Source organism: Podarcis pityusensis, assembly GCF_964106645.2.
Source record: "Podarcis pityusensis genome assembly, chromosome: 12".
In the NCBI taxonomy this organism is placed as follows: domain Eukaryota; kingdom Metazoa; phylum Chordata; class Lepidosauria; order Squamata; family Lacertidae; genus Podarcis; species Podarcis pityusensis.
In genome coordinates this window covers 55,707,608-55,779,696 of record NC_138037.1, presented here as the reverse complement: position 1 = coordinate 55,779,696, position 72,089 = coordinate 55,707,608, and the positions used below count along the sequence as shown (strand labels likewise).

The following is a 72,089-nucleotide window of genomic DNA, read 5'->3' as shown; positions in this document are numbered from 1 at the left end:
GATACCTGGGAGCTGGTGATTCTCTTAAGTATATAGTGTGATGGAGAGCAGATGTGGCCATTTCAAGCCCAATCAGGTACGCAGAAAAAGAAGAAAAGGGGAAATGGAAGACAATGATGGCGATAATGATGAAATGGGACTAAAAGAACAGGGTTTGATTAATACCTCCCTCCCTCAGCTCCTTTTGCTAAATAGCACTAATCATTGCATTGCACTGATGAAGCTTTAAAACATGAGCAAAAAAGAGAGAGCAAAATCTGTTCAGAGGCTTATTATCTATCTGCATTGGTATTGTTATGGCTTGCTTGTAGGAGTACAGTGAGAAGTAGGGTGAATGTCAGCGGGGGACCTTGGTAATATGATGCCCTGAGCGAGGACGAGATTTGGTGCCCATTCCCCAACTTTGAGTAGGTGTACCCATATAAATATATGTTTGTTGCTGTTGTTTGTTGTTGTTGTTACTTGTGCGGAGGAACTGCCTGCATGGCCCAAAACTTGGCACTGTGGGTATGACATGGCCAGCACCATGTGTTTCCCAGTTTGATTTAGGTGTTCTGCATCTTTGATGCACAGAGAAAGGGCCAGTTCACATATATCTCTGTGCAGTGGCATTCAAAAGGGCGTTGGCCATGGTGCTATTGAGAATGTGTCAATCTCTGTTGCATTAGGTGGGATGTTCCTTTGCCACCCTGAAGGCTCCTTCTGTCATTCCAGCTCCACTTTCTGGTGGACTCCTCTTCTCAGATGCTGGTCTGCAGTTGGCTTTGTGTCTGGATTAAATCTCTTGTGGAACTGCTCTAGGGATCCATTCTCCTTTTCCACTTGTACTGGGACTTGTTCTTCTGCTCCCTGCATGCTTGGCTGTGTGTTGTTCAGCTCTGACCTTCCCCCAGCCTCCGCCAACAACTTGAGCGCTCTAGACCCAAGAGTGCCACAAGCTACAAACAGATTTATTTCTGTATCATTTCTGCACAAGATTTATGCCTTCTCTTTTGATTCTTCCATTCTGAACACACCATGGAAGGCAGCACACAGTATAACAAAAGGAATGCCCCCCCCCCTGCAAAAAAAATGTGATTAAAACTAAATCACGTCATAGTAAGAACAATTCAACTGAGGAACTAAAATGCTAGCACATGGGTCACCAATGCAGAGACCTACCCTGGCCCCCATGGGCTCACATCTCCCTGCCTTTTCCCAGGTCAGGTAGCCTGATCAGGAAGGATGATTTCAAACCCAATTGTTAGTGAGGGGAGAATCAGTCTGTGTGGCTGCAGTGGCTGCATGGTGCCCAGAACATTTTTTTCCTGGTTTGCCAATGTACTCACAGCCCTAAGGAACTTGGAGACCCTGGATATTAACAGAAAGCTGGCGAAATGCTTGTGAAAAGCGTCTTAACATAGCAGCAATAAATCACAGGAGATGAGGCAAGATGACTCTCATGTTTCAGAGAGTTCCTCTGGATTGCTGGATTGCTTCCTCTGGATTGCAGAGAAGGCACTTTCTTTTGTTCCACAGGTGCAGTGTAGAAGATATCCAGGTGACTAATGCAGGAAAATAAACTCCAGAGGAAATGGGGGGGGGGGGGATCCACATAGTCAAATCAGATATGGTGATTTAGTTCTCATGTTAGTCCCATGCAAAGTATCTGCTAAATGCTTGGAGGGCTAAAAGGATTAGCTCCAAAAATAAAGAGTATGCTAAATAAATGCTGAGCTTATTTTTGGTAGAAGCAGTACTTGGACTGGGTCACAATCTCGCTCTCCCAGATGCTGTTGGGGAATCTTGAATATGCTAAGAAGCTTCCATTACTCTCAGACACCTCTAGCCTTGGCCATAAGTGTGTTTTCTTTGAGACAGGATTTTATATTTGGCATATGTAGATCTCAGAAACTCCTTTTTATAGCTCGCCCTGCCTGGGACTCAGCATAATTTCCCCAATCTTTCTCAAAGTCAAAAGCCTAATTTATACTATCAGTTTCAGCTGCAGTCTGTAGCCTGCCCAGATCCTGCTAACCTCCCATAATGGGGACTGTAGCATTTCAGGCCACGTGGAGGGGGGTTGCTTATCTGAATTCTCTCCTATGTTTATAACACCTCCCTGCTCTAAGTCTGGGAGAAGGCAGCTTCAGAGCTGGCCTTAGTGGTCATGATCCAGATGACCACTTGGGGTGCTGGTCATACTGGTCTGTCATGGGCTATCCACTTAACTATCCACGTTAACAGCAGAAACAAATTTAACATACAGTTCAACTTCACTTGTAAAGCTGTGTTGGGCCAGCGTGTTACTTCGTGTTCGTGTTCATTCAACAAATGCCATGTTTAAGGTATTGTGGTACTAAATGATAGGATAAACTATGCATGTAAATTATAAAACAGGTTATAAATGCAATAAAAAGTATGCAAAACCAGAACACTTCTTACCTTGGCATCCTATTTAGTTTAGGCTGACCCTAGGCTACGATTCATTTCGCAAGGGAGAGCTAATTTTCTGTGTGTAGGGAATCTTTTTTTTAATTTGGAGCATCTTGAAAAATGTGAAGAGGTTTAATAACTGAGCTCTGAGATAACAAATACATTCATTAGCTAGTATAGCTACTTTTAAATATTATGAAACAACTTTTTCATTTGAAAATCCATTAGGAAATATACAAATGTAAAAAAACCTAGTAAATAAATACTGTGTTAAGAGCATAGTTAGGAAATTTTAAAAAACTGAAAGGTCAGATTAAAACTAAAATACAATAGGCAGACGTTTAGAAAACTACTGAGCTGCAGCGTTCTTTCTGAGTAGCTTATGTGAAAAGGCTATTTAGTTGTCACTATTAACCCACAGAACAGGTATGTAATTATATATATTTTTTAAATGATATTTATTAAAGTTTCAAAAAAGTACAAAAAATACAGAATACAAAAAGAAAAAAAAATAAAGTTTTTTTTTAAATATAACCAAAGAAGTAAAGAAAACATACCAGATAAAACAATTAAAAGGACATTAAATTTCCATAACCTATCTTCCTTATACTTATTTCCCCGGACCTCCTCATACCTCCCTTTTTTGTATTCCAGTTCAATTTGTTGATTCAGCAAATCCTTACCATTAAAATTACCCAGTTGCAAACCTTTTTTCATATCTCTTAAAGCATTACAGCTAAAAAAACCCTTAGTTTCTATCCAACATCCTTCTAAGATTCCTTAATTTTACAATATTTCTGTAAATAGTCTTTAAATTTCTTCCAGTCTTCTTTCACCATCTCTTCTCCCTGGTCTCGGATTCTGCCAGTCATTTCCGCCAGTTCCATGTAGTCAATCACCTTCATCTGCCATTCTTCCAGAGTGGGTAGATGTAATTATAACATGGATAAATGACCACTCTGCAGTCCTGCACATCTGCAAGAAAGGGTTGTTTTGCTGCATTCCTAGATAGCCCGAATGTTAAAGGGCCCTTGTGTAATGTTGCACGTCACTCCAGTCTCCAAGCAGCACATGATCCCAGAGGATACCCACGGTTTGGTTTCTCTGGAATGAGCTGCAGCAGAGACTCAGACCCTCCAGGTGGGTCTGGGACGTCCCTCATTTAGAGAAGCCGTCCCACTTTATGATTTGATCCCGGGATGTCCCACTTTTCCTTAGAATGTCCCGATTTTCATTGGAGAAATGGTGGAGGGTATGGAGTTATCTGACTCCCAGGCCATCTGAAGGTAATCCCGTATAGGGAAGTTTTTTTTTAAAAAAAGTTTAATGTTTTATTATGTTTTTATATATGTTGGAAGCTGCCTACAGAGGCTGGGGCAACCCAGTAAGATTTGTGGGGTATAAATAATAAAATTATGGAAATACAATTTCATCATTCAATACAATTCTATTATTGTACTATTCTAACTCTATTAAAGCAACTCTAACAGAGGCAAGTCAGTGATGTGCAGTGTTATGTGACACGTATTTACTAAGAACTTGGTTTCGCTGTGCTCACTGGGACTTATTCAGTAGGACTGTAGCCCCCAAGACCAGCTGAAATACCAAATCCTGGACAAGACTCCAGAGGCTCCTCATGGCCCAGTGAAGGCTGCTCTGAATGTGGAAGATTTTAGACACCTGCCTGAAGGCTGGGCAAGGCCTGACCTGCTCTACCTGTCTGATAAGGGAGTTTTGGTGGGTAGGAGCTCCCTCTGGTACACATTGCCTGGAAAAGGAGAGGAAATATGATAACCATCTTCAGGTATCTCAAGGGCTGTCACATGGAAGAGGGAACAAGCTTGTTTTCTCCTGCAGTGGAGGGTAGGACGTGAACCAATGCCTTCAAGTTACAAGAAAGGAGATTCCGACTAAATATACGGAAAAAACTTTCTGATGCTAAGAGCTGTTTGCCAGTGGAACAGTCTCCCTCGGGCTCTCCTTCCTTGGAGGTTTTTAAGCAGAGGTTGGATGGCCATCTGTCTTGGATGCTGTAGCTAAGATACCTGCATTGCAGGGGGTTGGACTAGGTGACCCCTGGATCCCTTCCAACTCTATGATTCTACAATTCTGACTGGGTTTCAGACTGCAGGCTCATACAAAGTTGGGCCTCCTCAGCTGATCTTACTGGCTTGGTGAAGTCTCATGAGACTTGCAAGAGCTTAATGAGACTTGCAGTGGGGTCTCTGCAGTGTCCCAGTGGGCAGCAAGGTGAGAGCAGTGGAGAAGAGACGTTGGTGATACTGTCCTGTCCCAGGCAGCAAAATTACTTATTCCAAGCTACCTATAAGTGCTTATTAGATTAGAGTGCGTTGATTGTAAATGTATGATCACCCATTCTTCAATTCAGGATTCCCAAAGCAGTTCAGAACATGAGTTCTAAAAACCCCCAAAATAAAATCAAGAAGCAAAATCAATATCTAACTGCAAGTGGCCTTGGATATGGCAGAGAGTGAACCAGCTTATGTGATATGTGCGGCTAATTTTCTAGGCTTTCAAAACCACCCAGTTCTTCCAACTTCAACCCTACACTTCTAATAGGCCCACGCTCCATTTAAAACTCCTATAAAAGAGTAGTATAATAAAATAGAACATTTGGTCTCTATGCTTGGCTGAGGAGCCAGTGGGGCAAAGCTACCATCTGTGGGATGCTGACTCCAGATCTTCAAAGGATTCTTGTCACAACTTATCTCACAACAGCCTTGCCCGTTTGTTGCAGTCAGAAATTTTGTGTGTTCCTCTTGCCATAAACCTGCTTGGTTTGCTTTTTCCTTCTTTTAAATGAAGCAGATGTCTGAGCTTCCATAAAACACACTGCCAGTATTCTGACATTGCAGCGGGAAAACAGGTTTTCCAAATATTGCAGAATCTGGTGCTGCCCATGGCTGGAAAAGATGGTGCTCTGGGGAAGAAGACTATTGGTCCACTGCTCTCACCCCAGGCCCATACCCTTTGGCTCCGGGTGGCTGCTAATGGAGGCTTTACCCAGTGATAAAACACTTTTAATATGCAGGGTGCTTTATAATGTTTACGTTGTTTGTCACTTATGTTGTTGTTGTTTAGTCATTTAGTTGTCTCCAATTCTTTGTGACCCCATGGACCAGAGCACGCCAGGCACTCCTGTCTTCCACTGCCTCCCGCAGTTTGGTCAAACTCATGCTGGTAGCTTCGAGAACACCATCCAACCATCTCGTCCTCTGTCGTCCCCTTCACCTTGTGCCCTCCATCTTTCCCAACATCAGGGTCTTTTCCAGGGAGTTTTCTCTTCTCCTGAGGTGGCCAAAGTATTGGAGTCTCAGCTTCAGGATCTGTCCTTCCAGTGAGCACTCAGGGCTGATTTCCTTAAGAATGGAGAGGTTTGATCTTCTTGCAGTCCATGGGACTCTCAAGAGTCTCCTCCAACACCATATTTCAAAAGCATCAATTCTTTGGCGATCAGCCTTCTTTATGGTCCAGCTCTCACTTCCATACATCACTACTGGGAAAACCATCGCTTTAACTATACAGACCTTTGTTGGCAAGGTGATGTCTCTGCTTTTTAAGATGCTATCTAGGTTTGTCATTGCTCTTCTCCCAATAAGCAGGCGTCTTTTAATTTCGTGGCTGCTGTCACCATTTACAGTGATCATGGAACCCAAGAAAGTAAAATCTCTCACTGCCTCCATTTCTTCCCCTTCTATTTGCCAGGAGGTGATGGGACCAGTGGCCATGATCTTCATTTTTTTGATGTTGAGCTTCAGACCATATTTTGTGCTCTCCTCTTTCACCCTCATTAAAAGGTTCTTTAATTCCTCCTCACTTTCTGCCATCAAGGTTGTGTCATCTGCATATCTGAGGTTGTTGATATTTCTTCCGGCAATCTTAATTCCGGCTTGGGATTCATCCAGCCCAGCCTTTCTCATGATGAATTCTGCATATAAGTTAAATAAGCAGGGAGACAATATACAGCCTTGTCGTATTCCTTTCCCAATTTTGAACCAATCAGTTGTTCCATATCCTGTTCTAACTGTAGCTTCTTGTCCCACATAGAGATTTCTCAGGAGACAGATGAGGTGATCAGGCACTCCCATTTCTTTAAGAAGTTGCCATAGTTTGCTGTGGTCGACACAGTCAAAGGCTTTTGCATAGTCAATGAAGCAGAAGTAGATGTCTTTCTGGAACTCTCTAGCTTTCTCCATAATCCAGCGCATGTTTGCAATTTGGTCTCTGGTTCCTCTGCCCCTTTGAAATCCAGCTTGCACTTCTGTGAGTTCTCAGTCCACATACTGCTTATGAATTGTCACTTATGAATCACTGCTATTCCCATCCTATACATGGTGAGCAAAGGCTTTGTAGACTCTGTGCCTTTAAAGCACATTCAAAGCATGTTCTTGCTCTCAAAGAATTCTGGGCACTGTAGTTTGTTAAGGGTCTCTGGGAATATTAGCTCTGTGAGAGCCCAGAATTCTTTGAGGGATATGGTGTGCTTCGAATGTGCTTTAAAGGCATGTGCGTAGCCTTTGAAGGAGTGAATTTCCTAAACTGAGCTGAAAAATATTGGGCAAAGGAACCTTATCTCTACTGCTCATTTAAATACAGTGGTACCTCGGGTTAAGTACTTAATTCGTTCCGGAGTTCTGTTCTTAACCTGAAACTGTTCTTAACCTGAAGCACCACTTTAGCTAATGGGGCCTCCTGCTGCCGCTGCGCCACCGGTGCACGATTTCTGTTCTCATCCTGAAGCAAAGTTCTTAACCCGAGGTACTATTTCTGGGTTAGCGGAGTCTGTAACCTGAAGCGTATGTAACCTGAAGCGTATGTAACCCAAGGTACCACTGTATGCTGATTCGTAGAATCAGAGAGTTAAAGGGAAACTTGTAAGCCATCTAGTCAGGGCTGGCCTACCCATGAGGCAGACTGAGGAGCCCCACCAACCCCTGCCGCCACTGGAAAAGTGAGGAGATGCAGAAGTGGCTTCCAGGGAGATCTTGCCTGAGGCTGCAACAACTTCCATGTGCTAAAAATGAAATGAAGGGAGAAAATGGGCTTACGTGCAGGTAGCCTATGCTATGTTTAGCTGTAGTGGGCTGCAGGACAAAGGTTAGGCTGCAGGCCTGAGTCTCTTCCAATTCCTGGATCCAGCAAGAGTTGAAATCCAAGGGAGGATGCAACTGTTGAAGTGTTACCCTAATGGCCCTCTAAGTATGGGTCATTAGGGTAACAAAGGAAGTGGCTCTGTGCCAGAGGACAAATGGGTGGGGACCCCTCTCTCAACTGGCTGTTGGTTAGAAAAACAAATGCCTCTTTGTGTGTGTCAGAGGGAGGGCTAGAAGAAGCTGACAGACAAAGCCATTCCTGATTTCTGCTGGGATCCAAGGCTGTTGCCATCTGTGGTGTTAATGCTGTGAGTCCCTCCATCATAAGTTCAGGTTGTATATATGTGTAAATAAACCGTATATCCTAAAGGCACCACAGTCGCCATACCCTCCAACATTTCTCCGACGAAAATAGGGATCTCCCATTCCCTAATGATAATTTTACTATTTATACCCCACACATCTTACTGGTTTGTTCCAGCCACTCTGAGTGGCTTCCAACATATATGAAAACATAATAAAACATTTAAAAAATTTAAAATCCCTATACAGCATTACCCTTCTGTATAGGAAGGTCAGATAACTCCATACCCTCCAACATTTCTGCAATGAAAATATGGACATCCTAAGGAAAAGTGAGACATTCTGAAATCAAATCAGAAACCAGGACAGCTTCTCTAAATTAGGGGTGTCTCTAGAAAATAGAGACACTTTTTGTGGGGGTTTTGAGAGTTGTTTTTTTGGAGGGTTTGAATTAACATAGAGAAATCCAACATTATCCAATTCACTCCAAACTGATGACAAAGTTTTGTTGGGTTTTGTAGTGTGAACCTCACATTTTGTAGCATCCCCCGCCCAAACTGAGTAACTGATCCTCAAACCAAGGGTCATAGATATCACCCAGGAATCCAACATAGTCTGATTCACTACAAAACCCCTACACAACGGCTACAAAACTGGTTTGGAAGGGAGCCAAAATGTTGGGGTTTGCAGTTAATGAAGCAACTCCCCCTTGTTATGGTGATCTATAAACTCCTGCTGAATCCTGAGCTTTTCTGTGCCTCCTTTAGCTCTGCATGACCCCATACCATGTGCTTCAATACCAAAGAGAGGATGGTTGGGTGGTCAGGATGAGGCTAGTCAAGGCCTCATCTCATGCAAAATTAGTTCGCCCAACTACAAACCTTAATGTTAAAGCAGTTCAGCACCTGCCCTGTGTAGCAGACTTAAGTTAGGCTGGCATCCACATTCTACACATTTTTAAAATTTATTTTGCAAACGTTCACAGAAGGATGAGTTGACTTGCAGGCAGTGTCTGATTCGTTTTTGAGAGCTGCTTTATCGTTTCTTTTTATTTTTGCATACTGCTGTTCTATATTTTTAAATGTTCAGTGGTTTATATATATTCTGAATAAATAAAAGAAACAAATGTTAAGACTGCAGTTGCACAGGAGTAAGCCCTATTGAACACAGTGAGATTTACTTCCAAGTAGACTTTTGATAAGACTGAGCCACTCTATTCCTAAGCACACCTACTAAGTAGTAAATCCTATTCAGCTTAGTAGAATTTAATTTTGAGTAAACATATGTAGACTGTGAGAGGGCCATTTTAAAAATGGCCTTAAAATAAATGAGTTTCATATTGTGAGAAGTCAAACTGCAAAAGTTTTGCTATGAAGCGGCATTTATTTTTTTACAACAACTTGTAAAACTTGTAAAACTTAAAAAGACATATCCCAGATTGCCACAACACCTAAAGAGCACAATTGAGTACTCCATTTTACAGACCGGGTTTAGACAATGTCCTCCCATCCTGTGATGACTTAAAGTTTTACTCTAGTGCAGTGGTTCTCAAACTTTTTTCTCTGTGCCACAAAAAAATAAAAATTCGGACCGAATTTTTAATTGATAAGAAATACACTGGAAAACACAACTAGGAATGTCATCAGTATCATTTGATGCTCTTGCTCTCATTTTGAAAAGATACCTATCCATATTCTGAAAAGAAAAGATAAAACCCCACACACATTTAAAAATTGATACTATACTGCACTGAAATGTTTAAATATTTCTTTGCTTGTCCTTGAATCTTCCTGCCACACTGCCCATCCTCTCCTGCCGCACCAGAGTGGCTTGCCACACCCTTTGAGAACCACTGCTCTCGTGCCACAGTGGCGTAGCGTGGGGGGTGCAGGGGGGGCCGGCCGCACCGGGCGCAACATCTGGGGGGGGCGCGCGCTTGCACTCACAGCTCTCTGCCCCTACCTGGCTCCACGGGTTAGGGGGCGCAAATTACTTGCCTTGCCCCGGGTGCTGACAACCCACGCTACGCCACTGTCGTGCCACATCCATGTGGCTGGCCCTGGGATCAAGGAAGGAGACCATCTGGGGGGGCACGGTCAGTCTCACAGCGACAAGGGCAGTCTCATGTGAACATGCCATTTGTGGGAACCAGAATTGCCATGCGACTTGTTCACATGTAAGCACTCTGAATTCCATGCTGGTAGACACATCCCGTATCAGTGTGGTTCAAGGCGTGGCTGCAGGAATGTCAGGAACAGTCCAAAGACTGCTGCCATTTATCTGAACTAGCCTTATGATGTCATTTCAGTCCTCAAGTGAGCAACTAAAATATTGCCTGTTTCTATCACAAGAGGACTTAGTCACACTTTCTTACATTTGCAGCAAAAGATATACTTGTGCTGAACTTCACAAATGATAGAGTATTTATTTCCCCCTAAATGGCAATAACATCTTGCCCAAATGGCCATTGCCTTAATCTTGAATGTTATTTTACCAATTCACTTTGAAATCACAACAGAACAAAAGTCACACAGGATAGGAGGTGAACATTGCATGGGAACTTCAGACAACCAAGGTCTTTCTGTCTCATCCAGTAGAGGGAGCTCAAACATCAAGTTAAATAAGCTGTTTTATTAATCAGCATTTCCTTTTAATTAAAGTTTTTGTGTGTGTGTTTGTGTGCGTGCGTGTGTAACCTCATCATTTTGTTGAGACTACCTTTTACCCAACATGAAAACTAAAAAATGAAACATAGATTTCAGGAATTATGAAATTTAAAATTCCTCCCCACCCCCACAAATACACTCACTGCACTTCAGATAACTCTCCATTTCTCAAGAGTGCAATTAAGAGATCCGAAATGGTCATTCAGAGCTGTGCCTAGCCCCCAAATAAAGAGGGCAGGATAAGCAAGGACCCTGACCTTGACGTCTGTGTTGTTGTTTTAAAGGAGCATAAACTAAGGGGTGTAATCCAGCCAAAGCTGAATACTTTTGCTGTAAAATCCTATGCATGTCTACTCAGAAGTAATGCTCATTGATTTCAATGGGATATACTACCAGGTAAGTTTGTACAGGATTGCAGACACATTTATTTATTTAAAATATTCTGTGCTTCACCAAATTAAAAGATACCAGAATGAAAAATGTAATGCATGCTAAAAACAATTGGTAGATAAAAACAGAAACAGTGAGCAAAATGTCTGAAATATTTGTGCACTGCAATCCTATGCATGTCTACTCAGAGGTAAGCCCCACCTAAGTCCCATTGGACTTGCTACCAGATAAGTGAATATAGAATTGCATTCTAAAATTCTGGAAGAATAGAAAAGATTTTGCCATGGTTTCACTGGGACAGTTGAATGCACTGTGAAATTCTCCCCATTAAACCCAGTGGGATGTAGGCTGCAAACATATCGTATACCTATTTACCTAAGAGTAAGTCCCACTAAACTCAGTGAGGCTGGGTTCTGAATAGATAGGATTGCACAGTTAAAGATGCTTCACATTCGATGGATTGGGCCCTAGATAGATTTCTTAGATACATTGTAAGAAAGGAAGGAAATATTTGTGTGCATTCCATGACATATGGCATTATATTATTTATTTTATACAAGGGCATATCAAGGTTTAAACTGGTCACACCAGTGCTAAAAAAAAGGTTATGGATCTTCTACTAATATGAACATGAAGCTTATTTTTAAATTTTTAAAATCTTATGGCACAAAGAGCATATGGTATTTTCATCCTCCTGAACTCTGGCATGGTGCATTAAGGACACATTTTGGTCAAAACAGATGTGCAGCTTTTGCAATGACGTGCTTTTTACAATTTCCAGAATTTTGGCACGTGGCATGCACAATTGATTAAACTGCATATCATTCCCCATTAAAAGCCACAGTCTTCCTGAGAAATCATCTTGTGCACATTGCGGCACATAATATGTGCCACCGACTGAACATGCACTGACCATCCAAACTAACAACCATCGTCTTGGTGTTGTGACATCTTGCAGGGCTGCACATGTGGTCGTGCATTCCACTTTAAACAGATATGAGTTTTCGATCTACAAGATAAGTGATGCTTTTCAAATGCTGTGGTAACAAGAAAATCCATGAAAATACAAACATGTCACCACCTGCACCCTCAAATAATTAAGATTATGCTCACATTCAGAATAAGCCAAGTACAGTGTGGGGGCCACACATTTGCCAAGTTCACTTTAGTCACCTAACTGTTTGAGGGTAGGAAGTTATGCCAAGGGAACTGGGATAAAAATATGTGAAACAGTGTACAAAAGAAAGCTGCAAGATGCCAATTTCCCAGAGCTACCCTTCAGTGAAATCATACCTTGATTCATCTGTAATAAAAAACACACCTTGAAGTCCCAAACTCTGACAGAGGAAGTAAAACATGGATTCTAAATAGCTGAAGTAAATTCACTCCATTTTGAACTTGAGAGATGAGTCAGGGTCCGGTATGTTAATTATTCAAGTCGTATTTGTCTCAATAAGTGCAGTTGCTTCTTGTACTGATGAAGTGTTAGAGGAAAATGTCCTCCCTGCTTACCTCCTGCCTCCCTTTAGCTTCCAGACCTTGGCCTGATTTGTAGCTACACCTGATAGGGTCACTTTTGCTAGAAATTTGTCTTCATTGAAGCACAGCGAGCAGAATTTTGTGTTTCTGAATGCCATCCTAACAGCAACTCTTCACACTGAAAGGGCCCCTGTATCTAGCAAGACCTGCATCCCTGCTCATGTGCCTTTAACACAGCAGATAAATACAGTGGTACCTTGGGTTACATACGCTTCAGGTTACACACTCCGCTAACCCAGAAATAGTGCTTCAGGTTAAGAACTTTGCTTCAGGATGAGAACAGAAATCGGGCTCCGGCGGCAGCAGGAGGCCCCATTAGCTAAAGTGGTGCTTCAGGTTAAGAACAGTTTCAGCAGGACAAGTTACTCCCCCATACTTTATCTCTATGGGCCCCTTCAGACATCCCTTTAGTTCATGATGATTTGTGCTCATTATGGTATCAGATTGCCACAAGTGACCCCAATTTCAACACCGTTTGTGCCTGCAAAAGTGTTGGGGTGGTCACACTGCTTCATTCCCATTCAGCGCATATCCCACAAGATCCTGCGGAAAGGCCCCTCCAAATTGGTGTTTTATTGTGGATGTATTCTGCAACCTTTTCTTGACATACCATTAACGGTGGATTTACATATTCTGCTTTAGTTTGTTCTGTGATGCTTCCACAAATGCTATCACGTTATTGCTGTCTGGAGGGGCTACGGTGGCGGCGGGGGGAGGATTGTGTGTGTGTGTGTGTGTGCATACCTTCCAACATTTTTCCGATGAAAATAGAGATGTCCCATTCCATAATGATAATTTTACTATTTATACCCCACACATCTTACTGGGTTGCCCAGCTGCTCTGGTTGGCTTCCAACATACATAAAAACATAAGGAACATTAAACATTAAAAAAACCCTTCCCTATACAGGATTGCCTTCAGATTGCTTGAGGGTCGGATAACTCCATACCCTCCAACATTTCTCCACTGAAAATAGGGACATCCTAAGGAAAAGTGGGATGGCTTCTGTAAATCTGGGATGTCTCTGAAAAAGAGGGGCACTTGGAGGGCCTTCAGATCGTGCAGACCATACCGTGGGGCCAAAGGCTTCCTACCTCTGCTGTTAGGTAGTCTGAGTCTATGAAGCACTTTCAACATACTGAGGATACAATCCTATGCAATCCAGCAATGGGTTACAGTGGTACCTCAGGTTATATACGCTTCAGGTTACAGACTCCACTAACCCAGAAATAATGCTTCAGGTTAAGAACTTTGCTTCAGGATGAGAACACAAATCGTGCTCCGGCAGTGCAGTGGCAGCAGGAGGCCCCATTAGCTAAAGTGGTGCTTCAGGTTAAGAACAGTTTCAGGTTAAGTACGGACCTCCGGAACGAATTAAGTACTTAACCTGAGGTACCACTGTATATTATTCCCTCAGCTTTTATTATTAAGATACCATTTGTTTCACTAGTCTTTCTTTAAATTAAATTATATTTGTTTAATTATCCATTCCTTTAAAATATGTTCATTTTCATTGCTGAAGTCCATTTTCTTTGTTTTCCTTTTGTTTTGTTTGTTTGTTGACCACAGCAGCACTAATTTGGGCAGCCACCATTAGGTTAATAGCTCGGTTGGTAGAGCATGAGACACTTGATCCCAGGGTCTTGGGTGCGAGCGGCACATTGGGCAGAGGATTCCTGCATTGCAGGGGTTTGGACTAGATCACTTTTTGTGGTCCCTTCCAACTCTATGATTAATTTCAATTTCATTTTATTTTCCCAGAATGCCCAGGACATTACAAATAGCTTGCCCATACCCTCAGGCCATAACAATCAAAAGTTATCCAATACAGATGGGATGGACAGTGATCGGTTTTCTTCCCTTAGACTTGTTCTAACTGTAACCTTCAACTGTCTCTGAATCTGGGTGATTTTGTGCAATGCAAAATTTGCATTTGCCGAGGGAGTCAGAACAGCACTCAAATTGTCCAGATGAGAAAATCCCATTCACCACATGGAAAAGCTCTGCTGGACAGCTATCTGCAGATACAATGGTGGTGGCAAAGGAGGCTCTCTTCCATGCCATCAATACCCACAGGGGCCATGGTAATGCACCACCACCCATGTTCGGTCAGGTTACAAGCTTTTGCAAGTACTCTTACTCATGTGCTCATGAGAACATTGGTTTCCTTTCTTCTGAACCCAGCCATTCAGATAGATACTTGGAACAGAGACTAAGAGCAGAAGACACTTTGTTGATGGAAAATTTATGCAGTGTCTCAATAATGTATTTCAGGGTCTGTGCCATAATGCACTTCTTAGCTTCAGCAGACACCAAATAAGAAGCCAAAACAACGAGATGCGAGTGGAAGGGAGAAAGGAATCTGCCGCCAATAGTCCGTTTCCCTGTGATCTTAATGTGTTAGTTAAAAGACCAAAACAGAGTAAAACAAAAGCAGCCATTGCAAATGGAAGGTCTTCCATAAATATCCAGCATCTCGAGGGAGCCATTTATCAAACCTGACAGGTATATACACATGAAGGCTTTTACTGATTATTTTTTCAAGACAATCCACTTATCTAAGAATTCCGATTTCAGCAAGTGTTCAGGGGAAGGTTAAGTCATCAGTTTATATTCTTTACAGTATGAACTTCTTTTTAAAAAGAGAGAGTGAGTGAGAGTAAATCAATATCAGGGCAACTCTATGAAGATACGTTGACAGAAAACATGTTCTTCTGATCTGCTGTTATTTTTCTCATTGAAAATCAGGAAAGGTTTTCTCCCTTCCCTTTATCTTGGGTTTTTGCACTTTGAGAGTGGAACAATTAAATAAAATATGTCAGATGGAGTTGAGCCACAATAACATTTCCCTGTGGGTAGATGACTTTGGTAGATGACAGCTGAAAGTAAATGTTCCTTTCATGAGTTATGACAAAGAGTCATCAGATATTCTCTGAGTGTTCAAATATTTGGTGAACATTCAGATAGCAGTTGTTTGGTCGTGGCACTCAAAGTATGGCACTCCTTGCCCTAGGAAGCTACTCCTGCTGCCTACTTAACAGTATTTGCCAAATGCCAAGGTGCCAGCTTATTTCACAATGCCTATGAGACTGAGAGACTCCACCAATGAGTTAATTTTGCAGCTGCTCTATTATTATTATTATTATTATTATTATTATTATTATTATTATTATTTTCTTTGCATATTATCAGACAGGCCCATTTCCAAGGAGCCATAATGGACTTGTATTTCTGTTCTGTGTGTGAAATGGCCCTTGGGTGTGCGATGCCATCACTGGGAAGAGCTATTTAGTGGCACTCATATGGAGGTGCCAATGGATGAAGCAATCTGCCTAACCTGAAATCTTTGCACTGTCCTCTTCCTAACACAAAAGAGTCTCTGACTTGAAGGATTACAAGTTGAGCTCCCTTGGTCCTTCCTGATCAGAGACCATTGTGCACTAAGGTGGCATTTTGTTCATTTTCAAAGTCCTGGTTAGTATTTGAATAGAGGCAAAGGTGTTATTTAACCAAGAAGCAGCAACTAGTGCAGGATGGGCTAGGTCATTAGGTCTGAAACGCAAACGATGAGCATTTCTTCCGAGGATCCTGGTGCAGGAGATGTATTTTCCACAAGGTCTGGGGGGATGCTTTGATTTACTGCCCTGTGTAAACAATATACAATTAGTGACTTTAAGTACACCAAACACTTAGCACAGCTGAGCTTCTGTACAATGTCATATGGGTAGTTATGGTACCTGCAATAAAACAAGAACATTTTAAATGTCAATCTGAGCTTCACATAAGCAAGCCTTGCCTCTTTAGCACATGAGGAGAAATTAAACAGATTAGTGCTGCTACAACATGAGGGAAGAAACTAAACAGGCAAGTGCTTCAAATGTGGGTATCCAGCTGGAAAAAAAAGACAGGCTAATTCACAGTAGAATGGCAAGAAATCTTGTCTTGTGATTTTGGTTCCTATTAAGTTGTATAGGACTGATGCTCAGGCTTCAACTGCGAGGATGGGGTGAAGGATGAGGATTCCTTATGGTAGAATCGCAAACATTGTAAGTGTAAAGCTAAAAACATACTAGTATTAAATAAGCCATCAGGTGAAATTCCTCTATGTGTGCTCCTGTTTTGCTGTAAATCTCATCATATTAGATGGCCATTTTAGTTTTTTTATTTAGTTATTGCAGTGATGCCATCAACATGCTGGCATTTTAGTGTTAATTAAACTGTGAAAAACTACACTGCTAGTTCATCTTGGTGGATGAAAGAAGCAACTGGCCAAGGGAGGAGATCAAGAAGGACTAAGTGCCAAGCTTCAACAGCATTAAAATATATTGAGTTGGAACCACAGTTATACCTGAAATTCTTCACTCTAATCACCATGCAATTTCTTGGGAGGACAATTTGTGCAAATACCTCCCACGGCACTAAACAGTGGGTTAGACAGAAGTCACATAAACTATTAGCTGAATTGGATGCATGGTCAATATTTAATAGAATTAAGCTGAAAGAACCTGTTAGGTGTTATTTTTCTTGCTTTCATTATGGCTGAAAAATATTTCATTTTGGAGGGAGTAGGGCTAGGCAAGATGCCCCTCTCCCATTTAGGGGTGCATTTCAAAGTACGTTTGAAACTAAACAAGGTTCTTTTGAGGTCTACCAGAATGGTGGCTGGTATTTTTGGATCACTCCACATTTTCCTTCAGATGAGGCATTCTGTGAAATCTAAAATGCTGGCTGCCAACCTCATGCCCCAAACCCCAAGGAGGGTGGAGTTCACACCCTCTTTTCTTGCTGACTGCCCCCAAATTTGGGTCAGACTTTTAGCCCTTTGAAAGGTTAGCCTAGGCCCAGGCATTCAAAACACAATCTGTTTTTCTCCAGGCAGATGAGACTGCTAACAGCTCGAGCCTGACTCCACCTCCAGTCTGACATTTGACATTTTAGAGACATATAACAATATTTTAAATTATTCCAAGTAACTTATAAGTTAAATGTTATACTGGATGAAAACACTGATTTTCAGAGGCAGCTGATTTTCAGATTCAGCATGGTAAAAAAAGAAAGTGGGTTCCCCCAAATTAATAAAAAGTATCTCTTGCATTCCATTTTTGGGAAGCTATCATAGACTGCACCTGACTTGTGTGCCGTGGGCTAATTCAGGGTCTCAGCAGTTTCTTGGAGCCTTAATAACCAGTGTTGGGGAGTATTTCCACTGTTTATTTTCCCCGAGCTGTGATTAATATCTAGGACTTAGACAAAAGCAAGGAATCATTTTCAACTTTTAACTGTTTGATTTAAGATTATCCCTTAGTGCTCATGTTAATTTTAATACGTAACTTGGAACTCACAAAAGTTCAACTCTGCTCTAGTATTGAATCACTTTATCAAAGGCCTGGAAATTATGCAACATAATTGCCCAGAATATTTTTGGTTTATGAGCAGAGATTTCTAGATGATGCAGCAGTAAATAATGAAGCCATTAAAAAGAAAGATGGGGACAGCTTGATAACCTTTGAGCAGAAAGCTGCACTACATCATGTATTTAGGCTATAGTGATGGGACAAGAGTGGAGGGCATTTGACTTAGTGTTTCCTTCCTTAACTATGGTTTGTTTGACCAGTCTACTGCAAATGCTCACAAAATCGAGGAATGAAATAAGAACAGCTGGAAAACAAATTAAACTCTGGAGAAGCAAGCCATGGTTTGTTTGATCATCTGTGGGGAACTTGTGCATAAATCGTGGTTTGCTTAGTGTTATGTGTGAACCAGGCCACTGAGTTAATGTATGATAATAGTTCTTATCTCTATTTGGACAGCTCTGAAATGCTGCTGATTTAAGTGAGGCATCAGAATAAAATCCCTCTTACATATGTTGAAAACGTAGTTCTGATCATTAATCTCATTTATCTAAATTTATGAATGCACTTGGATCTGTACATTCTTCTTCCCGTGTTCTCTGTACTGAGATTTAAGCCTGATCGTGATTCCTTTGATATATTTTCAGGGTTAGCCCAAATGGGCCCAGTCAGCTTTTTTAAGCTCATAAGATTGGTTCTAAAGTCCTTTGATCACTCTGGGAAATCTTGTTCATATGGCGTACCATTGATATGAATTCATAGCTGGGACAAAATCAGATAAACAGTTCCAAACTCCCTTATTCTCTTTGGAAAATCTCACCCATTTAATATTATAATGACAATGAAGCATATCAAGAAATAAATCAGGAAAAAAGAACAGAGAGACCCAAGCTTCTGGACGGATTAAACAAAGGATGAAGTACTAGATAGCAAAACACACACACACACACACACACAGAGAGAGAGAGACAGAGAGAGAGAGCTCGAGCGCAATTCTAGTACAACCCTCTTCATGTCTACTCAGAAGTAATTTTCCTATTTAATGGCGCTTACTCCCAAGAAAAGGTGTCTAGGGTTGACCAAAATCAGATATACAACTCCAGCCTTCCCTATTCTTTCTGGGATAAGGGAATACAACCTGCCAAATAGTCTAAAACTGAATTTTATTCCTTCATGGCTATTGAGTGATTCCTCTGCCTTTTGATCTTTTAATATGCTTAGGTCTCTTTTCTCTTTTATTCAGTCTCAGGAATAGTTAAATACTTCTTAGCAATCCCCGGATGCATGCCCTTCATTTTAGAAGTTAGGTTCTGCTTGCATACTAGTTTATCTGAGTAAGATTTAGAAGTTTATTTTCTCATGAAATAGACTCAGAATTATATGCCCCTGAACAAGTGTGCATGGCAGAACAGCTAGAACTCAGGCATTGAGCGCAATAATTTATGCCCAAAAATATTTCAGATATTTATTAAAATGGGATTACAAGCACAGACCCTTTACTAAGCCTGGAGAAGTCCAGTGGTCGACTGGGGTATATGCAGAGAGGTTGTTCACAGGGAAATGTGTCTGCCACTAAGCTGGGTCTTAAATAGCATTGTAGAGGACCGAAAAGTGGTGTTGGATGATGACCAGTGAAAGCAGGTAAAGCAAGGAGATTGAGTAAAATGAAGCATTGAAAGGGGCTACAGTGAAATTGAGGAAAATTCTAACAAGTGGTAGTAGATTGGGCAGGTAGTCAATCAAGAATGACCCATCTGGAAGGTCAACCTGGAAGAATGGTCATTCTGAATGGATTTACATTTTGAGAACAATGACTATAGTTTGATATAGAGTGGCTGGGTGGGGTACAAATAAATACCGGTAATTGTTGTTGTTGTTGTTGTTGTTGTCGTCTGCCTCGTCATGGAAGTGTCATTGTCCTATCCAGTTTTGCAATTCATGTCTTCTAGACATCTAGGACACTTTTCTTATACTTCTTATTAAAACAAGTTTATCAGCCACTGCTGAGCACTGACTAGTGTTGGGTTTCAGTGTGGGGAACTTGAGCATATTGTTGGTGTTAGACAAGCCATTATCTGTCAGCTCAGCCTACTTCACAGGGTCACTGGAAGGGCAAAACACTGCTCTGAGTTCCTTGGAAGGTTTTTATTTACATTTCTAAGAAGAGTGGAATTCAGATTCAATTAATTCAAAGAAGAATTATTAAATCAGCTTCAAACCAAAGGCTTTTCTGAATTGCCTGTTTCAGTGGATTCACCCACACCACTCCACTTAACCATTCATGGCCTCCTGTTCCTCCTTTCCTGTGTTTCCATGTGCTGATTGCTAGATCATTTGTGACATCCTGTCTACCTGTAAGCCTCTCCATTGCTCTTTTTCTCTCACTGCTGATGAATCACTTCCCTCACATCTCATGTTCTTAACCCTTTTGTCCGAAACAGTTTATCTTCATCTCCTGTCCACTAAGGATACTGCAAGCTAAGGCTTGGCTGCATAGTTTGCCCATGTTTTTTGTTTACACATCACAAACACATTCAAACACAAAATCAAATAAAATCTAAAAACATTGGAGCTTTGCTGAAAAATTAGACTGATTATTTTTCTGTACTGTTGCCATATTCCTCCCCAAGGGAAGAGGAAAGGGATATCAGAGAAGCTTAAAAGACCTTGAGCCTTAATAACTTGGTCCAAATAATAAATTTTGCTAACAGTATGACACACAGCTAGGTGGCTAAAATTCTATTGAAAGCAAGGAGCCAAACTGCAATGGTTTAGTTCGGTTGGCTACAAGTTATCAAGTCCTCAGCTTCAAAAGGATAGTTATTTCATAAATCATTTTGGAACTGTAACCCCATATTACATGTAATTAAGAGATACGTAGTACAAAAATGCAAAAATGGAACCCAAATTGGGAAGGAGGAAGGAAAAACTCAGTTAAAATAACTTTAGAGATGTCACAAGAAGCTGAATAGGAGTGGTCACCCCTATTCAATTACTCATGAGTAGGTGGGTGTTGATCAGGGATCTGCTTCTATCCTGGCATAAGGAGGGTCTGAACAAGTCATACCTTAAGTGACCACTACTGTTTTTGATGCCACTTCCATCTCCCTTTGCCCTTCAAATATCCAATGAAATTATGTTGGCAGAGATCCTTTCCCACTTGGACTGGGGTTGCAAGTGTCCCTGGCAGAAATGTAATACTAGTTACATAAATTTCTACTGAGGAAGGCAGCCATTTTGTGTGTGAGAGAGAGTGTTCTGTGTGTCCTCCCTTCAACTGCGTACAAGTGACCAAACGCCTTCATGACAAGCTCAGAGATGCAGTGGGGTACTCAGGTTAAGAACTTAATTTGTTCTGGAGGTCCATTCTTAACCTGAAACTGTTCTTAACCTGAGGTACCACTTTAGCTAATGGGGCCTCCCGCTGCTGCCACATGATTTCTGTTCTCATCCTGAAGCAAGGTTCTTAACCTGAGGTACTATTTCTGGGTTAGTGGAGGCTGTAACCTGAAGCGTCTGTAACCCGAGGTACCACTATACTCAAACACTTCCGGTTAGCTCAAATGCTTAAATTAGATTGTCTTGTGTACAATCTGAATCTCCAAAGGTTGCCTGGAAATAAATGCTTCTCCATAAGCAGACCATGTCCTTGCTGCCAGTTAAAGGGCCTCTGTCTTGAGCAGAACAGCCGTCCAGTGTGAACTTGACCCCAGGGGCAACTTGAAGGTCTGTGTACGGTCAGACAGTTCAAGTGAGAAGTAGTAAGCACTTTCACATGGCATATGAGAAATGTTTTCACAAAGCTGACTAAAGCCAAAATTAGCCAATCCTCTTCAATAATGATGTCAGCCATTTCCGCTCCCTTCAAATGATTATTAATAAAATAGGGGATTATTGCAGGAATTTACCCTTCATGGGCAAGAGTGTCGTCAACGGCAGCTGAGCAAACTGGCTGAGTAGCGTTGTGTATAAGTTTGTGTGATTCCTTCCCACCCCCTTGATCGATGACTAACAAGACACTAAGGGCATTTGATGAAACAAAGGGCCCTTGGAAATGGGAAGTTGTTTTTTTTAAGTTTTACAGTTAAATGGTGTTTTGGTTGGCCCCAAGATGCTCCTGGTTCCACCTCCCCTCTGCCATTCATTAAAAATACAGCTCAAAAATTATCCTGAATCCTCTTCTGACCGATCATTGGGCTTTCCTCTTAATCCCTTCTCATTTGCTTATGTTTCCCCCCTCTCTCTCTCCATTACTAATTCCCGCTTGTCTTTACTAGAGGAACTGAATGTATCTTTGGAGTGTGGATTATTATAACAACGCTTTTAAAAAGTGTGTATGTGGGGGAAGCTCGACACAAGAGTGCAGAATGACTCCAAGCTAATCTCCAGAAGAATGCTGGTTTTAATTACATTTTATTCCCCCCCACCCCCCAAACTGATAGCGCCTTATAGAAATCCTGCCTGCTATTTAACCTTTGCAAACTTGACCTCCCAAAAATGAGAGTTGGCCACCTGGAAATATTTACCAATTGAACTAAAATGCACTTATGGAAGCTCTGCCAACGCGAATTGGATTTTTTGCCCTGCTGAGAAACAGGACTTCCATTGTAGCCCTGAACTTAACCGTGAGGTGTCTGACAGGTCTTTGGACTCTTGCTATCAGGTTCAGGCAGCAGCTACAGTGATAAAGAAAAGACACCCATACGCTGCCTCCAACTGCAAACTTCTCCTCGCTTCCATCTTGCTGTGAGGCGGTCCATTCGGCATAATTCTTCCAGGCAGTTGTGAGAATGCGACAGTGTATTAGGAAGTGGTTCCCAGGCCAAGCACAATTTTACAGGAATTTCTCGTCAGTAGCATGAACAACCAAATAAGGCGCTTGCATGCTGAACCCTCAACGTACTGAGAGCTTAAATAAATGCAGCATACCTCAGTTAAAACTGGGACATAGTGTACAGGTCCCAGCACCAAAACAAGAGCTGCCCCGACCACTGGAAACTCTGACAGGAGTAGGAAGCCAACAATAATGACCAATCACATTTGTTTGCTTTAATGCATTTGTGTAACATGCTTTACAGATTGATCAATAAGGTTTGGAAAAGCTATTGCCATGGGCTTCTTGATGCTGGCCGGCCCTTGGGAATGTCATGTTAGCTCTAGGGGGCCACTGACTGTTATAGGTTTTATTTCTCCCCATGTCCTCTCCAGTGTCCCAGGATTATTGGCGGTTTTGGTAAATGAACTTTAGTCTAAAAGCATGCAAGTAGCTACATTTATTTGAGAAGTGTCAGCAATATGCTTTCTCTTTTTTAATCCCTCATGCCTGTTTTAAGTAACTATACGTGCACTAGTTGCTAATTCAATGACACAAATCTGCACAAAGAGTCAGCTTTGACTTGTATTTATCTGGCAAAACTACACATCAGTACAATTAGGCATTTGGGTTGAAGATGGGGCACTAAGTGGGCACCATTTTCTTTGGAAAAACACACCAAGGAATAAAACAAAAGAGCTCAAGAAGAACACGGTGGGTAAAATGCCAGCCTCAAGTTCAAAAAAATCTATTGATTTCCCTCCAATAGCCATGCCTCCTGTCACCAGTACAAAGGCAATAAAAAGGCAGAGCCATTTTTTGTCTGTCCACTGATATTAATGGTTACCTGGCTGCAGTATTAATTCTGTACTGGTAAGGCTGCATGATACATATCCCCCACCCACTAATGGAATATTATTTGAGCCTTGCATGTGACTGAAACAGACACTCATCCCATCCCATAATTCCATCTATTTCTGATTCAAGTCTTAATGCGCTCTCACAAATGTGGCTAAAATGGCAGCATCCCTGCACAAGAGAGCAGTATCAGCAGACTCAAGGTAACTGTGAAGTTGGTAGGGGTACAAAATCTTTAGGGAAAAAATGTGAAAGGAGAAATCCAGAAATAGTTTAATCAAAACTCAATGGCCATGAAATTCTGAGTTTTATGTTGGAGGGCAGGGAGGGGAGTAGCTGCAAAAGGATGCCAGAGAATGAGACATACAGATGTTAAAAGAGTTCAGCGAACCATCTAATTGTCTGGAGAGGTCCATTTTCTGGTTCACACTGAGAAGCCATTTTAAAATGTCCCCAGGGATGGAAGGGATTGCTACCCACAGAAGTCAATGGAAAAGTACATTATTTTAATGTAGCTGAGAGTGGGCACCACACCCACACCCTCAAAAAACTCAAATGGGAAGGAAACTCCCCAGTCAACTGTTGTATCATGCTGAGTGGTAATGGAGAGAAAGAGAGTAAAAAAGGAAATTGGGGTGGTGTGTGTGTGTGTGTGTGTGTGTGTGTGTGTGTGTAATTGAGCAGAAAAGAGGTGTTCCACACTGTAACCTTTTGTTGCAAGACTCCATATAATTTTACTTAACCTTTCTTCATTTTCAAAATATACATTATATCCTGCTGCTCTGCTCCCTAGTGGGCTCTCTGGGCAACTGACGATAAAAAACCCTAATGGAAACAAGGTTAAACAAATAAATGTGCACACAAAAAGGGGTAAAAGGTAGCAGCAAAAGTGACAGGCAGCTTTAAAACAAACAAATCAAGGAAAACACCTTTCAAAAAGCCATGACAGAACACATCTGGCAAAGCATCTTCCACATCAAATTCCACTGAGTGGGCATCCCTATGGAATGAGCCCTGAAACTCAGTCTGTTTGCCAGCCTAACTTTACTTGTACATTCATCTGACGACAAAAGCACACTGGACAACAGGAAAGGCAGTCTTTAAAGCAAGGTTCCTGCACCTGATAGCTGCCAGGTACATTGGACTAGGACACCCTTCAGAACCGGCTTGAATGTCCAATGGTCAGGGGTGGTGGGAATAGATGGGAATTGCAGTTCAAAACACCCAGAAAGCACCAGGTCAGAGAGGCCTTCTTTACAACTATCCTGTAAGGTAGGCCAGAATTGCGCCATCCATTTTGCAAAATTTGGGTATGGGGGAGAGTTAGTGGTATTTTGTATGACCATCTTGTGCATTGATGGCTGAGGAGAGAGAACTGAACTTGGAGCCCTTCCTGCTTTTTTCCTTGAGCTCCAGCTGCTACACTGGACTATAATGCCCCCTCTTCACAGAAGAGAACTACCACGCTCCCTCGTGTATCCAGACTTCAGAAGTCGGAAACTGCCCTGCAGGATGAACCACTTTCCCAACGCTATGAGAAAACAGTCTCAAATACAAGGGAGAAAATGTTTTCTTAACTTTTCATCATAACCAGAGCTTAATCTGCAGTTTTATTCTTTTTCTCTTTTTAAAAAAGAAACCTTAATGGTTGAGGAAATGTTTCCAATTGTCTGTGATCAAAGCTAACCAATAATAATAACAATATTAATACTCAGTACTTAACAAAGCTCTTTAATCTTCAAAGCATTAACCAAGAGTGACTGGCTGGCTGAGAAGATTAGTAATGAGGTACTGCGCTATGAACCTTTGCCACATCTAGATCAGCAGTTCAAATCCAACTAGGGTCAAGAGTGACTAAAATGATACATCCATGAGAATTTATTAGTGACCGTTTTGCGAACTGAGTCACTGTTCAGCTAGCAGTGAGCAGGTATCCAAAGCATGAACCCATAATTGGCAGTTCCGTTGGTTGTCTCAGAAAAATGAATCAGTGGAGTGTGAGAAAAGGTTAACCTCTTCATTACACAAAAAAATGGGGAAAGGCAGCTAATCTAACGTCCATTTTACTTTGACTTATTTGTGGATTGGTGGGTAACATCCGTACTCAAAATGATTGACTTTGTCACCAACCATACATGGGATATTCTGATAAGATTGCGGGGGGAGAAGCCCCAAGCAAAATTAATCCAGGAAAATCTGCTCTGTGAAGAACCTCTGAACACAGCTTTGTTGATTTTATTCCATGCAAGAGATACTTGTAGTTCCTAGATTCTTGGTCACTGTCCCTGCATGGGCAGTTTCAAAGGAGCAATTAAAAGATAATATGTGTAGGGACACACTGATGAGCCCTGTTTGCACACAAAAACTTTATTCTAAGCTACCTTATATCACCCCTCTTAGCAGGCCACCACAGGAGTCATCATGAGGGCATGACACCAATAAGCAGACAATGAATAAAGAATAGCTGTTTGTTGTTGATTGCAAATGCTCATTTGGAAATAACTAACTAAATGTTTAAAGTGCAAATAGGTCTGCCTGTTCCAAAGCTGTGCCCTGGTGCCAAAGGTCTGTGGTATTCACTTCCAACAACCTCACAGGTTTTAGATCAGGTTCTTCACCTAGAGCATGGTAGCATTTTCACCAGCAGTGATAAGCCGGAGTGAAATGACACGCACAATATACAGAGTTCCTTCAGAAAATCACAGCAGAAATGGACACAAGCCAAATCCCATAGCCAAACGCCTTTGGACTTTGGGAAAGTTCATATGTAGATCTGGATATGAACTTTGCAGCTGTCCCCTATATCTGTAATGGGCAGTGCAGAACACCTGGGTCGAAACATTCCTGAACTCTACAGGAATTTGGTTCCACATTCAGATCTGCAGCTCACAAGTCCTCTCTCGTTCCTGTTAATGAGGCTGCAGGGACACACAGCAGAGAAATACATTTTAACTAACATTTTCAGATCCTTTCCTCTCTCCTAGAAATCCTCTTAGCATTCCTTGCTTCGCTAAGCAAATTCCGTTGTGTGCATTCAGTAATATTGGCCTGTTTGGGTCAAAATGAGAATTCCAGGGCCAGTTGCTAATCCAGTATTCTGCAAATCTACTGACTTCGATGAAGCTGCCCTGTGGTCCACCCTCTTGAAGTGGTGATTGGAAACTGTAACAGTTAAATGGTTTCTATTTTACTTCTGGTAATGATTTTTTTAGTTTGGTGGTATGTGTAATATTTTTTTAATCTAGAATTAATTCCTGCTTGTGGAATTAATGCATCAAGTCCTTTCCAGATGCTCTTATCATTTGCCTCAGGCCAGCCCTGGCATGGGAAGAGTTTAGAGTCTTTGAACATGGAGGATGTCCTGATTTTAATTGACCTAGGAAGTTATCACAGAACTTGATAATCCCTCTGAGAAAGACCCGTTGCTCATCATTTGGGAGGATGGCTCAAGTTTAGGTGGTGGCTAGCTTCCGTTTTCGTTGAGGACATTTGTTCATCACATGCTCCCTGATGTTTCTCCAGAGGGCTAAGAACATTTTACGGTTTCATATTATTCCCAAAAAACCTACTTTGCCAGGCTAATTAGGTTTGGGGTCTTGATGAGGTTGTCAGCTTTTCGTCTGGCATCTCTTAACGGCTGTATTTAAAATTCAGCAGCAGAAAGATGCAAAAGGCTTTGTCTTCTGGTGTTTAATCTCTCATGAAAGAGTCAGCCACACAGGGAGCGGAGTGATGCTGAGACAGACCACTAGCTCATCTAGCTCAGGATTGTTGACACTGACTGTGAGAAGCTATCCAGGGTTTTAGGGAGGACTCTTTCCTTCTTCTAGCAGGAGATGCCAGAGATTGAACCGCAGACCTTTTGAATTCAAAGCACATGCTCTCCCCACTGAGCTATGGCTACTGCCTCTGCCCCTCCAATCCTGGCCATTTGAGCCCCTTTCCTTCATTATATTGCACGTAGGCCCACTACAATTTCAAATGTGAATTTGCAAATTTATCAGGTCAGTGGACAGCGCTTTCAGATTTCTTTTTGAATGTCCAGCCTCGATATTAGGTACTGTAAACTGTGACAAGAACTGGAAATGCAACATTTGTTTTTGAGTTGGCCTGAAAACAAGCGGCAGTTTAATGTCAGAGGTTTTACTTTGGGAAGAAGCATGAACTTTTGCCTCGTATAAATTGCAGAATAGGCTGGTCCACTAAGGTGATTGTGGAAGAAAGGTTATTGGGATGCACTCCCCAGGAAGGCTCACCTGGTGTCTTTACTACATCTCTTTAGGCACCAGGCAAAAACATTTCTCTTCTCCCAGGCCTAATTAGCCAATCTATGGCCTTTTAGACTGTGGGTGAGGTGTTCTTGTTTTGTTTGTTATTATGTTATAGATTTTGGGTTTTTATACTGTAAAGTGCCCTGGGATTCTTGGATAAAAGGTGATATCTAAATTTAATAAATAAATGAACTGCCTTACCAACTACAGTCTGCTCTCACTTGCTTTGCCTTCTTGTTTACAACTAGTCCAGAGGGTGGCAGTGCTTGTCTGCTTCCTTCTCTTCAGCCTCAATTGTGTTCTTACAGAAGCCAGCAAGAAGAAGAAGATGGGGGCAAATATATAGTTGGCTGTCTGGCTTTGGCTGTGGCTCCACCTACAGCTGCTTCCCACCCTACCAGTCCCAATGGACACCAGCCATTGCTAACAAATTGAAATCCACATGAGTTCTCAGTTGGAGGGGGGAGCAAGTAAAGACTGCAATAAAAATTCATTATACGTGTAGGTCTTGCAATCTGTCCACTCGCTATGTGAAAATTCACTTATTTTCATGTAAAGAATTATGCACTATAAACACCAGATTCCAAACATCGGGAGTTTGCCCACTTCCTTGCTTCCATACTTGTTCCTGCTTTGCTGGTCAGTGGCAGCCATTTTGGGGCAGAAACCACGCAGGGGTGGAGAAAGGCAGGCAAGCAAGAGAAATCAGTTGAATCAGAGAGCAGGGGGGATTGGACAAATCTCTCTTTTGCTGTTTGGCTGCAGCCATGTCAGGAAGAAACCATTGAAAAAAGGGGGAAGAAAAATTGGGTAAATCGCAGATTAGAAATATTTCCATAGGGAATAACGAAAACTGTGGAACCAGCTAATGAATGATTTCCACAGAACGCATTGTGCTCAGTGAGCAGGACCTGTGTGTATATGCCCCCTCCCCCACCTGGAATATCCTCATTAGTATTTTTTTTAAAAAATGATATTTATTGAAAATTTTTAAAATTACAGAAAAAGACAAAGCAGAGAAAGAAAAAAGAAAAAAAAACAGAAAAGAGAAAAAGAAAGCAAACCACATCCAACAATACAAATTCAAAAAACAAAAATACACCACAAACATACAAAAATAAAACCAACATTCTCAAATCTTCAACTTTCATTACCTTCTTCCTTTGACCTCCTCCTCCTCCCTTTTTTTGTATCCCAGTTATTAATTAACGCAGCAAATCCTTTCCATATTTCATAATATTCTGTCATTACATTACCTTGATCTATTTTCATCTTCTCTTATAAAAACCCTTAAAACTTAAATCTTATTTTTACCCACTTCTCATGACCATAATATTCTTGCCTAATTCTTTAAACATTTTTGCTAGAGCCAAGTAATTTCGTTCCAACATTTTTCTAACAGTCATCAATTTTATAAAACAATCCTAGTAATAAAAAAAAAGAAATAGAAACAATCCAATCTTCATCCAGCGTCCCTTCCTCCTGGTCCCGGGTTTTGTCAGTCCTTTTTAGAGTATTGATCATTCATACAGCACCATCAATGTACATCGTACTTTATGAAGTACTTGGGAAGTGTGTGCTGTTTTCACGTAAGAGCATGCTCATTTCATGAAGGGCTCCAGACTTGCATACAGAAGACCGTTTGTGTGGATTTTCTCCCTTGATGATGAAGTGAAGAGCAAGTTGGCAGCTGAGAAGCCCCAGTATTTGCCCCAGAGCACCTACACTCCCTCACCAATATCTGGCGATCAGGGCAAATGTTATAAAGCACTTTATTTCTGGGAGGGGGTTAATGATTCAAGTGCAAATCCAGAGAGAAGCATCTATCTGGGCCAATCAAGAACACATTGTCTTGAAAGGCAGGATAGAAATCTATTAAGACTTCAACCCTATGGCAGTGAAACACAAAGAAATCCCATTAGACACAGAGTGGCTTACTACTGAGTAAACCTGCATTAAAGCGTGCTGCTAATAAACACATGCAAATAGCAATCTTAAAGCAGGGGTTCCCAACATGGTGCTCTCCAGATGTTGGTGGACAACAACTCCTGTCATCGCTGGCCTTTGACTGCATTAGCTGGGCTGATTGGCATGGGAGTCCAATGACAAAAGGAGGGCACTGTGTCTGTTACCTGCAGGGCCCATGAGGTGAGGCGAGGCAGGTGCCTCGGGTGGCAGATCCAGCCATCTCCACAGCTGCCTGCTCCATGCACTTTTTGCTGCTTCCTCCTCCTCCTCCTGCATGACCACCTCCTCTGTATCTACCAGCGGCAAGCAGGCATGGAGGAGGATGCAGGGTGTGTATGTGTGTGTGTATTTATGTTTTAAAGCAGGAACCTAACTGTACAGATGAAAGCTAAAAGGACTTTTCAATTGCTCATAATACACTTTCCTCTAAAGTTGAAACTATCATGAACTGTAGGATGACCGTCTCCCAGGAAGTAAGCAAATTTCACTGATTCAATGTGACCATTAGTCATGGTCTCTAGCATTTTTGAAACAAATGTTAATTTGATCATTTTCTATTCTCTGATGGGTTTTTGAGGGGAAAGAACAGGCAGAGTACTGTGATTTGCTTTCCTTTTATAGGAATAAAACAGTTGATGTGAACACCTTAAGTTCTTTGCATTCAGCCCATGATTCATATACAACTCCATCAGCTTTATGAACTAAAAAATATAAAATAAAGAAATCCCTTTGTAAATAACGACATTTGTTTACAGAAAATAAAGATGGAGGTTATCATTATTTATATAGTAACAGAAGGAAAAACATAAGCCCACTTGTATTCTAAATTGTGGTCCATTCAATTCCTTTTGTTGTAAGAAGTTAAATATGAAGAAAAGTGGCATATAAATGTTGCTAAATAAATTAAATAATGTGCTATGAGTAAATGGATAGCGAACTTGGTTTCTAGGTTTCGGGTCCATGAACCAAAAGGAGCATTTAGGAAATCTACTTTTTACCCCCCAACCCCTGAAATGAGGTCTTATCCCCAGATGAACTTTTTATTTTATTTTTTGCTAATTATGGCTGAGGGGGGGAGGTCATTGGAAGTCACCATGTAAGCAGCACACTTGCCACAGGATCGGAAAGACAAGCTCTAATTGGTCAATTTACATAAAAGTGAAAACACAGAACTTCTGACATTAAGTTCCTGGCTCAACTTTTTCGCAGCAATTACAGTCATAAAATAAGGTACAATGGTGCAACATTCCAGCTGATTCGCACCGTGAGTCCTGCCAATGTATTTTCTAGTGACCGCTCTTCAAAGCAGAAACAGAGAGAGAGAGAGACGAGGCACACACACACGCATCGGCCCTTGTCCCTTTTGATTGAGGGCTCCCAAACCCAGCCAATCATGAGACCCCTTGCTGAGTGATTAGTGCAGCGGCAATGGATCACTTTGCTGTTGACACGAAGGGCTAAGCAGACTTTTCCAGAAAGGGAGGCCATTTGCCGCCCTGGGCTTTTGGGGGAGAAACGGAGCAATAGAAATTCCAGAATAAATGCATTTGTTTTCATTTCTAGTAAAGAATGGAGATGTGCTGGGTGGGTGTGGGTGTCCCATTGAGATACATGGTTGTTTGCGGTTTGTGTGTGTGTGTGTGTGTATGGTGTCAGTGCTTAGACAATGGTGTTTTGATTGAAAATCTCTTAAATGAGCAGCAATCCCCTGGATTCCCAGTCTGCCAAGCCAATATCCATCATCGATCAGGTGAAGGAGCAGCCACCTTTTCTGTTGGGAAGAAGTAAAAATTGGCAGCTGTTAGCCTTGCTTGGCAAAGATTAATGGCAGCTGGAGTAGAAGCGTTCTTGTTTAAATGGGTCCTTCCGGTTCCCTGCCACCAGGTGCTGCTGTAGGTACAGGAGAAGAAGACAATAAGATCCATGAGGGAAAGATGATGAGGGAATGAGGGGGGTGGAGTGGGGAGCAGAGATGTGAACGTGGAAAAAAAATAACCAGTCATCAGGTTTAGCACTCATTAGGCATTTGGAAAACCTGCATTCCTGCTCCCCGAGGGAATAAAGAGCATACTCTGAAATAAGTAGCAATCCTCTTTTCTATTTACTTCCCTCTATATCTTGTCCTTGAGATTGCCTTGCAAACACTGATAAAGCTTACAGTATTGAAAGCTACCACAAGGCCAGCTGGCCTCGTCCGCTGGTACAAGGCCTATGCCAGACCTTGCTATCCAGACCTCAGGAGCAAGGGCACAACACGAATGATCAGGGCCTTCTCAGCAATGACACCTTGATGCTGACAACCCTCTCAGGTGCCAGCGGCACCAACGTCTATGAAGGTGTGATGACCCCAGGTAAAGATGAGGCTGCCCACCCAAGCTTTTGAGTAAAGTGATGCCTCCTGCGTGGCTGATGCGGTTGGTATTTTTGTCTGTTTTTACATTAAGTTATACTTAATATACTTGCTATAGCTCGCCATATCATCTGCCAGCAACAGCAAATTGCTCTAGATCAGTGTTTCCCAACCAGGGTCATGAGCTGAAAATTGGTTGTCATAGGTTTATAAGTAAACCCAAAATAATTATTTCTTTTAATCCTTAACTGGTATTACAGCTTTTTGTCTTACTGGCATATTATAATGCTTGTTAGGAGAACCCAGAATTCCTTGGGGAGAGGAATTGGTAAACCCCTTTGGGAATGGTAGCTCTGTGAGGGGAATTGGGTCCTCTTAATAACTCTCAGCACCCTTAACCAACTACACACTTGTTTTGAGTTTAATTTTTTACAGCTTATGAAGCAGTATCCTGCAAGTAGATGGTTTGTTTTCTTACATTCCCACAAGCAAAACTGTGAATAACTTTGTAAGTACTATAAATATGAAATGATTATGTTTCCAAATAAGCCTTCAGTTTATTGAAAACCTATGGGGGCTCCTCAATGAAAAGATCACCAAGAACAGACAAGCTTCCTAGACACACCCTTGCCTGTCACAACTGGTCTTCCTGTGAGCAGCACAGGCATGGGGGTATATTAGGTGTGCTTTAGGACACCGTTGGGAAACCTGCAGAGGAGTAGTATTTTATGCACAGTCATACCTCATGTTACGTTTGCTTCATGATGTGTTTTTTCAGGTTGCATCCTGTGGCGACCCGGAGGTACCGGAAAGGATTACTTCCGGGTTTCGCTGCTCACGCATGCGCAGAAGCGCTAAATCATGCTTTGCGCATGTGCACAAGTGCCAAATTGCGCCGCGCACCTGCACAGATACAGCACTTCAGGTTGTGGGCTTTTCATGTTGTGAACGGGCCTCTAGAACGGATCCCATTCTCAACCAGAGGTACCACTGTAATAAAAATATGCTGGTTTTTCACCCAAGGAATAATAATAATAATTTTACTAAGGTAAAAGGTAAAGGAACCCTGGACAGTTAAGTCCAGTCAAAGGTGACTCCGGGGTTGTGGTGCTCATCTCGCTTTCAGACCGAGGCAGCCAGCGTTTGTCCACAGACAGCTTTCTGGGTCATGTGGCCAGCATGACTAAACCACTTCTGATGCAACAGGACACCGTGAAGGAACCAGAGTGCACAGAAACATCGTTTACCTTCCCACCTCAGTGGTACCTATTTATCTACTTGCACTGGCATGCTTTCGAACTGCTAGGTTGGCAGGAGCTAGGACAGAGCAACGGGAGCTCACACTGTTGCGTTGATTCGAACCGCCAACCTTCTGATCAGCAAGCCCAAGATGCTCAGTGGTTTAGACCACAGCGCCACCCGCGTACCCCACCCATCTGGCTGGGTTTCCCCACCCACTCTGGGCGGCTCCCAACATAACACTAAAAACAGAATAAAACTTCAAATATTAAAAGCTTCCCTAAACAGGGCTGCCTTCAGATGTCTTCTAAAAGTCAGATAGTTGTTTATTTCCTTGACATCTGATTTTGTCTCTTGCTCTGCCCATCCCTGACTCTGGACTCTGCCCTCCCGCATTATGCTGATTACTCATGAGGGAATGTGGCCTCTAACCAGATGTGATGCACGTTGTTTCACTGCCTGAAGCAAAATGGGAATGTGCTGTGCTACCATCACCTCCCTTATCTGGGTTGTGTGGCAGCACCTGCAAAGCAGTGGTGGGTTACAATGAGATCTTGTGAGATCTCACTTAAATCTCATGAGATCTCATGTGCTCCAGGCGGGAGTGTTTGCAGAGGTGCTGCCTCTTGGGATTTTGCCACCCAAGGTGTGAGTCCTACATTAAGGTTACCAGATTTTTTTCAATGAATCTGGGGACACTTTTCAACTTCCTACTAAATAGATGGATTTTGTCAGGGAACTGATTTGTAAATCCGGGGACTGTCCCCAGGAAATGGGGCTGTTTGGTAACCTTATCCTATGCGGCCTTTGTGCTTCCCCAAATCTACTGCAGCACAGGAGTTCTGTGGTAGACATGCAGTCATTCCTCTGAAGACAACTGGGTGTGGAAAGACTCTCTGAAGCAGAAACATCTGTAAACCGGGTATCTGGGAAGCACAACTTCAAAACCTGTATCCGTTCCCAAAAGAAAAAGAAAACTGCAATGGAATAGCTCCTTTTTTCTATTTAGAGGTTAAAAATTTGTTTCAACAGTGAGCTCTCATATGTGAAGGGACCATTGTCTTCTTCAGTCCTCTTCAAGTGAAAATGTGAGAACCTCACTTTTAAATTATCGTTTTGCAAAGAATCCTCTGAATCTTACTAAAAGATCTTAAATTTTCCTGTATAAACCATGTGGGTTTCTGAGACGCTTGTTATATGCATGTTAAAACTTGAAAACAAGCTATCTGGTCATATGTTTCCCATTAACCCCCAAATTTTGCTCATTATACCAAAATTGCCATGTGAACATGTCTCATGATTCATCTCCGCCTTCACTCACCACTACCATGTTCTTCTTCAGAAAGCAGACTATGATACTTTAAAGCATTCCTTAGCATTAATCCAATATGATGATTTTTCATATTCTTTCAATTTGTTCCTGAGGGGAGGAAAAAAATCCCATTCCCACATTAAACCCACTAGAAGACTGGTGAGCTACAATGAGATAAGGATAAAAGGATGGGAACCATATTTTTTCCCTTGCCCCCTTGAAGTCAATGGGCAAATTGCAAATGAAAATGGATGGCAGAGTTTGGCCCTTTGTCAAAAGTATATGCTGAGGCATATCTCATCCCCATTCAAATCAAATATAAATTTACACCCACACCCACACCCACACCACCTCTCCCATTGCTTTAGGTGGTATACAAAAGAAAAGAACAAACCAACACTGGAAACGAAACAAAAAATCCTTAAAAATAACTCAGAAACGACAGACAATAAAACTCTTGACTTGGGCTGCATTCCTGTATCCACTTTTTTGAGACTAGGACTTGCTACTTCAAATCCATCCCTTTTTAGAAGTATGCAGTTTCAATGATTATTTAACAGCTTTTTGAAACATTGGTACTGCGAGCATAATCTGACAATGGGTGCAAAACACCAAGTTGTTCTTCTTCATAGGCACCATTCTTCTTAGCACTTCCATTTTCTTTCTCTCTTTAGGCTAGCAGGGGGTGGTGGTAGCTCACAAGAGCCTCTGCCCCAACAGTGAATCATCCTGAACAGAATGAATAATTTTTCCTGACTTTTCCTAATTTCACATTTTCCAGACAGAACCACCAGATACATTTTACTTGTAGGTTATTGCGCAAAATTCTTCCTGAATCATTTTGGTGACTGGTTTGATGCTACTACCAAATAAAGTCAGATCAAAAGGAGATATGAATGGACAGAGAGCTGGATTGTGTTTTTTTAAAAAACTGTATTAAATAGGAATCTGGAAAGACATACACACACATTCTATCTCTTCATATATGTACCAAGTAAATGTGTCCAGGATTTCAGCCTTAGAGGAATATACCTTTGCTTTGTGTCATACTAGGAGAAAAGGACTTTCCATGAGATCATTGTCAAAAGTTATGCCTCACACAGGAAAAAACCACTCATATGTTGCTGTAATAAGGGAATAACCAATCCAGAGCAATGCTCCACCCCACAGTATTGACTGGTGTGAATGTGTAAATGCACACAGGGGAAGTACAGTATAAAGCTTTGTGGCCTGAATTCCAGTGGAAGAACTTGAAGTCTGCTTAAACTTCCATGAGAAAGATCTGTGAGGAAATTTAGACTCGGAAAGGTAAAGTCTCAATGTTCTCTCTTTTGAAACTTTATACATTTTCTTTGGACATTTCATATACAGTATGACCTTATATTTAAAGTTGTGTGAAGTATTCTACTTTAAAATGCAAGCATTTGTTAAGATTTTGTTGGGTGAATTATGTAAATAATATTTGCTATATGTATAAAAATGGTACGAGCTCCCACACTTCCTGTTAACAGCACAGCCATGCACACCTGTATATAAAATATTTGTTCAACTTTTTAACTACAAATGTTACTTCAGTCTCTGTTGAAAGACACTCAAAAATTTAGTCTTATGTTGGGCTCAGTTTTGACATATATATGAATTAAAACTAATTAGGACTATTAGACGTTCATTGATGGTACAGCTTGTGCAGCTTGCGTTTCAAATGTATTTCCTTAAGATGAAATGCAGCTATGGTTTCTAAAGCAAATGAAGCATATTAAGCACAGCAGAAGCAAAACGCAGGAGCATCAAAACTTTTTGGGTGGGGAGGGGGTCTAAGCAGGATATGCAAAGGAACGTCCTTTGCTTTCATTCACTGCTAGAAAGCATCCATATTTCAAAAAGCAAAAGGAAACAAATGGATAGCATGGAACGTTTGCAAAACCTATCCGGCTTATTCAAATTATTTCCATACTGTACAGGGGGAAAATATATTTTGCTCCGATTTCTTCACCAACTCCTCTAGCTGAAACAGGCATGAATAGCTTCTCCTAGTGTATTGTAATTACCCTCCTTCCAATAAACTGAGATGCTTAGGTATCATATAAGAAACTCTAAAGTGTTGGGGTAGAACAATGTGGTTTATGGCTGAATGAACTTAAAACTCACATTAAGATAGCACATATTGAATGGAAGAAAAACAACTTGGAGGCCCTAAATCCAGTTTCTTATTTGAGCAAAGCATGACGACGATTTTGGAATACCAGACAAGAGTATCACCCTCTTTAAATAAACACACAGCAAAAGAAATTAATGGTAGTCCGTTTTCTTTAGGGGGGTATAACAATTTTCTTTAAAAAAAACACAAACCACAGACTTGCAGTGAATGCTACTGCAAAATGCACCTTCCACTAAATCAAGAGCCTTTCAGAAGGCTGAGGTTTGGGACCTTACTAACCTTTTATTCATCTTTTACTGAGTCAAAATTCTCTGCAGCAATAATCATGGATTAGCCTCAGGTTGCTACAACTGAAAAGGGACTTTCAGGTTTGGCAGTAGTGCATAGATTTGGCAGGGCTGTCTAATTCACAATGTATTCACTGGCGACCTTTGCAAAAAACTGTGACACAGAACTTGAGAGCAAAACACAAATAGGTTCTGCTTGGGCCTTTCAGTGCCTCTCTGTTTTCAGCAGCTTGGAAATACAGAGCATATTATAAGGACCCAAACAAAAGTTTTGTTTTGCCCTCTTCAGATTCCTTGCCAGTGTTGATAATTCAACAGCATCTAAAAAGGTCTGGACAAGCAGGTTCTGTTATCTGCTCCATTCAGAATACAGTAAGATCTTTCCTCTAACGTTCTCCTGCTGCTCAGGTCACAAATTCCCCAGCACTTCCTTGGAATCCTGTTCTGGCAGAGTCCATAACTCACTGGAAGGCGTTTTAAAGGTCTCTGCCTTCACCTTTTCCTTCCATTCTCACCCTGTTCTGTTAACCTGAGGTACTTTGAAGAAGATGAGAACAGAAAGAAAAGCAAAATATGTCGAGGCTGCAAGGAAAGGAGAGGAAGGGAAACCACAGGACAAATGTGAGACAAGAAAAAGAAAAGAGATTGAAAAGCAGAGGTGGGTCAGGCAGAAAACACATATAAGGGAGAGGTGTGTGTGCCAGAGTGCAGTGAGCATAAGGAAGGCAGCCTGTCAGAATATGTGCTGATCCTCCCCCTTCCTAATCATAGCTTTTACTCACAGACAAAACTCCCTCCCTCTCTCATTCACTCACTCACTTTAGGCCAATCCGTCCTCCTCTCTCTCTCTCTCTCCCTCTCTCTTTCTCATTCTCTCTCTCTCTCTCTTTTCTCAGTGTTTCTCTCTCCCACTCTGAGACAGAGTCAGAACTCCTCTCACTGACAGTCACAAACATCTATAGCACTTACTGAATTCAGAGAGGGAACCTGCAAACAAAACTTCACAGAAAACTTTTTGTTCTTGTTCCAGAGAATTTGCTGAAGAGGAAGAAAGGAAGAAGAAGAAGAAGGAAGGGAGGGGGACAGACACAAGCAAACTGTGTGTGAAGTGGTGGGGGGAGAAGAAAAGCAGTGCCTTTTAAAAAGGAATCACAACAACTTTTGCTGCCAGGATGCCTTTGTTTCAGAAGAGAGGATTTTTGTTGGTGCTTTGCTGGATTACAGTGAGGAGTTCCCCGACCCCAGGATCTGAGGGGCACAGTTCAGTCACCGATTGTCCATCATGTGCCCTTGCCACGCTCTCAAAGGATGTGCCCAGCTCTCAGCCTGAGATGGTGGAAGCAGTGAAGAAGCACATTCTGAACATGTTGCATTTGAGGGACAGACCCAACATCACTCAGTCGGTGCCCAAAGCTGCACTTTTTAACGCCATCAAGAAACTCCATGTGGGGAAAGTGAGAGAGGATGGCTTTGTGGAAATAGAGGATGACATTGGAAGAAAAACAGAAATGAATGAACTTGTGGAGCAAACTTCAGAGATCATAACGTTTGCAGAATCAGGTGGGTGCTGTGGCAGGGGGTGGGAACTCAACTTGAATAGGTCTCAGTCAGAATTGCAATTAACTTCGCTTTTCTTTGCAACAGTAATACTCTTTGTGAGGTTACAGGTTGAGAGAAGGGAGAGAGTGAAAGCATGAAGGGATTTGGGTCTCTAGAATTTAGCCTTGGTTTCAGATGCGTTGATTACACTTATGAAATGCAGCCAGCCAGGGAGTAGGGAACTATATACCAATCCTAGGCTGAAATTTTGAGTAAGTGGGTTTGTCTCCCTGGTACATTTGTGAAAAGAACAAATAAACAGTAGACTATTGAGGATGATGATTGAAAATGAAAAACAGAGACAGGAACAGACAAATAGGGCAGGCACTGTGAAATACTCTGGGCAAAGGAAGACAGCTAAAATCAGTTTTCAAACCCACTCACTGTAAAACCTGTGAATTTGAGAATATGTATGTTTAATGGTACTCAATCAACAGCAAATATTCAGGGCAGCAACAGTGTTAACAGCTACTGTCAGAAAACCTCAATAGTAACTGGGACAAATAGTTGTGGATGAACCCAATTGTAAAGCTGACATTTGCACACTGGGGGAAAGGGTAGGGGAGGAAATATGGTATTTCTGAGAGCTCCTTTCCAAAGAATGCAACATTGATAAGGTACATTTTTAAAAGAAAAGGCATTGTCATATCGATTCTCCGATCATACCTATGACAGGGTACATAGAGAATTACTTACTTCACCATTAAACAGTAAGCGTATGCATGTGACTGATGCTTTCTATATGTGTATTATGCTAAATGTTAACCCTGGTGCTTAACATGTATGTGTGTTTGTGCATGCGTGTGTGTGCATATTCAGATTTACCTGTCTATGCCAATAGTTATTTAATCCACATAGGTTTAAAACGGCTACTGAAAACTTTCCAGAAATTAATTGTGTTGCCTAGTTAAAGCATTTTCCCCCTGTTGCCAAGACAGCTTGCAAGGAATGTCATTGTTTTGCTTGGTACAGCATATGGTAGGCAAAGTATGCACAGGCACACTGAGCATTTTTGTTTAAAAGTTTGCTGCAGCAATATAAACAATTAAGACAACTCTCAGAGTTTCCAGTCCTGAAAACCTGTTGACTCAGATGTTCTGTTTGCATAAAAAGACATGCAGAGAATCATGCGTGGTTTTAAGAGCAGATATTCCTGCTGCTAGCTGCATGAGTTCCAACTATACAAGAAGCCCTGGTGGTTGGTGTCCTTGTAAATCTTATCATTCCAGTTGTTTGTCTGGTAGGGGAATAATAATAATGATGATGATGATGAAGAAAAGCACACTCTCCTTTTCAAAAGATGAGTAGAATGTCTCAGTGCCTGTGATCATGTGGAGGTACTCAATGAAGGAGTGAACATTCAGAAGCAAAGAAATTGCTAGCCCATCTGATGGACAGATTTTGCATCCAGTTTACCGCAGCACCAGGCTGAGGGGAAAGACACATGGAATGAACTGTGGTTTTGAGGCACTGTGTGAGTTCCAGTAGTTTGCACTGTATCTGCTTAAACCAGGCTCCAAAGGCAACAGTGACACGCTTTAACAGCGACACCCACTCCAATTGGCTTACAGAGTCACATGATTAATATTAGCTGTGCCATTGCCCAGAAAGTGTCCAATAGTCCAGCTACTCATTTTCCCCCCATCTGCAAGCTACCAAACAGTCAAACTACTCCAGCTTGCATTTTGAGGAAGCATTGGTATTGGCAACTACATTAATTTCACACTCTTCTTGCTGCCAGTAGAGCACACCAGGGGTCAGTATATTTTGGGCATTTCTGCCCCATTTATATATCTGCTCCAGCCCCCCGGAAGCATTTTTCTGTGTATGTTTCACAAAATATTAAATTATATTTTTCCTTCTCATCTCATTCTCCCTGCCAATTTCTTTGAAACACTGAGATATTAATGCTAAGGGAGATGTTGTGGGACTTGTTGGGAAAAAGAATTTTACATAAAACCTAGACTACTATTCAGTGATTCAGTCATACAGTGGCCCATATGGGCTTAAGCCAGTATCTCGAGGTCACGATTGCTGGTTGTATATTATTCCATAACTAGGTCAACTATTCAGTCTTTTTCTCAGCCACTATCCACAGTTCTTCCCTTGCTGAGGGTGGGTGTCCAATACTAAAATAGTGCTGGTGTCTTCTGCTCACTCCTGTGGAAGTGACAGGAAAATCTAGCCGTCCGCCTAATGTCAAGGAAGAGGTCTGCAAGGGCAGGGATCTGTTGGGGATCATGAATGGTCAAAACCAAATCTGTGGTGTGTTCCAACTGTGTTTGAGTTGAATGGTATACTGTGGGAAATATTATTCCTCAGTAGCATTTTACTCGTGTCGCGGTTCCTCAAGCAACCACTGTCTGAAAGGGAGGCAGTAGAGAATCAATGGAAGTGAATGGCAACATGTTCTAAAGTTTTGTCAACCGATGAAAATAGAAGTAGTCTAAAGTGCTCTAATTTAACTGTCCCATCACTCCCAGGAAGTATGCAGCAGTTGCACTACTGATGTTAGAAGAATAATTTCATCTTTTATATTTAGGTATCTTCCAAGATGCCATATACAAATCTGACAAATGACAGGCACATGTGCACAGCTTTCAATTTGCCCCTTTGGACTAGCACAGATTAAACAGGAGAACGTTCTAGATTAGAAGACGCAGGGAACACGAGGGCCAAAGGTGAATATACTGACTCCGTCCCAAAACACAGGGGTTGTCTGCTCCAGGTGATCAAGAAAATTGTGAAAAGGTGCCACTCACATTCCAGGCCTTTGTGGAAACGAATGCCTTCAAATGTGGACAAGACTTTTCCCTGTGCCAGGGAAAATGGGTTCTAGTGAGATATTCAAGTTATAATGTTTATAATAACACAGTTAACAAAAAAGAGTTGAATTTTTAAAATAAATTTTCATTAGTAAGGCAAAAAAACATTTCTGCATCAGTTATGCAGTAAGTTAACTATGATAAATCAGAGGTATAACTTTGGCATTTTGGGGAAAATAATAAATACTATTTGCTGAAAATAATCAATAATGGTTTGTTGATACAGCAGCCAATTATAAATTAATTTTGTTGGCCCCTGTTTAGCCAATGTTAGCAGTCCAGTCACCACCTACATTTGCCAGTGGGGTTGCTCGGAGTAGGTGACACTGACATTCCAGTGACTGTGATCAGTGGTTAGACAAGAATTGATAGAAATTGTGATCCAGGCTTTTATCAGTTATAGCCTGAAGCTGAGCAGGGTTTCTCAGAAATAAGTTCCATTCATTTTAGTAGTACCTGAAACCCAGTAAAACAGGACTGCAGTCTGTGTTACATATCTTTTTAAAGATTTGATAGCAAAAGGGGGGGGGGAGTAGATACATCTTTTAAATGAATTAAATGAAAAGTACTGGAAGTGGGAGAAAGAGAATAGTTAATTTAAGTCTTTAGAATGAAGGTTTCATTCATTTTTAAAATGATCTGTTTTTCTGGGGGTTCAGTTTTTTAAAATTCTGAATAGAAAATCAAATAGCCACTAGAGGGCATACTCCAAAGGCTTTTCCCCATCAACTTCATGCTACCTATAAATTTCTTTTACCCAATTGGCTCTGCAACATAAAGACTCTGGTGCTTCTCTGTAGCTCATCTGACAATCTTATTTCCCGCACAAAGCATAAAAAGCACCAGAATAGTGAACTTCAGGGAGAATGTGATATAATGAAACAGAGCAAAGAGAAAGAGAGAGAAGATAAAGTTGATAGGCCCAGAGACTAAAATATAAGATATTTATTAAGGTCACAGTAGTGTGTTTTTGACAAGACACTGAGAAATCTATTTATGATTTATAGGCTGGGCTGGCTGGTTGCTGTTGTTGTCATTATTACGTTTCTAAAATGGTCCTCCTTTGCTTTACAACCTGGAATCTTTTGAACACCAAATTTATTTTCTTTTGCTGCAAGGAATAAATCCACTTCCAGTGAATCTGCTTGAAAGAAATTTAATTGGCACCCAGTTGTGAATCTACCTAATTGAAATATAATTGGAAACCAGTTGTTTCCCCTTTGAAACTTTTTAAATCTGAGAGAGATAGGAAATACATTGGTGAATGGGGCCGTGGGAGGGTAGCATGCAAGTACGAAGTTCCCCTAGGAGGAATGTGCCAGGGCATGCCCTCGAGAGCGTATGTGCATGTCTCTGAGTCCACATAGATGGGAGCATGTCATTGCAGGGATACATAGGAAATGGTGGGTGCTTGGAATCGCTTGAAAAGGCCAAGAGCATTTTTTTTCCTTCGGGGGGGGGGGGAGGCATTTAGGAGTTTTGCCTCACTCTTGACATCTACTTCAATGCCTGCATATAGACTGGGGAGGTGTTTCCCTCTAGTGAACTTGGCAGCTCCAAAACAAAGACTATGTTTTTGTTTTTAAAACCAGGTGATCCCTTCAACCATCTGCCATCCCTAGCATGGCGTACTCAGTTCATCTAAACTGTTAGCTTATGACAGGGCAATTGTGATCCTGACTAGAGGTCAAGGTCATTCTTCTGTGTCCTGTTGCCCTCTCCCACAATCCTCAGTTGGCTTCTCAACAAACACCTGAGCTGCAGGAAGTAGCGATAAAACCAGTACTGCTGCTATTGCTGCCACCCTCCACACAGTCTTTCTCCTATGCTTCTAAGTGTCTGAGGCTTGGCCCCAGAGTCACACGACCTTCCTTGTTGCATTGCAGATTTGGATGTGCTAGGATGTTAACTTCAGGTGTCTACTGCTGCTTCTTGGGCCCTGCTGCTTTCTTCAACTTCCAGATCTTGAGAAAGCCCCAGCACATTAAGAAGGGAAATTTCACTGTGGGTAATCACCACCCCGTGATATTGCTTTGATGCTATAATGCATGTGTGTCAAGGGTGAGGCGGCAGCAGCAGCCACTGAAGGAAAATGGGTAGACAAAGGCAGCATGAGAGACTGGGAAACAGACAGAGGTATGGCAGGGACTAGCAGACCACCTTTGAGAAGAAATAGGGCTCTAAATAAATGCATTAGCGTACGCACGATTGGGTGTGTGACTGTGGCTTAAGGCTCACACATCTTCTATCTATCTGTGCAACAATGTTAAACCAGCCTCTGTGTGAAGTTGGCACACGCACACACAAGTTTGTAAATGTTTTTATTCTGGATGTGTGTCCACACATTCAAAGCAGAGATGGGTGGTGCTGAAGCAATGGAGATCTGTATTGACTAATATGGGGGCAATTCCAACCCATTTAAAAGCCATTTCAACTATTTTTATTCACTACAGTGAGTTCACGATAGTCTTCCAATAAGGCTGCCGTTACTGAAACCTCAGTTGCCATGGTGGTGGCAGAGAACCAATGGAGGCAAGGCAGCGGGTGGAGGCCAAACCTGGAGCCCAGCGTTGCACGTGTGCCGCTGGGCGCTCACAGTCTGGGACCAGTGGAACCTTGCTTCCAAGTGAACATGCAGAGAGCTGTGCTGTTAGTCTCATTAACTTCAGTGGGTTGGAACTAGAGATTTGTTGAGTGGAGTTTTGCCAGTGGACAGTTGAAGGACCCCCGTCCAGGAACAGTATGGAAGGTGGGTGAAGGAAGCTGCAGGAGGAAGGAGAAAATTGACAAAATTCCCTCCCCTTCTGCTTCCACGAGTGAGAGCCTTCATTGATTCACTAGTCTGCCTGCAAATGAAAATAATGCTTTCATTCGCAGAAGGACTGCTCTAGATCCCAGACAGACAGACAGACTTAAATAAGAGGAACTTTTTTAAATTGGGCCCCAAAACCATCTCTGGTAGTGATGGAAGTGTCATGTGAATCTCTTGTGTAAGCGTAAAAGGTCACAGCCGACAGCTTTTGTTGTTGCTGCTGTGATGCAATTATGTGGCATGCGCATTCCACTTCCCTGCTGCAGTCTCCTGTCTCCTGTAAAATGAACCACAACCAAGACTTAAGCGTTTGCCTTTCTTTTGCAAGATAAAAGAAAGAACGAGAACAATATTTAGGTAGCTTGTCTGGAAGGATGAGAGAACTCTTAGGTACTTCAGGATAGGACAAGATGGGGAGAATGGGCAACGAGAGGCGTTTTGTTATGCAGCTGCTTTCTGAAGACAGAATTTATGCTTAATGAGAAACCGCGAAAAGCACAAACTATGTTTCAGTCCTAGTTTCAAGTTCTTTAACGAAGGCTCTGCTCTGCCTTCCAAATACAGTGGTACCTCGGGTTAAGTACTTAATTCGTTCCGGAGGCCCGATCTTAACCTGAAACTGTTCTTAACCTGAGGTACCACTTTAGCTAATGGGGCCTCCTGCTGCCGCCACCACATGATTTCTGTTCTCATCCTGAAGCAAAGTTCTTAACCCAAGGTACTATTTCTGGGTTAGAAGAGTCTGTAACCTGAAGCGTATGTAACCTGAAGCATATGTAACCCGAGGTACCACTGTATACTTATCTCCTTGGCTCTGGGGGTCACATAACTCCATACTTTCCAGCATTTCTCTGGCGAAAACAGGGACGTCTTAAGACATTCTGGGATCAAATAAGAAATTGGGATGGCTTCTGTCAATCTGGGACCATCCCTGGAAAATAGGGGCACTTGGAGGGTCTGCAAGAGCACTTTCTCCCCTGAGATTCCTAGAAACTGGTGTTCAGAAGCATTATGCCTCTTGTAAAGCAAAGTTCTTAACCCGAGGTTCTATTTCTGGGTTAGCAGAGTCTGTAACCTGAAGCGTATGTAACCCGAGGTACCATTGTATCAGCTGCTGGAACCCCAACAAAGGGGAGAGATGGTCATGTGTTCATGTTCTGCTCCCTGCTTTGCCACAGGCATCTGGTCGGCCTCTGTGGGAACAGGATGCTGGACTAGACGGGCCTTTGGCCTGATCCACCAGCCTCTTCTTAGGTTTACTTTGCCATTGTGCTTTTAGTTTCCTCGTTGGCGAGCTGTTGCTTAATATTTTAAGCAGTTTTAGGGCAGAGGATGTTTAAATGTTGGTAGAATCATTCAAGTTTTGGGGTGTAGAATAACTCCTATAACCCCGTACAAGAAATTATGCATATTAACTAACTGATCATACCTAGAAGTTGTTTGAGTCTACCATACGTGCCTTTATATCATGCATCTTCAGAACCATGCATGCTAATGGAGTTTAGCTCCCAGGAATATGAGATAAGTCAAATGTCTGTGTAAGATCAGAAATGTTCATGTCACACCAGACACTAGCCTATTTGCATTATCACGCAGCATGTGGCATGGAAACCGAGTGTGCATAGTGGGTTTCCAATGTTATTTTTTTCTTTGTCAAACTCTAGCATGATTAGGAATGCCACTCAGAGTGGGATCTTGTAGATGGAGAATGGGACCTGCCTATCAGTCGCTCCCATTGAATCTGATGGGATCCATGGGTTGCGGTTGACAACAGTGTTGGGAACGTGAAAATCTATTCCCTAATAAAATCAGAGTCATCCAGGGCAGGAGGAAGGTTTACTTATGGTTTACTTATGAGAAGTGGGCAACTGTCCATTTCAGTTTCTTGCAGCTCCTCATTTTTGCACTCTTAAGTTCAGTTTGCTCCATTTTCACATCAATCTGACATATTTAAAAGGTAAAGGTACCCCTGTCCGTACGGGCCAGTCTTGCCAGACTCTAGGGTTGTGCGCTCATCTCACTCTATAGGCCGGGAGCCAGCGCTGTCCGCAGACACTTCCGGGTCACGTGGCCAGCGTGACAAGCTGCATCTGGCGAGCCAGCGCAGCACACGGAACGCCTTTTACCTTCCCGCTGGTAAGCGGTCCCTATTTATCTACTTGCACCCAGGGGTGCTTTCGAACTGCTAGGTTGGCAGGCGCTGGGACCGAACAACGGGAGCGCACCCCGCCGCGGGGATTCGAACCGCCAACCATACGATCGGCAAGTCCTAGGTGCTGAGGTTTTACCCACAGCGCCACCCATGTATAATATTATTATATTAGTGTATATGTCTGCAAATATATACATTTTATATGCATTTTTTTTGCTAATATACACATTAATGCAAGCAATTTCCCCCACTATAATTGTGTTTGCATTTTCACTAATATAAGCATTTTTATCCAGGCTCTCCCCTAATAAATGCTTTTTTTTGGTAAACATTTTTGGTTGGAGAAGTGTGAATTTGGTTTGCTTTGGTTTGCTTATTGTCCTGGGAAGTGTGTATTAGGTAAAGTCATATTAAAATGCAATCCACACAGAATTCATCCTCCAATAATAATAATAATAATAATAATAATAATAATAATAATAATAATTTTATTATTTATACCCTGCCCATCTGGCTGGGTTGCCCCAGCCACTCTGGGTGGCTTCCAACACACAATGATCATGACGAATTGGACATACATTGTGACTAAGCTACCATTTAGCCCTATGAGAAAGAAGATTAAGGGCTGAACTTGGGGACAACATCACCATTGTAAGAATAAACTTGCCCTCTGGTGTGTGGCTGTGTGACACTGACAGTCCTTGCAAAGAATCTGCAATAAATGTTTAGTTAATGGTACGGATAACATGCTGCGTTCAGAAAGGGCCATTCCTGGCCAAGTGTTTTGAACTAGCCATTTCTCAGCAGCTCCTGTTCTATTATAAGAAACTATAGTATAAATCACACACATTTCATTGTCACCTGCGGAATGAGATAAGGAGCAAAGAGGAGGGTGCCTTTGAATGCATTTGCACTATTTACATAGCGCATGCACGTGCAGGTGTGTGTGTATTTATTAACCAGTCAGTCTGATGTTTAATGTCTGCCACTATTGTCCATTACAATACAACTAAGAAAAGCAAACCAAGATAATCCAATAATAGATTAAAACAAAAAAAAGATTTCAGAAACAAATATAGATAGTTCAAGTGTGGGGAACCTTTGGCCCTCCAGATGTTGCTGAACTAAAACTTACATTGTCCTAACGATGGGCCATACTTGCTGGGCCTTGTGGGAGCTGCAGTTAAGACACATCTGGCAGGCCAAAGGTTCCCCACAAAGATAGAAAACGCCTGTAAACACAGCCCAAAAGCAAGCTACTGTAAAACCAACAGCTTACCTCATTTTGGGGGGGGGGGGTATTTGCTTACAGTGCAAAATGGAACAACTTAAAACAGACGTGAATAATTACAAAATTTAAGTAGCAAGGCGTTTTTACACGGAATAGTTTTTCCATTGGCAAATTTAAGAAACATTCATAAAAGGGTAAACTCTACCATCACAGTAGAAAACAGAATTACAGTGGTGCCCCGCAAGACGAATGCCTCGCAAGACGAAAAACTCGCTAGACGAAAGGGTTTTGCGTTTTTTGAGTCGTTCCGCAAGACGAATTTCCCTATGGGCTTGCTTCGCAAGACGAAACGTCTTGCGAGTTCTTGCGAGTTTGTTTCCTTTTTCTTAAAGCCGCTAATAGCCGCTAAGCCGTTAATAGCCGCTAAGCCGCTAATAGCCGCTAATAGCCGTGCTTCGCAAGACGAAAAAACCGCAAGACGAAGAGACTCACGGAATGGATTAATTTCGTCTTGCGAGGCACCACTGTACTTCTGTTTGGAAAAAAGACTGTTATAATTTAAACCCTTGAACTGTTTTTAAGTGTATTAGATGCTATTTTGTTGCCTTATAATTTCCATCCTCCTTTTTCTAAACAACTGAGACCAAACTGAGAAGGTAAATTCATACTTCTACATTAAGTAGCTGAGAAAAGTCACCAGGAGATATGGGTTGCATTGTCATTAATATGCACATAAAAAACACAGGTCTGTCATTTTTTTCCTCCGGCAAACAGCCTTCCCAGGCAGGCAGTGGAAATCCTGGACAGGTGTCTGGGAGCTGGAGCAGTTTTGGGATGGATGCAGCTGAATAAGCTTAAACTGAATCCTGATAAGATGGAGGTGCTGCAAATTAGGAAGCCATCTGATGGGGCTGGAAGTACATTGCCAACTGTGGGTTGGACTGCATTCCTCTAGTAAAGGCCAAGTTTGTAGTCTGCTGGATCTGATACTAGTGGGGAATTGCAGGTGGAGCTGATGCCAAGGAGAGTTTTATACCACCTAAACCTAGAATAGAACCTGTGACTTTATATCAGTCAAACCTAGTTGTGGTTACCCATGGACTAGTTACACCTAAACTTGACTACTCTGCATGGGATTGACTTTGAAGATGGTTTGGATACCTCAGTTGGTGCAAAATGAAGCTGCATGAATGAGGGCCAGGAATTCCAAGCACATGATACCAATTTGCAGCAGTTGCACTGGTTACTAGTGTATCTCTGAGCTTAAGTCTAGGTGCTTGTGTAAACTTGGAAAGCCTAAATGGTTTGTAGCTGGCTTATCTCATGGGCCATCTTCCTGTTTGTTTTTTAAGATTAACTACCAAGACCGTCCTCAAGTGCCCACAAGTTTGGTTTATGAGGTTGATGCACACAATGGATAGGGTGGCGTGGGGGGTGGCCCCATGGTTGTGGAACTTCCATCCTATGAAACTATGAAAACCCCCATCAGAAGTGCCTTGAAGACTCATTTGTTTCAATGTTTTTAAGCCATTGATTTGGAACTTGTGATTCTAGATTCTATGTTGTTCTTTAATGTTGTCATTTAATGTGGGACACACATTACATATTGATGACATTTGTGGCTTTGGCTGTATCTGATCCTTTGGACTACAGACAGTTGGGGAAATGGCAAGGTCTTAATCATGCTCTCTGCCCCAAGCAAACTGACCAATATATTAGCTTGCCCACTGGTGCATTAGAAAGCCTACTACTAAACATTTATATATTGCTTTTGTTGACTTGGCTGTAGCTTTTGAGTCAGTTGACAAAACTGGTTTTGGCATAAATTAGTCAATATTAATATTGTCAAGAGTGTTTTATGCTTGCCCCAAGAAGTCCATAAAAACATGCCTTCCAGAATAAGAGTGGGGATTTCCAGTGACACGGTTGCAATAAACTGAAGGTTGAAACAATGGTGTCCTCTAGCTCCATTACTCTTGAATCTTTATCTTAGTACTGCACTTGTGAGATTACCAAACAGCTAAAGAAATGCATATGATATAAGATTGTCACACCCATAAATAAATTTGTGAAGCAAAGATTCACGAGTGGAACTGTGCATGTAAACTGATAAATATATAGTTAAATGTGATGATCCTATTGTTTTAGCTGAACATGAAAATTCCTGTGCATTCAGCTGTGCACTTCTTACCTGAAAGCACTCTCAGAATGCTGGTCACTGCGTGACTTAGGTACTAGGTGTGCAAAAAAAATCCACCTACAAATTTAAGGATTTCCTTGGCCTAGGCCAAGATCTGCATGACATCAATCTATGACCCAGAAGGAAGGGTGAAATACAATGTTGTACATGTAAGGGCTTGCAAATGGTGTGTTGAATTATGCATTGCTAGGTGCTTTTCCCAAGCTCAGTGTCTTGTCTTATTGGCCCCCTATATATATATATACCCAATGACAATGACAGCGGGGGGGGGGGGGGCAGAAAAATCAAACCTACTGTTTTAGCTTAGGCAATGTTAGAGCATCACAGTGTCATTTAAATTTCAGAATAGAAATTATTCTGTCATTGCTAATTAGTTTCCCCATCTCTATATCTTTCCCATTGTAGGTCCTGCCAAGAAAATGCTGCACTTTGAAATTTCCAAGGAAGGCAGCGAGCTATCAGTAGTGGCTCAAGCTGATGTGTGGCTGTTTCTCAAAGTCTCTAAAGCAAATCGAAGCAGGACAAAAGTCACCATCCGCCTATATCAGCAGCAGAGACTGCTGCTAAAACGCAACTCCCAAGGGGTGGACGAGGATGGAGGTTTGAAGGGAGAAAAAGGCGAAATCCTCATCTCTGAAAAAGCAGTGGACACTCGCAAAAGTACCTGGCACATTTTCCCAGTCTCCAGCAGTGTCCAGCACCTCCTGGATCAAGGAAAGAATTCCCTGGATGTGCGGATCGCTTGTGATCAGTGCCAAGAAACTGGAGCCAGCCTGGTGCTGTTGGGAAAGAGGAAAAAAAAGGAAGAAGATGCAGAAGGGAGGGAAGGTAGTGAAAGCACGGGAGAAGAGGAGAAGGAACAATCACACAGGCCTTTCCTGATGATGCTTGCCAGACATTCAGAGGATCGCCAGCACAGACGGCGGAGGCGGGGTCTTGAGTGCGATGGCAAAGTCAACATCTGCTGCAAGAAGCATTTCTTTGTTAGCTTCAAAGACATTGGCTGGAATGACTGGATCATCGCCCCACCAGGCTACCACGCCAACTACTGTGAAGGAGACTGCCCCAGTCATATTGCAGGAACATCTGGTTCAACGCTCTCTTTCCACTCCACTGTTATCAACCACTACCGCATGAGAGGCCACAGTCCTTTCTCCAACCTCAAGTCCTGTTGTGTACCCACCAAGCTGCGGCCCATGTCTATGCTCTACTATGATGATGGGCAGAATATAATAAAAAAGGACATCCAGAACATGATTGTGGAAGAGTGTGGGTGTTCATAGGTGTGTGTGCGCAAGTGGCACACCCATGCTCACATACATGTTTGGGACTGCCTTTCTACCAATTTGAAGAAGACCATTAAAAAATACAACGTATGAGGGAAGACCAAGTGGGTCTAGCCTTTCCAAACAAAACAGTCACATTTCTAAAACAGAAGCATTCAGTGTTCAAAAAATAGCAAGAGAGACAGACAAAGGAAAGAAGAATGGCGTTGTTCTCCAGGGCTTGGATGAGGAACATTCAAATGGTGTGGGCAAGGGCATTTCCTATCTTATATGCTCCATATTTTATTACGTAGTATTTTCACACTTTATCAACAAGAGGGGGAGGTATGTTTCCCTTCCCTGTATTACCTATGCATTCAAGCCCTGACAGCAGCTTGCCTACAAAATGCAGCAATTTGGATGCTAAGTCCAAAATGGTATTAAAATGCCCAGAAAAGCCATGTGTATGAACACTACATTCACTGGCACTTTTTGCTCCCATCCGTTTACCAAGGACACAGTGAGTGTGCGTGTGTGCGTGTGCGTGTGCGTGTGCAGGTTTCTTCTGGCATATGCATGCACAGAGCACACTTGTGTATATATTTTGGTAAAAGGGGACAATAATGCGCAGGTGTACTCACCTTTATCTTCTGCACTATTTTTGCAAAAAAAAGTTTAAAAAAATTATAAAGAAAGAAAGAAAGAAAATACAAAGTTACATTTCGTAAAGGTGCTTATGACATTAGAACTATGCAACCAAGTTGGTTTGAAACTGTTTACCTGAGAGAGAGAGAGAGAGAAAGAAAGAAAGAAAAAAATACCCAGACTTTAAAAAAAAATGGAAGTAACATGTTTAATAATTTTTTTCTTCAATGAGAGATACTTGAAAGGAACATGTTTGTCCAGCTACTGGAGCCAAACATTTCTATATTTTGTAAAAAAGAGAAAAAAAAGAGGTTTTGTTTTTTTAAAAAAAATTGTTTACTATTTGCACTACAAACAATGTTCAACCTGTCTAATCCTTATTTAACAAGTAATTTTGGGGTGGGGTGGGAAGTGGGGTGGGAATGTGGTTAGGGGTGGAAGGGAGTCAAGAGCTGCACTTATTGTGAGCTATACAAGAACTGCTACAGCACACAAAATAGTTATTTTTATTATAATTATTATTATTTTATACCTTTAAGAGAATAGATGTGTACACCAAAGACATTTATGTGAGCCTCTAAGCAGCCTGTTCTTAGCTAGTGTCATTCATAGGTTAGGATCTGGCTTCAAGGGTCGTCAGCAAGGCTGGTTGCATTTGGAAGGGTGTAGATGGTTTCTGGGTGAGCCTGTTCAGTGCCCTGAACACAAACCTGAAGGCTGGATTTGGCTGTGCTATTCAAGCACCCCTAAACTATCCAGGGTGCTTTGAATCCATGTTCTATTTCAGGCCCAACAATAGCTCAGTTGTGAATCCTTCGTATGTACAGCAGCTGTACACTGTCGGAAAACAACTTCCTGTAAGGGGGGATCTATATTTGTATATGTATGTATATATACAGTTTAAGCACTTCAGGCTACACTTTTAATGTTCTTAAAAACAATGAATGTTTGTGTGCCAAGCACAGTATATTAAATGTCTTTTTCCCAGTGGAGGAAACTTATTTAAAACCACACTACTCTATATGAAAGGAATATGATCTCAGTATAAACATAGAAAGGTCTAATTTGTATCCACCTTTGCACCTTTCTCCTGCCCTCATCACTGCTGTATCTAGTAGCTCTTGGATAACTTCCCAACATATGCACATAAAGGGAGCTGAATAGAGATTGTGCACGACGACTGTGGACTGGGCACATTCATTTGAAGGTGTGAAGAATGCGCACAAACTGATAGCATGAACCGGAAATTTTGCACATTGTCTGATCAACATGCTTTGTTTCCGAGAGATGGGTGTGCACAAAGAGACAAAGTTAATTGGGTAATGTGCACATTGTCCTATCAATGGATACGTTCTTCACTTGGAAACAGTGAACAGGCAGTGTACAAGATTTATATATATGGTGGCTGTGAATATTAACTGGGCAATATGCAAAATGTGTCTGTTCAACACACATTTTCCAAAATCCGTTGTTGATTGCGCAGATTGACTGGGCAGTGTGTGAAATCTCCATGTGTTTTCAATGTGTGCATATTCTTCATGGCTTCTGATAAATGTTGAATAATCACTAGTGTTTATGCATATTCACCAATCAACCATTACTAGCCCCAGCATATGACATTTTAAAAATGGTCACATTTAAAAGAATTCTTAGAGCAAAAGCCTTGGTCAGTGCTGAATGTGTTGGAGGAGACATTGTGGAATCTCTAACATAGTGATATCAAGGGCACAACTCAAACTGACTTCAGTGGTAGTTAAGATTTTACTCTAAGGGCCAAAGGCCACAAAGCTTTTCTTTCACAAGCAACACTGCAAGTAAAACCTCATTGCTTTGAAATAATTCTGTGCCGGCAAATTTGGCTTCTGCAGATAAAGCTTTGCCACTGCTGTCCGCCACACTTTCAGTTTTTGTTGAGATGAGCTTAAGGAGCCGTTAGGCTAGCAAAGCGCTATAATGTTTCTCCTACTTCTGGCACTAGTCAAATTAATTAATTTTCTAGCACAGTTAGGCCCTGTCTATATTGATAGGGGTGGCATGTTAGCACCTTGAGGGCAAGAAAAGCAGGACAATAAAGCAGTCGTAGTCCCACCCCCTCCCTACCCTTTTTGTCAGCCAAAACTCGAGCTACCATGATCCAAAGAAGGCAGTGTGTGAGCCTTTTTCTGCACATGAATTGCCAGTGGGGGTGGGAGTAAGAGTGGGCTGGAATGCTGCATTCTGCATGTGGCAATCACAGGTAGTGCTCATTTCCTAAGATGCAATAGACACCAGCACTCCTAACATCGTGAATCGCCTGTTAGACAGTGAGGAAGAGAGGGTGAGAAATGATACACATTTTGAACCTCATAGAACTAGTAAGGAACCTGTATTTCCATCCTGGAGAGTGAGGAAGGGATACAGCAGCAAGTGTGCAGCTTTAAGAAGCATTTGAGGTTCCTTCATACAGGGTCATAATGTGGTATGTTCATGGGTGCATGCAAGCACATTTGTGTGCTTGCATGTATCAAATGAGATGCAAAATAAAGGGAAAAAAGAAAAAGAAAGTTCTCCGTTGTCCAGTAAATATCAAAGCACTTGCTTATAGTTAAGTCTAATTTATTCCACAATATTTAGCCTGCATAGTTCAGCTAGCGGGTTGCATAATTATGTAGGTTTTAAAAAAATAAACAAATTAAAAAGCATTTTCTTTCCCCTTTTCAAAATTTGCAAAGAAGAATTAGAATTTTAATCTAATTAGACTACATAAAAATGTATTCCATAAAATAAAAAGGCTTTAAAATTTACATTATTCACAGAATGTTTTTTAAAAGAAATAATTAAGTAGATAGAAAAGTATTAATGGGGAATGTTCACAAAGAGTGCTCTGAAATTTAAGAAGTGCTTGCTCTTGAATGTTGCTGTGCGAGTATTTACTAATTATTTTGGAAGGCAAAGGAAGATTGAAAATAAGGTGACTGAGCTGATATAAATGTAAATCAAATTGGGAACCCTCTATTGTCTTCCCTAGATTTGTATTTGGCATTTTAGTTGTATGTGTATTATCCAAGGTTGCCAGAAATTAAAGCCCCCGAGTGAAGTTGAATAGCTAAAAGATTTTCACTGAAGGGTAAATTCCATCAGATATTTTCCTCTTCAAGCAGACGCATTTGGTGGAATTTTTCCTTCAGCAAAGCTCAACACATAGATAAGTCCTCTTAGGGACTAACTGCATCATCCTTAGCATTTCCCTTTATTTACTCATGTGAGCAGCTCCAAAGATATGGCTAACAGTACATATCAACTCAAAAATAAGTGCCTGGCTGCAGGATTGCATCTTTAAAATACAGTTTTGTGGGTTCTCACATAAGGGAAATCTGGACTGGGAAGTAGCCCAGGTCAGAGGGAAAGAAGTTGGTCAGTGTAGTACAGCTTGCAATAGCGAGTGTTCAGATCCTTCCCTAGCTTGTCACGGGCAAATACTAACCTACCTCACAACATCCTTGTGGGGTTAAGGCTGCAGTCCTATGCATACTTACATGGGAGTAAATCCCACTGAATTCAATGGGGCATATTTCTGATTAGACATGTATGCGATTGTGCTGCAAATGAAATAAGACATACCCATGGTTGTTACAGAAGTAATTATCAATAACATCCATAAAGCCACACCTAGTACTAACAGCCCACACCTTTACTAGTTAATCCCATGTTTCTCACTGTCTCATTGTCATGGACAACAGCATTGACAATTTCATGCTAGCAAAAACCGTATTTATATTAATTTTGTTTAAAAGGTATTTGGAAAAAATCCAATTCCACTCCAACTGAATGCATCCATCCATCCATCTCCCATAGATATTATTAGCTGGCTTTGGAAACCAGAGATACATGTCTCTATGCTCTTCAGTCTAATTTATTTATGCATGATTGTTAATGGATGGAGGAAAATAAAAGTTTAGATGTGGTGGATGGTTTTATGGTAAGCATATTGAAAAGAGTGGGAGGTATATAAATTAACAAGCGACTGTTTCTCATCCCTTTCCAGTAGCATTCTTACATATGCATACCCTGTTTCCAACTTTTGAGGGCTTCCTCTCTCCTTCATTTGCTACAGTCAGTCATAGGCTTTTGATTTTTAGTTATTCAAAGCAGAGGGAGGTGAAAAAGTACAAGGATAAAGAAAATATGAAATTGGTACATTAATCAAGGGTGACTGTAGTTCCAGTACAACAACAACAAAAAGAAGATAATTTGTTTTAATTAAATTGGTATGTCTTCAGAGTTTTAAATTGCTACCACATTTGACATGTTCTTAAAGGCCAAACGGCCTTGGCAACAATAGCGTTTTTTAGGTAGCAATAAGACAAAGTTTGAAGGGTTTGGGGTTTTTTAGAATAAAAAAGTAATGCATTTGTTTGCTATCCATTGTTAGCCCTGCTCAAGTTTTCTGCAGGTCATTATAAATACCACGTCCCCACCTGTTGAGAAAATATGAATATGATATAATAACACTTCTTAAGAACCTGATAGTGTGAGAAGTGTGTCAGTTGCCTTTGGATTAGGGAGAAAGAATGCGTCCGTTTGTAAGAATTACAAAGGCTTGGTGTCGAATCTTCTAAAGCAGCCTTCTCTAACCTAGCACCTCCCAGATGTTTTAGACTACAGCTCCTTTGCGGACATTCCCCTCTCCCTTTCAGTTTTTGGAGCAAACACCATGGTTAGTTATAGTAGCAAAATGGGAGGGACAAATGCCTTCATGAAACTGTAGGGTGCTCCCAAACTCTAAACCATGGTTTAGAGATTAGGTAGCATTACACCTATGCCAAGTTGAAAGGGAGCCAAGTCAAAACCTTGCAGATGCCCAGAAAAAAATGTCTACGACCTTATGAAAGGATGCCTAGCTCTTGACTTCAGTAGGAATGGTCCTATAGCATTCTCTCATTACAGCATTGAAACACAGTATTAATTGTATTGAGACGCAAATACTAACTAAATTTCCCTCACTGGATTATTACAAACATGTAATTTCAAAACTAACAGGAGATTTTTGCTGGTGATACTTGCCAAATCTTTGTACAAAATGAACATTTTATCAGTGAGGGAGAGCTACCTCCCTTCTCTCCATTAGCCATAACTTTATTTTGACCCTTGTCTCACTGAAGTCAGCTTAACAGAGTTACGTTTTACAGCAAGTCTATCACTTAGATCACAAGCCAGATTCTGATACCTTCACTTATACTGAATATCTGCAGCCTACAAATTACCAATCTCTTTAATGTGCTATCAGTATGAGGGGGAAGGCAAGAAGCCCCTGTGAACATCGTATTTCCTTAAGCAGAAGCAATCTACATTTCTAGCATATCTCATTATTTATTTTTTTGATTCAGTGGTTTTTTTTTTTGTTTATTTGCAACAATTTAGTTTTGTATTTAAACTCTTTGAAGGCGAAACTTTGATGATAAAGATATATATGTTGTGTGCGCATGTGCATAAATATACACACAGGTGTACATTTGCCCCGATCCATCGAAAGCTATCTGTGTGAGAGAACGGGTTTCTCTTGCGGAGGTTTCCCCTCTCAATCTACACCTGCATGTGCTGTAGAGAATGGCAGCAGCCATGCCCAGCCCAGATTTCTCAGTCAGTGTATACAGGCTGAGTCAAACTACTGCCTTTCTCTTCCCCTCCCGTAAACAGGTGATCACGTGATCATGTGCTTGGTGGCAAAGGGGAACCCTCACAACTAACAGGAGGCATGGAGCCAAATATGCAGTTCTGCACACGGGGACCTCTGAATCGAGGAAATTATTATATTGGTTTATGCCTGTGTGTATATACAGAGAAGCACATGCACACATCATTCAAGATATATATATCATTCCACGATATATATATATTGAAAACCAAGATGTTATTACATTTTGTTGGGGATTTAAAAAAATGTTTTGTTGCTGTTATTATTGGGTTACATTCCCCCGCCCCTGGCATACTACATGCAGTGCTTTAACCAATGTCCATTTGGCTAATGTAATTAAAGTTGTTAATTTATATGAGTACATTTCAACTATGTCATTGTTTTCTTAATATTTATTGTGTAGAAGGACTGGTAATTTTTTTATTATTTACAGTATGTTTTAAGAAGTAACAGTTTGATATGTTCTCCTTCTTGTTTGTGTTAGAAGTTATTTATTTTCATAGCATTCCGTCTGATATTTTATACCTGGAAGGCATGCAATCTATACTTTGTACAGTTAGCAAGACATTTTCATCAACTCCCAGTAGTTTCTTAAATAAATAAAAGACATGTTTGGAAAAAAGAGGTTTTTAAAACTTTATTTATTTTTAGTTTTTTGTATTGGTTTGGCAGGAGTAACTCCATGCACGTATTGTCAGACCGATAAAGTCATGTTGTATTGTATGAGAAAAAAGACCAAATTTCTATCTGGTTCAAAAAAGCTGTCCTTCCAAGCAAAGCTACACCAGAGATGGGTTTTCTCCATGATAATACATTTTGCATTTTGAGTAAATTTGATATGTTCAATATGTTTGGACCAGCAAAGATTGAACTTTGTTCTTGTTCTTTTCATTTTTTAAAAAAAAAACATTGCTCTTTCCTAAGCATCAACATCAAAAACCCACAAGTGGATTTAATAAAGGGAGTTCCACCTAGCATTGTGTAATGGTCCCTTCATGTATATCTCTGCCACAGAGACTGGGGAGAGTATGAACTAGAACATCTAAGAAACGGATCAGAACATGAGCCTTCTCCTTTACAATTATCCACCAACCCATAAGTACATTTGGGCAGGATTCACACAGCCATCCCTGCCCCACACCTCATTGCATGGTTATTGGTTGGTTGGTTTTCTGTTCAATCCTAGGGACCCAAGGACCCATCACACATTTACATTGTGTATAAATAATAAGTACCGGTATGTAAACATGCTGTTTTTAGTTTTGCTAAGCTCTTGTCCAAACCAGCCATGGATTTTAATCTTATTTTGACACTAGCAATAGAATAGTGTCTTCCTGAGGTCAGAAGGCTGGCCGATGGCACAAAGGGCAGGCTGCCCGCCCAGCAGTTGGCTGCCACTTTCCACAATCCCAGCAGCGGTTGCCTGAGGCAGTGACCACACTCTGCCTAATGGTGCAGCCAACCTAAGGGTTGGCAAAACAAATCCCCAGTGGGGGCAAAGGCCCTGGGGTGGGGGCACAAAGTCAAACCCAGACTGCTCCGACTGAGGAAAGAGAGTTAGTTGTGTGGTGCAAGAGGCGCAAGAGGCAGATTGCTTGGATGACAATCACCTCAGAAGAAATTAAGATTGGGGGGTGGGGGGGATGGGATGGGATGGGATGGCTGGTGCCACTGTTGCTGCCTTCTTCACACCCCTACAGGCAGGGACTTTTCCCAGATTCTCTGTGTATTCATGGCCCTCCAAGGCCCCACCCCTGCGGGACCCAGCTAGGCCCTCCCTGCCTCTCTCCCTCCCTGCTTACCACTCCCATGAGGGACTTGCTTGGCTGGTGGCTACTGTGGCAAAGTGATGGGGGGCATGGATACAAGGGCAGAAGGGACGCCAGGTCTGCCTCTGGGTATGCCCTGGTGCTGGACGTAGACCTGGGGTGTCTATTCAGCTTCCTTTATTGCTCCCTAGAAAATTACAGAGGTGTAAGTGTTAGACATCCATCATTCTTATTAAAAAAGAAAGAAGAGGGGAAAGTCTAATGCTCAAAATATTTGTCTAACTCCTTTGCACAATGCAGATATTGTAACTAGATTAAGCCTTGGCTGCTTAAGGAGGAGAAAACAATAGTTGGGTGACGAGAGAAGGGCTTCAGAGGGGTAATAACAATTTAGAATGGCTAATAATAATACTAATAATAATTTAGTATTTATTATTTATACCCCACCACTCTGGATGGCTCCCAATCAAATATTAAAAACACAATACAGTATATCACATATTCCTCCCACCCAGCAATATAGGGTAGTCTTAACTATTATAAAGAAATGCAGAGTAAGAGAACACAGTGTTTAAATTTAGATCCACTAAGAATTCCCATCACAGCCTTCTCAAGAATGTTTTAAAATAAAACAAGATTCCAGAGTTCTTAAAGGAAACAAATACTGAAAAAATGAAGTATTTTTAATGCCAATTAATATTACAATGTTTCTAGAAAGAAATGGAAGACAATTGATTGTTTGATGATAAGAACATCTGTTCATTATTAGAATGTAGCCCAATCGCTATTGCCATTCTGCCTCTTCCTGAAGAGACTATTAGTCTTGATTAATTGATGTTAAAATGTAGCCTGAAGTTAGTCATACAAATCCTTCAGCTTCTGAGAGTGTGTCCCAGGGGTTACAGGATATATCTAATCTCCTCCAATACCAGGGAAGACAGGGCTCTGAAATTAAGAGCCCTGATGTTGTGTCCTCACTCCTTGCCGCTATGGAAACATCTAATGACTTCGCCCAACTGCAAAGAACTCCAATGCTGGTAGGGCTACAGGGCTGATCTAAAACTATTCAATTCGCCTCCCATGGTTCACAAACAGGAAATAACCTGTTAAAAAGGGGGGGGGGGCATTAGAAGAATGAAGGCCTGCAAGAGCACTCCGCTGAACTCACTCCTATCCCAGCGCAAGAGCAGGAGGGCTTTGGCTGGGCAACTAAACTGCCCTCTCCCAACAGCCTTAGCATTTTATTTTTTATAGAGTGGAGGCTTGCCCTCTAGGGATACTGGGGCACAGTTCTTCCAAGCAGAATGTCAAGCAATTAAAAACATAAACCCTACCAAATCTCAAAGCCACTCACTCTACCCTGCCCTCCCCCATGTTTTATACCTCTATTTGAACTCAGAGAAGCACTGCAGCATGTCTGTCAATCTACTGCTCATGTCTCTGCAGCACTCAGCCAAAAGCAGAGCTACGGCAAACAGTTGCCTCCCATGTGTCTCAAAGCAGAAAAAGTATGTGCTTGTTCAGACTGCCTGAAATTCAGCCTTATGTGGAAGGTTTCAGTTCCATCTCTTGCTATTTGGATTAACCAACAGCCACAGTATAAGCCTAGTTGGGCTGCCTGAAGAGTGGTCTGGAGATGCTCAGAAATGTTTCCTAAGACCATGCCCACACTCCAGAGCACATTCTTTGCAGCTAGTCAGGTGAAGGGTGTGGTTGCTAGTTTAACAAGCTTGCCTTTTGTTTCATTTATATTTGTTAAACACAGCAGTGGCGGAGAGATAGTGTGATTATCTTTCTATACTATCTATTTTTTGCTTAATCATTTGCAGTTATTTTTGTGAATGGGGAGGATTGGGAGAAGACATGGTGCTTGGCTTCTATGTGTGTTGAAACTTTCACCACATGTGTTATTGGAAAGATGGGTTTCTCTCACAGAACTGTAATCTCCAGGGTGGTTCAACAATCAACCCCTCCTTGCAGGGAACTCTAGAAATTGTTTTGCTCTGTGGAAAATAGGGATCTCCAAACAACCCTCAACACACACACACACACACACACAAAACACGTCCCAGGATTCTTTGGGGAAAGTTGTTCAAGTTGGTATGATACTGCTTTAAACGTACAGTGCAGATTGGGGCCTCAATTTCAACTTTGATTCAGTACCAAAAGAAAACTCCTCACATGTTGATATTATACCAAGGACACTGAGCCATCTAGTAGGCAAAAGTAGAGTTTGAATTTTCATCTCTGACTTCAGTGCAACGCAAGTAAGAAAGAGAGAATATTCAGAGATTGCATCATTTATACAGCAAATGCAGACAGAGTTTGAAAAGCCATCTGAACAGGATCTAAATGAGTGTCCATTAAATGGATGGTCAAGAAAGAACACTCTGTCAACATGAGATAGTGAAAGGGTCAACTAATTTTCTCTTTCTAGACTAACCTTGGCAATAACATAATAGACTTTATTTTGCTTTTGAGTAAAGATAAAAGGAGAACTGCTAAATGGAAAACTGACCACAGCTCTTCCCAACCCCAGGGCTGTCTTCCATTTTGCATGGTATTTTGGTTTATGAAACTTGGAGCATCCTAAAAAGTATGTAGATTTGGGGACACACAGCTGTCTGCTTTGATCTGTACATGGTCTATGGCCATTCAAAACACAGAGAAAGGGAGAGAGAGAGAGAGAGAGAGAGAGAGAGAGAGAGAGAGAGAAAGAAAGAAAGAAAGAAAGAAAGAAAGAAAGAAAGAAAGATGGATGTTTCCTGCTTCATCTGCAGGAAGAAACATACATACCCAAGCACAGTTCTGGCCATTCTTTCTTCCCTTTCTTCTTCCTCTCTGGTGTCTGCACTGTGTAGAAAACGGAGGACCGGAATACATTTGTCTTTGCATTTGCAGTGCACACTTTAAAAAAAAGTAGCAGCTGCTGTGTGTGGAAAGGGTGCTGGTAATAATTGAGACTGCAGCAGTCAAAGAGGGAAGTTTAAACATACCTCCCCTGCTATGGCCCTGATAAAGATTCTTTCTCTGAAGCTGTCATTTGTATGGCGAGGAGTTCTCAGTACAAATAGCAACTGCAAAAGTGTGAATTCATTAAGCCCATCCTAGCAGAGAAAATATGCCCCTTCTCTACCTGCTGCAATCCTGATGCTTATCAGACCCCACAGCAGCCACTATTTGCTTTTTAAAGAATGCATGTTAAATGCAAAGGCTCATTTACTATCAAATCTATTTGGAGCTTTAGGTTGTAAAATCTTGTCTTCTTGTTTTATGTTACTTTGTAAAATGCCATGTACATTGATGGCATAATTAACTATTGCTATGCTAATCTTATTCTGAATTTTATTCTGTCCAGTCCAGTTTGTCCAGTCTAGATTAGCGGGCTATTTTTGAATAAGGCAACTAAATTATTTCTTTATTTCAAAAAATATATAAACCACTTGATTGTAAAAAAAGATAAAACAATAAAATTGAGAAAAATTCACAACCATCCTTTAAAACATACAAAAGTTAACAAATTAAAATTACATTGAAACAATACCTGTTTCAAACCAGAACTGGCATTTGGAAGATTGCATAAATTATAGGAAAAGTTTATTTTTATTGCATTGTTATATATCTAGCTGGGGATGGAGGAGAAATATAAGCGAACTAACCTAATTTGTACTTTCTGAAATAATTCACAGACCAAAACACATCTATCCTTCAATATTCACTCTTCTCTGAATTTTGCAGTTCTCTAGCCAAAGAATAGGTTCAATAAAAGCATGAAAAAGTTTAAAGCATGCATAAATATGCATATACAGTGGTACCCCGCAAGACGAACGCCTCGCGAGACGAAAAACTCACAAAACGAAAGGTTTTTTCGTTTTCGAGTTGCCTCGCAAGACGAATTTCCCTATGGGCTTGCTTCGCAAAACGAAGCTTGCCCCGGGGACAGCGGGTCTTCTCTTTTGAAGCAAGGGGCGGCGGGGAGAAGCGATCTTCTCCCCGCAGCCCCAGGTCCGGGGACAGCGGGAAGCGCTTCCCGCTGCCCCCGGACCTCTTTTGAAGCAAGGGGCTGCGGGGAGATCACTTCTCCCCACCGCCCCTTGCTTCAAAAGAGGTCCGGGGACAGCGATCTCCCCGCAGCCCCTTGCTTCAAAAGAGGTCCGGGGGCAGCGGGAAGCGCTTCGCGCTGTCCCCGGACCTCTTTTGAAGCAAGGGGCGGTGGGGAGATCGCTTCTCCCGGTGCTCCGAAGCGGGGCGGGGGGGCGGGAACATCTGCCCCAGCCGCCCCACTTCGGAACGCTGTTCCGAAGCGGGGCGGGGGGCGGGAACACCTGCCCCAGCCGCCCCACTTCGGAACGCTGTTCCGAAGCGGGGCGGGGGGGCGGGAACACCTGCCCCAGCCGCCCCGCTTCGGAACGCTGCTCCGAAGCGGGGCGGGGGGCAGGAACACCTTCTGAAGGCGGGCGGGGGGCGAAAGTCTTTGTCCCCCCTGCCCGCCTTCCCAGGGGCTTTTAAATCGCCCCGGACAGCGGAGAAGTCCTCCGCTGTCCCGGGGCGATTTTAAAATGCCGCCCGCCAGCATTTTAAGATCGCCCGGACAGCGGAGAAGTCCTCCGCTGTCCCGGGGTTTTTTAAAATGCTGGGGGTGGGAAGAAAAGCCCTTGTCCCCCCCCCCCCAGCCTTCAGAAGAGGTCCGGGGACAGACTGTCCCCGGACCTGGTCTGAAGGCGGTTTCCCTAGGAACGCATTAATTGATTTTCAATGCATTCCTATGGGAAACCGTGCATCGCAAGACGAAAAACTCGCAAGACGAAGAGACTTGCGGAACGAATTAATTTCGTCTTGCGAGGCACCACTGTATAGTGAAAATAATATACAAAATGCATTATATTTTGGGAAATGGCTTTGCAAAAATGTTGCTATTAGGCAAAATTACATACAAAAATGTGCATTGTAGGAGAAAGTACAGTACTGATGAATTTCCATGAGGACTTTTTAAAAAATGCAAACAGATGTGGAAATGTGTAGAACTGAATTTAATACTGGAAAAATGAGCAGCTGAGATAAACAAAAATTTGGCCCTCCCTATATTCTGCCCTCGCAGTGCAATGTGCACAGTGAGAGATGAAATGGTGCTCTGTCTGGTTTCAAAGGGTTTCCCACCACCCACCGTGCCAGCCACCAGGAAGTGATATGAACATTCCTCAGGAAGCAGGGATACTTTTGTGCAGACAGAGGACACACAGTTGTGTCTAGATTTCTGTGACGTCATAAGAACCCAGTGGATGATTTGGGAAGGCATGTGATCTGGAAGTTAATAACCAGCCCGTGTCACCTCAGGCTTTGACTCATTCCCAGTTCTTCTAACCGCCCCCACCGGCCAATTTTTGGGTGGTTATATAATTGAGACATATCTCATGATTACTGTAATTGCTCCAAAAAGTCACCCATCCACACCACGCTGGAAGGGTGAAGATTGAAAACAGGATACGGACATTCAATGCTCTGTGAAAGTCGAAAAACCGAACTGGATAATCCTAGTAGTCTTTTGTAGTCTTGGCACCCACAAATCTCTGTTATTAAAACAGTATTACTGCTAAGGAAGCAAAATAAGACGGCGTTAGAGGAGGTGAGAAATGCAAGCTGCTCCTGCCTCAGTTCCCAGAGCCTATTAGCTTTAAAGTATTTGCTGGAAATCATGAAGACTGTGTGGTGTTTCTACCCATCAGCATTTCCTCTCCGTTGGGTTTTTGGCAGCACAACTAACATTTTGTTTTAATTCAACTCCAAAACATGTTCAGGTTTAAAAGTTCCCTGGAATAATAAAAGTCGCACTGGACTTTGCTGGGCATGATCTCGCTAAAGTGAAGCCCTTGTGCCAAGTTCAGTGGGAAAGCTTTTCATGACATGCTTTGCTTCACACCACACCTACCACATGGCGATGTCCGTATTTCACTAGTTTGAAAGCATCTTGTTCTAACCAAGCAGCAGTGGAAAATATTGATTTAAAGCTTTTAAAATACTCATGGATATATATATTCTAGAGCCAGTTTTCATTTAGAAGGGCAGAGCTCTTGATGTTAGTCATCTCACCTAATTCCAACACCAATCAGGCACACTAGGGAAGAACAGCGATTTTTTTTTTTTGTACCTGTTCAGTGGAAAGAATGTCATGCATTCAAACTCTGCCTTTTGCAAAGCCACCTGACTCTGTGTATGTTGACAGATGCTGAACGGATTCCCAGAACTAATCTAACATGAAACTACTAACATACTTTTGTCCAAATGAACATTTTACAACCTGCAATTGTTACAAGATGTACGGACAGCCATTTGCTTAGCTAGCTTAACAAAAACGTTTATTCCAAATCGTAGGCCCACAGCAGGCATTCAATATTTGTGTTAGCTTAGCAAGCAAAGTGTTTCTGTCTCTCTCTCTCTCTCTCTCTCTCTCTCTCTGTGTCTGTGTGTGTGTGTGTGTGTGTGTGAGAGAGAGAGAGAGAGAGAGAGAACATGTTATCTCTGTTCCCTTGTCAGTGTTTCGATCCCCCTTCATGAGGGTGACTTGTCTGAAGCAGAGAGCCACCTGTACTCAGGGAGGCCCCTATACATCGCAGAACCCTGTTTTTCCAGAGCTTTAAAACATGTGGGGAGTGTCTATGAGTCTATGTGACTCCTTGCTTCAGAAGATTGCCCGCTAATGCATTTGGATTTTATTGAAACAAAAGGAAAAAAGGTAACATGGCAGGGAGGGGGTGGAATTTGTATGCTTTCCCCCTGAGCCTGAGGGAGGCTATATTTATTTTATTTAGTTAGCTTTACATTTATATCCCACCTTTTGTCCAATGAGCTCAAGGCAGGCATACATGGTTCTCATCCTCTCCATTTCATCTTCACAACAACCTTGTGAGGGAGGTTCATGGCTGAGTGGGAACTGAACTTGGGTCACCCAGGTCTTAGCCCAACCCCTTAATTACTGCACAAGCATTTACTTTACAGAAGATAGCCATATACCTATAAATACAAGATGTTAGGGAGAAACAGGAAAACGCCATCTTCATGTGCAGTTTCTCAGTTTTCTGAGTCACCCAGCTGCACTGGAGTGACCTTTCTCTGATCCAGCAGCACTTGTGCTCTTAAAGTTCCAAGCTGAATATATTTCTGTCATATCATATTAGATTTTTAAATAAATAAAAAAGCCATTTTCTTCTTCCTGTGGTTCTCCAAAAGCCTGAATCCAAGTATATTATGGAGATTATGTCAGGCCTTCTTATTTGGACAAGCATTTGGGCAATGGTGCTTTAGCACTGTACTTTAGTATTTGGATTTTATTAAGTTGTTGTCTACCCTGGATTGCTGTGTTACGACTGAAAACCCCTCTCTAATCTGAGCATTGTTAAAGAATGGGGAGGGAATTGCTTGGGTGTGGCGTGTTCCATTTTCAGACTTCCATTCTTCGCTGCCTCTGCAAAAGTCCATGCCCCCCCCCCCGGCTGCTTACTATTCCCACAGCCCCAATATCCTATCCCATAACTTCCTCTGTGTATGAGCGTTAGAAGGAAACAAATTAAAAATTAGATTTTGCTTCAAACACCAGCTTTCTATGCATTGTGGGAGCAAGTGAATGAGGCCAAGGCATCTTGATTTATATTTACTTCCACGACACACAGAAAGTATCAAGGGTTTGTCCTCTGTTTGTCATCACTCAAACCATGGGAAGCAATTCAGGCATTCTGGTGTCTACAAGAAGCAATGACAAAAGCTTGGGGTCAACAAAATGAAAAACTGGGTCCTCAGCAGGTAATTTGTTTTCTTTCCAGATTACACAGTGTTGCTGTTCTGTTCCCTGCTACAATCCAATAGCACCTTTCATTGTTTTCTGCCCAGTAGTTGCATCTGCAGAGAATTTGATGTGGTGGATGTTTGCCGTCAAGCCACAAGGAGACTTTAATTTGCTGCTTCTGTCATTTCAGCATCAGCAGCTGTGGCACTGAGTCTATTTTGAATGCCCGCAACTATCACCACCAATTACTTGTGTGATTAGATCAGCCTTAGAGTAGATACCCTGGGAGTACTTCACTGTCAGTTGAAATGTTTCACAGATTCCTGAATTTCATGAATACTTGCTTGCTAGCCCCTTCAATCCCACCTTCTTAATTGTAGTAGCTCTGAACCAGTAGACATAAATCATTTTCTACAGATGCTGTACCTTTTCCACCCCCAGCAGCTGTCGTAGTGCATTAGGCAATATCCCACACTACAGAAAGGAAAGGGAGAGCTTGGGTGTGACAAACCTCCTCAAACAGATTTATTATGTTGCTTGGCCAATGGGCCAATTCATCTTTCAACAAAATGTCCTGCTAACCCAAACGAACAGCCCTTGAGCAAAATGTGAAGAAAGTAGTCATAATATACACACCAGGAAACTCTGATGTTGTATATTCAGCTGGGCTAACCTGCTTTCTTAGAAGCAGGGCATTGTTAAGAGTCCATCTTTAGAAAAACAGCATGTAACAGTGGGGGGGGGGGGACACGTCAACAAAACCATCCGATGTTTCAAAACATGGAATCAGGATCTACCACTTTTGAGCTCTAAAACATTGTGGCCCTGCCAATGTTTTGGACCACACCTCCCATCATCCCTGGCAATTGAGTATGCTCAAGTTGGAGTCCAACAGCATCTGATATCATGGACACATGATATCATGGATGCTGAGGAGTGGTGGAAGGCACCAGTTGGGGAACCCTCAAAAGAAAAAAGGCTCAGAGCCAGGGGATTGGTGGTGGGACGACAATGAAAAGAGGGAGCAGACTGGGGGGCGGAGGAGGTGTCGGAAACAGAAGAGGTAACAGGGTTTGGTGAGCAGGAACAGGCTGTGGAAGAGAGCAGTTCAGAAGCAGAGGCAGAAGCAGAGGCTGGAGAGGAGGAAGGCCAAGAGGCAGAGTTGAGGCAGGCTGCTGAAGAAGCCAGGGAGTCTCTTCCTCCTGTTGTGACCAGCTTCTTCCTCCCTCCCTGGTCTCCTACAACACAGAGAGAAATGAAAAGAGCTGAGCAGAGATTGGTTGTGCGCAGACATAATTTGCAACAGCTTGGGAAAGACCCTGGAGAGGAGGGGCCTTAGAGAGTGGTGGGAAGGTAGGGACAACTGCCTCGTTGGAAGAAGGCCTACTGGGAAGAATTGCTGGAATCACTAGGCCTGTGCTGTTTTGGTTTCTTTGAAGAAAGAGCTGACTTCACTGACACCATGTTGTTATTGTTGACCTATGCCTGACACGTCTTGCTCCTTGAGCCTTAACAAGTGCCTCACCACTCTCCTGAGCAGCCACCACACTGTTCAGTTTTCCTCACTATTGTGCTGTATTAATCCATGCTAATTTCCTCCACTTGCTTTAATACTCAGTCACCTTGGTGAGTTAGAATCCAGCCATAAAAAGGGATGCATTGCCCATTCTCATCCCCCCCCCCATCCTGGCTGTGAGTATAAAAGGAAAATTAAAATGTGTTAACAGAAGAACAATAACATTTTCATTCACTTTACACAGATTAAAGGGAAAGAATAGATGAATAAAGTTTTATTGTTTAGGATGTCAAACCATAACAAACAAACATAATGCAAGAATGAATAAACAATGCAAGTTAAAAAGAGCTAAAAATGCGGCACAGAGAAGGCTATAATTGAGGATGTGTGGAATGTGCCCCTTTATATCCATGGCATTTTCTATCCTTCACTGCCGTGTTGGATATCTATGGGAACTCTGTGAGTACCTTGGACAGTCAAAGTGTTTCTGATCAGCTTTTACCCATGCATGTTGCCCCCGCCTCACACACAAAAAAGATCTCCTCCCACCTCAACTGCCTTGCTTGTGCAGCGTTGTGACTTCCAGCCACCAATCCAGGGAAGTCCAGCGCTGTGTGTAGATGAAGGCTGCAAAGAGGGAGGAGCGAAGCTGACAAGCTCTCCTGGGAGGGTTTACCTCCGTGGTGAAGGGGCTCTTCTCGTTCACTGCATCAAACTTGTCAGTTTCATGACCTTCCCCTCTGCAAGTCGCTGTGTATTCAACACATCTATTTACCATGCCCCAAGCAACATGACCTGAGGTTTGCACATCCAGTCACAAATCACACCCAGAAATTAAATCGAATAGAATTAGACATAAGGGGACTCTGGAACGCCCTTCTGTTTCAGTGGAACTACACACTAGAAATTGAATTTTACAATTCTGGTATATAAGTTGAAGCAGCAACAACGGCAATCATGGTAAGAAATCCTCTAGACTGTGTAAATACCGCAATCCTGCAAATGATAAAAACTGTCTCTACAGTAAATTGATTCCCCCCGACATTCAGAATAAGTGATCCTATAGCATAAGTCTGTGGCATTAGGTCACACTCGGGCAGCCCATTCTTGCTCCCAACCAGTTGCCTCAGGGCCTAAATAGGTTAGGCAGGAAGTTGATTCATAATGACTCCTACTCACTTGCAAGCCTGTTGTGCATTGAAAACAAATACAAATACAAAAAAACCCAACCACTTTCCTCCAATCCTGTGTTTCTTTTTACCACAAGTACCCTAGACAGACTCGTGCTTCCAGTCCTGCTCTTGACCTGATTTCTAATTTGTGAGTCCTAATGCTGAAAGAATCGTTTGCTGTCTCTCTGGTACGGATCCTGTTTGGTTTATGATTATGGTTGAAATCTGACCCTGATCAGCTTTCCTTGCGTGAAGTGGGCCCAAGCTTCTGGAACTCCTTTCCAGCTGAGATTAGACAGGCCGCCTCCTTGCTAAACCTCAGGACCATGATGAAGACTTCCTTGTTCCAGCAGGCATTTGAAGATAGTGTTCCGTGTTAGGATGGTTTTTCGTTTTCTGTGGATTGTTTTTCATGTACACTGCAGAGAAGTGTGAATAAATAAGGGGCATATAAATATTTATACAAAATATATAGAGGAAGTGCTCTGTCCATAGTTGCAAGCCCATGTAGGTATGAGACAAACTAGATAAAACACTGGAGATGTTTGTTAAAATCATACACCATCTCTTTTAATTAGTTTGGCGTAGTGTTACATCCAACGCTCAAGTTCATGGTTTGCCCCACTCCAACCAAATCACAAGTTGTAAGCAAGGTTGGTTGGAGGCTCACGTTTGGTTCATGAGTAATGCTCATGGTTGGTTTGGGGAGAGAGAAACCACATGCTCGAGTTCTGGCGTAATGCTATTAGACTGGCCACTCAAAGTTGGTAAAAGGTAAAGGTAAAAGGTAAAAGCTCAAGGTTGGTGGCATACTAAGTTTATAGTGTATAAAACAAACATGTTGCAAGAATGCAATCAAGAGGAAGACTATACTAGTCTATATTATATCTACTCAATAGACTGTACTATAGTCTATTGTCTATACTACTATAGTCTATACTACTCAATAGACTATACAATAGACTATACTAGTCTATATTATATCTACTCAATAGCACCCTAAATTAAAGAAATTGTCATTTCAATATAAGCCTTTTAAAAAAAGGGGTTTTAAAGCATATTTTCAGATATTTATAGGAAGACTAGTATTGCAATCCTAGACAAGGATGGTGCAGGAAAAACAGGTGTACAGTTAGACAGTAAACTGACAATCTAATTTTTTAATTGGAAAAGCACATTGCTGGTTCCACTGGGTGACTGGCTGCCACAAAAGCATTTAATAATACCTTCAACTCCCTCAGCCTTCATTATTATGATTATTAAGAGCTTAATTCGTTCTGGAGGTCCGTTCTTAACCTGAAACAAAGTTCTTAACCCGAGGTACTATTTCTGGGTTAGCGGAGTCTGTAAGCTGAAGCATCTGTAACCTGAAGCGTCTGTAACCCAAGGTACCACTGTATAGGATTGTGGCCTCAAGGTTTTGTGTTATCACACAAAATACAAGATGGCAGATAGAAGAATATAAGAATACATAGTCCCTGCACACCCACAAAAAGGATATGACTTCAGGGAGGCTCACATGAAGCTCCTAATGTGTTCAATGAATTTGCGGGGGGGGGGGGGGGTTGAGGACATAGCTGGCCACCTCCATCCTGACACTAAAAGATTTGAAATGGTCAGAACAGCTCTTTTGTGTTGAAACGTAAGATGTTGCAGTGTGTTGCACAAATCCTGCATAAAATGGAGGAAAGGATAGGGTAACTTTAAAATGTGCCCCCCCCAAGTGATCTTGCCACTTGGTTACATGACTCTATTAAAACATCTTTTCTGAGGTACTTAAATGCAGCAAGACAAAGGTATTCTCTAAGCACATGCATTTCTCTGGCAGGCAACAATTTATATGCTAACATCTTGTATAAATCCCTTGAGGCCAGCCTTGGCTCATACTCGTAATTTCTCCACTTATTGCATACAGGGAACTGCCCCATTAGTACTTAAGATTTTCACTCAAATAAACTTCACTATCACAGTACTTGTCAGGAGATATTTGTTTCTCCGAGGCCAGTTATTGTGTAGTTTAGAATATAGACTAATTTCCTCCGTCCTGATCTCTGATCTGGTTCCAAGAAACCATTGCAGCTACATGCCAACCTCTCCAGACAATGCAGTGTCTCCAGGCTCTCAATGAGATCTGACTTCATTTCAGCTTGATTTAAATCTTTCCCTCCAACTTCAGGGTCAGCGCACCTGTCAGACCTATTTGGACAAACATAGACCCAAATTCTTCTTGAAGCAAACCTGGACAGACTTGTGGTCTTCCATCCTGGGAGGTAATTAAAAAGGTAGGTGCTTAGGTAATTGCAGGTCCTTTCAACTTTAGTATGAATGGATGGTTTTCAAATAAACTTTAATATGATGGCTGCATCTAGGAGAGTTGGTCAATGTACACAGCAGGTCTTTCCTGTTTTTAACGGTCA

General features: G+C 41.9%; 1 protein-coding gene across 1 annotated transcript; it reads left to right on the top strand.

Annotated features, from left to right (window-relative positions):
• The first annotated feature begins 37,830 nt into the window (after positions 1-37,830).
• INHBA (inhibin subunit beta A) lies at positions 37,831-52,150 on the top strand. The gene is made up of 2 exons (XM_080975945.1): positions 37,831-38,595; positions 50,260-52,150. Exons 1-2 carry the CDS (start codon positions 38,208-38,210, stop codon positions 51,135-51,137), a joined length of 1,266 nt encoding a protein of 421 aa, XP_080832071.1. The 5' UTR covers positions 37,831-38,207; the 3' UTR covers positions 51,138-52,150.
• The last annotated feature ends 19,939 nt before the right edge of the window (positions 52,151-72,089 follow it).

Bases quoted from the DNA above. Each gene is read 5' to 3' on its own strand.
- INHBA (XM_080975945.1), top strand. From the start codon at position 38,208: ATGCCTTTGTTTCAGAAGAGAGGATTTTTGTTGGTGCTTTGCTGGATT. The intron at 38,596-50,259 runs GTGGGTGCTGTG...TTCCCATTGTAG, and splicing joins CATAACGTTTGCAGAATCAG to GTCCTGCCAAGAAAATGCTG.